Source organism: Protopterus annectens, chromosome 2.part1, assembly GCF_019279795.1.
Source record: "Protopterus annectens isolate FY-2018-M chromosome 2.part1, PAN1.0, whole genome shotgun sequence".
In the NCBI taxonomy this organism is placed as follows: Eukaryota; Metazoa; Chordata; order Ceratodontiformes; family Protopteridae; genus Protopterus; species Protopterus annectens.
Window position 1 is genome coordinate 1168407357 of NC_056729.1, and position 72089 is coordinate 1168479445.

Sequence of the window (72089 nt, forward strand, 5' to 3'; positions counted from 1 at the left end):
TGGGGACCTATAGCAGGCTACAACCTGAATCGCTGTCTTACCCAATGTTAGCTGCACCTGAAATATATCAGATGTGTTATGTTGGGCTACCAGTCTGGATGTGTGTGCATCCTTTATGAATATGGAAACACCATCGCCTTTGGAGCTTCAGTCCAAGTTCTGGGGCCGAAAGGTGTGGAATGAGTTATAGCCTGGTAGTGCAGGGCTGCATTCTCCTGCCTTGAATCAGGTCTCTGTTACAGCACAAATGTCGATGTTCTCCATTTTAAGGAGTGCTTTGAGCGAGTACATTTTGAGATTTAGACTTCTAGGGTTTAGCAGCATGACCCTCAGATTGCATTTGTTTGTAGCTGTTACGGTGATAATTTGGTCTTTGGAACACTGCCTAAAAAAGGCACTATAGGGGTGGCAAGAGCCTTGGCCAGTATCCGGAAGCCCAGGGGTGACAGATGTAGGCCATCTCTGGCAAAGCATTGAGGTCTGTCAGTCATGTCATCCCAGGCAGACAGATACTGGATCCCCTTAGAATTACACTAGAAACTTAGCCAATTGTTGAAATCAATCATTTTCTGCTTGTATTGTATTACCATTCTGGATGATGTTAGGATGTTACTCAGGGCTAGGGTCATACCCGCCTGGGCTACATAATCTGAGACCTCCTCCATGTCTCTTTTCATGTAGTCCAGGAAGGTACGTCTCAGGTCATGAAGATGACTCTGAATTGATTTTTCTTCTTTCCATAGACTTCCCTTTCTGTTTCTCTCTATGCTTTCCTCAATCCTTATCCTTGTTCCTATCTTTGTGTCTTGTCTTCCCTGATGAATTGTGAGATACAAGAGTATTAGACAATGGGAAAGCAGTTTTCTCCACAGAGGCTGGTAGAAGTCTTTGAAGGATTAACTTATTTTTCCTGTCAGGTCTATATTGGATTGTTGAAATGGCATTACAGCGAATGCCATTAAACAATGAAATACCAAAACAACAAAATCCCAGTTCACCGATTTTTTTCCTAGGGAAAACATCGGTAGACCAACAAAACAAAACACACCAGTAAAAATATTTCAAAGTTGGGGGCTTTGTCCACCACACCCACCAATGTGGGGAGCACAACTCCCCACACCCCCCCTAACTAAATATATCAACTCCGAGATTGCACTACAGTGAGGTAAAGGGCAATGTCACGGCTCAGGCCAAGTGATTCTTTTCCCTAGGTAAAAAATTGCTTACCAGAGCTTTCGTTGTTTTGGCACTTTGCTCTTTATGTGTAGTTGAAATGGCATTCACTGTAATGCCATTTTGACAAACTAATATAGACCCTTTCCTGTCTGCTATGGCTTTAATACCAAAGCCCATGAATATCACATTCAATGTCAAGATAAGCCGACTCAAGACAGAATACACATTGTGAGTGTGGATCCCCTGAGGGAATCTTGTGCCAGCATTTTGTACACTTCTTGAAACATGAACCTGCAGTCTTGCCTATGATGAGGAAGGATTTTACGGCAAAGAAAAAAACACCCTGCATGCTTACTTCCAGATTTTCTATCCTTTTAAATCTTTCCCCATCCCCTATTAAGCATCCACACTCCCCATCAAAGTTAACTGACATAATAATACTGCTTACAACATAAATTGTAGCATTGAGCAGCAACTTCCTCAGGCTACAGACATACAAATTTACTTTGTTCTAAGTAGTGTTTTTGTAAGCAGTCTATTTTATATTTTTTAATTACATTTTAAAGGCCTAAGAAATACATTTGCTGAACTACATGCCTGAATTACCCAACATAAGCCTGATATTCTCGCTTAACTGAAACTTGGTTTAAACCCAGCATAAATTACTCTGAAATTACACCTCCCCATGGGCGCCGGAACCATATAGTGAGGGGGGAGGGGCACCCCCCACTTTTGCAGCAGATCCAGCAACTTGTTTTAATTTCAACTTACATGTAAAGAGGAGGAGGACTCGAAGTCCCACACCCATAGCACTTTGCACAAGAACACCATCCACATCTTCAAACAAACAGACAAAATTAAAAAGGTAAAACTGAGCCAGCAAAGAAAACACCTGCGTCCACAGTGGTATATGACTGATATATTACTAACTAACGGATTAAATAGGTTCATAGGTTCATAGGTTCATACTAGGCTATCTGCCCTGGGGCAATTATAAGCCTAGCCCGATTCTGTATGGCTTACGCCACCCCTTGATTTGAGTATACTGTGCCCTTTTTAAGGTTTAGTTTACTGTGCCTCTGTCTAATAGTGACACGGGAGTAATCCCTGGGATAAACCTATGATCCCCCATCCACCTATCAAGATTCTTCTTGAAGAGATTCAGTGAGGTGCTCTGCCTCACATGAACTGGAATTCTATTCCAGAGCGAAGGGAGCCTCTGGGTTATGAACCTGTCCCTCCAGCAACTTCTATTTATTTCTGTGCTGAGGTTCAAGTCCCTTGAGAGTGTGGCTCTAAGGGATTTAGATTTACTGAGGTGGAGCATGTCCATTAATTCTGGATTTGACATAGCTTTGTATGTCAGGCATAGATCGCCTCGAAGTAGGCGGTATGCAACTGAGTAGAGCTGGAGTTTTTTTAACCGAGCAGCATATGGCATCTGTTTGAGACCCTTGATCCTCTTGGTGAGATACTTTTGGGGTCTTTCTAATTGCTGCAGGTGTCGGGTAAGGTACATCCTGAAAGGGGCATTGTATTCTATGATGGGCCTGATGAGGGATGAATAAAGGGGCACGATTACCTCTCTTGATCTAGATGTGAAACCCTTCGTGATGAGGTGGGCTATGTAGAAGGTCTTTCTAACCACTTTGGCAATGTGGTTTTCAAAGGAGAGATTGCTATCAACTTGGGTCCCCAGGTCCCTAATAACTTTCTCTGTACTTAATGGGTTACCGCCTATGTGGTAATTTGTGGGCACATTGTTTTTGCCAAAGGGTATGACTATACATTTTTTGGCATTTAGCTTTAAACCATGGCGCTGGCACCAGTTATCTGTCTCTGTGAGACCTTTTTGAAGGATGTTTGTGTCAGCTGGAGAGTTGATTATGGCACCAGTTTGCAGTCGTCTGCAAACTTGGTGAGCCATAGTCCTCCCACGTTTGCCTGTATCTCGGAAAAGTATATACCGAACAAGAGTGGTCCCAGGACAGAACCCTGTGGGACACCACTTGTGACCGGTTTCGAGTCTGACATGGCTCCAGCAACTCTCACTCTGTGGGTTCTGTCTTTGAGCCAGTTTGTGACCCATCTTGTGACATAGGGGTTTATATTTAAGCTGGATAGCTTATCTATGATGCCCGAGTGGGGTATTGTGTCAAATGCCTTTGCAAGGTCCAGATAGGCTGTGTGGACTACCTTCCCTTCATCTATGGCTTTGGTGACTGTTTCGAAGAAGTCAACCAGGTTCAAAAGGCAGGATCTGCCCTTGACAAAGCTGAACTGGGTAGTATCTAGTGTCTGTAGGTCCCCAATGTCTTTGTTTATGAGCTCCATGATGATCCTTTCCATAGCCTTGCAGACTAAGCTAGTCAGGCTTATGGGGCAATAGTTTCCAGGGTCCGTAGAGGCTCCACCTTTGTGGAGTGGGACCACTGTTGCTGTACGACATTCTGTGGGCACATATCCTGTAGTGAGGCTGAGATTGTATAGCTGTTTTATTTGAGGGATTAGTTCCTCTTGGAGTTCATGTAGGATGCAACCTGGGACGCCATCTGGTCCCATGGAAGCAGTGTTTTTTACTTTGGAGAGGGCAGCCTTCACCTGAGCATCAGAGATGTTTGGGAGGCAGCCCTCTGCCGGGATAGATACTTGCTCTTTTGGGGGTAGAAGTTTTCACCGAACCTGACTGGCAGGATATTGGTGATGTCTGTGGGTTCAGTGTATTTTTGTCATTTAGAATCAACTCAGAACAAGTCTGGGAGTTGCATCCCAGGTTTCTAACATAACTGAAAAAGCCTTATGATTGTCTTTGGTGTCCTGTGCAATTTTTCTCTCAAAGCTGGCCTTGGAGGATTTTATGAGGGATCGTAATTTTTGCTAGTACTGATCAGAGATGCCTTCCCTATTAGAGATTTTGCTCTATCATGTAGTAGCTTCCTCCTTCTGTTGTATAGTTTATTTATGGCAGGGTCCACCAGACTGGATGCCTGCCTTTGGATGATTGGGTCTTGGTTTTGTTTGGGATAGCATGATCCATGCATTCCTGGAGATGTCCGTAGAATGCGTTTATATAGGATTCTGCAGTTTGGGCCATAGTTTCCACTGGCCCTGGGGCCTTGAAGGATTCCACTTCAGTTTTGAGAAGTGAGAAGTTCGCTTTTGAGAAGTTTTTCACTGTGGTTTTCTGGGCTGGGGGTGGGGTCGGGATGTGGACATCCAGTGAAATTAATTTATGGTCTGATCTTACCAATGAGGGATATACTTCTGGTGTGGAGCATAGAGTCCCCATGTTGGTAATGATCAGGTCTAGTATATTGTCCCCTCTTGTGGGAGTGGTGACTAGTTGTTCCATAGCATTTGAGTTTATAATTTCCAGGAACCTTTGGGCTAAGGTGCTGGGGCTTGAGTAGTGCTCCCAGTGAATGTTTGGGTAGTTGAAGTCGCCCAATATAAAGGTGTTCGGAGAGATCTTCATGTTCTCCAATGTTTTCAGGAAAGCTGAGTGGGATTCCTGACTTTGAGAGGGTGGTCTGTAGGATGCTATAAACTGAAAAGCAGTCTTGCCCACTGTTAGTTGCACATGGATGGTCTCCGATACTTCGTGCAATGCCACTAACCTGGAGGTGTGGATATCCTTGATAAATATGGAAACTCCCCCTTCTTTTGTGGTTCGGTCCGGGTTTTGGGGCCGAAAAGCATGATATGAGGTATAGCCTGGTAGTGCTGGGGTGCTCTCTGGAGCCTTGAACCAGGTTTCTGTCACTGCACAGATATCGATGTTCTCCATACTGAGGAGAGCTTCGAGTGTGTGCATCTTGAGGTTAAGACTTCTGGTGTTTAGCAGCATTACCCTTAGTTTCTTGTTCCTTGTGCTGTCTATGGGGGTGGGTTTGACTTTTGAGCCTTGCCTAAAAAAGGCACTATGGGGGTGGCAAGTGCCTTTGCCAATATCCGAAAGCCCAGTGGTGACAGGTGCAAGCCGTCCCTAGCAAAGCAATGTGGCTTGTCGAGCAATTCATCCCAGGCTGACAGACACTGGATCCCCTTTGAATGACACCAAAATTTTAGCCAATTCTTAAAATCGATCATTTTGTCTTTGTACTGTGGCATCATTCTAGGTGAGGGTAAGATGCTGCTCAAGGTCAGGGTCATACCAGCCTGGGCTACATGATCAGAGAGCTCCTCTATGTCTCTTTTCATGTAGTCCAGGGAGGTACGTCTCAGGTCATTCACACCAGCATGTACAATGACTGAATCATATTTGTATTTGCTTTGGAGTGACCTGAGTGCTTGCGTTATGTGGTGGATCTTAGCACCCGACAGGCAGCTCACCGTGACCTTCTCTTTATTCAGCCTGGTGAGCGGGACATCAGTGTGTCTGACAATAGAGTCACCTATTACAAGAGTATCAGGTGTGTTATTCAGCATTAAGGGCTGAGGCTGCTTGGCACACTGACTTTGTGGGTTATGTGTTGTGTGTGTTTTGTTTTGAGGTAGCGTTTGCTTGGGTGTCTGCTTTGGAGGTCTCTGTTGCATAGGTAGATTTTTATTTAGAGCCTTCGAGTATGTTTTTGTGTATTTATGTGTTTGGTTCACTGATGTGCTGGGACTATGTGATACTGGAACTGTGTTGTGTGAGGTTACCTTCTCCTCCTGACTGGTTACACCAGTTTTGAGATGAGAGAGCTCAGCCTCCAGTTTGGCTAAATAGTTGCATCTCTCACATATATTTGAACCTGTTTGGAGGAGGAGAGGGTTGTCCGTGTACATGAGACAGTTGTAACATTGTCTCAAAATTCCCAGATTCACCAGCTGGACTGGAGAGGAAACCATTGACTGACCTTTGGACATGCTAGAGTAATATAGGGAAACTGAATTTAAGACGGACCAATAGAGGACAGGGTAATCGTAGAGAGTATAAGAGTAAGTAGTGCTTATGGTTTAATAGTGCTAACTTGTAGGATTACTTAATTGGACCAGTGAAGGGCCTTAGAATGAGAATATGGTGTTTAAATTGAGAGATAGAGCAGTTCTAAGGGAAAAAGTGAAGAGCAGACTTTGTGGAGCCAGGAATAGTTTAAACCCAATTAGGCGGCGCTGCCCGCTGTTGCGCTATGCACAAAAACGCGCAAAACCGCACGAAAGAGGGTTTTAAGAGAGGAAGATGAAGGAGTTTTGGAATTGACCCAAAATGGCCAATAAAACTACAGTTTCAAGTCAGTAACCACTCCCACAGGGGCAGGCAGGCTGCTCAATGTTTTTCACTGCCACTGATCAACAGAGAGACTTCCCTTTAGCCCAAGCAAAAAATGGCCTCACAGAAACTTACAACAGTTCAAGGACAGCAAGCCTGTAACTGAACGTTTTTAAATCTCAGAAAAGTGGGAAAAAAGCAAGATTTTTTTTTGTTTTTTTGTTTTTTCAGAGATAGCAGAGGTTCACAAGTATAAACAAGTTATAACAGTGCAGTAAATGACCCCACACAAGAGTGCTAGGCCAAAGACAGATAAAATGCAAGTTTTGAGAAAAAAACGATTTTAAAAATAAGTGCAAACAGGAAATTCAGTAAACAGCTCTAGGTTGTGCTCTAAATACAGTTACTAATGCAGAAATCAAGTTTAACAAGCCAGAAAATTCTCAAAATAGGTGACTATGCAGAAATACTTAGCAAATAAACAGAGGAAGGCATCTAAACTATTAATTTTAATATTTCTGGTGCGCGTCTTTAATCTTGTGTTTAGGACATGTACCATGAAAAGGAAAGGAGACCACACCACAGCAAGAAATGACACTTGGTGTGAGGTAACAGTGACTTGTGTCTGTTTAATCGAGTGACTAAATAGTTCGCTCCTTTAACAACATTATTGTTTGTCTTGAATAGTGTATACTGATTCTACCTCTTAATAATAAAGTTTAGTGCCCTGCACAGTTAACGACCACACATTTCTGCTGGTAAATATTTATAATTTAACCCTTGAACATGCACACAGCCAGCCCATATTTTTGAGTCTCCCATGTATGTATAATAGGCAGTTTATGTGCAGAGACACAAGATTCGGTTGAAGTTTAAAGAAGTATCACAACTTATGTCATCTGTACCCAGTTTTATACCTATAAGTATAAAAAGCCTGCATTCCGATTCCACATAGAACAAATGGCATACCTGCTAACTTCTTACCACAAGGAGTCTGGACAAAGCCTAAAAGAGTGGGGGTGGGGGTGGGGGGAAATTCCCCTAAATAGGTACAGATTTTAAATACTCTTCTTAAAAAACTTAGAAAGTTGTTAGATTAGCAGGATTTGCGTTTGCATGCAAGGGCACCAGAACCATTGAGCGAGGGGGAGGGAGCCTTCCCCCACTTTTACAAGACCATTTTGTTTTGTCCTTGTGGCAGTAAAGAAAAGAAACAGAAACAGATGACTCATTTCCAAGCCAAACACATGCATGCGTTGTTACCCCAAACACAGGCGCAAAATTTTAAATTTCTGTTACCTGCTCTTGCGGAAAGTGTGTATAGGTCTTGCTGTTAAGGAGACTGTGTTTCGGCCTGCCTACCTGTTGCCCGTACAGCTCTTGCTCTTAAGGAATTCATGCACAGGTAAGGTTGTCTATATAAATAAAATTTAAGAATGGATGAATGCTGTATTTAATCGGGTTGCGTCTGGGTGATGCTAAAGATGTTACTGTTAAAGGGCTTGAAGTGATTAGGAAGTGCAGTCGAGTTTATTTGGAGGTATATACCTCAATTCTCACTGTGGGAAAAGAATCTCTGGCATGCTAATGGGTGAGTTGTGTGTATGGTACTGTAATTTTGTGTGCACCCAATTAAATGGCTCTTGCATCAAGCTGAATATTTACTTTAGAGACTGCAGTGTGTTTTAGAACAACCTTCACATTACTCAAAGTCCATCTTGAAGGAGTTTTGGAATTGACCCAAAATGGCCAATAAAACTACAGTTTCAAGTCAGTAACCACTCCCACAGGGGCAATCTGAAATTATAAACCCCTATGTATTTGTAGTTACTGCAACACTAAGGTTACATTCCAGGCTGTCTGCTTAGAGGAAGCAGTCCTGAAATTGTTGTCAAAGACAAAGTGCTAAGAGATTTGAAAAATGAGGTATATTGTGGATACTGCCCCACGAACTCTGTTATCCTGTCTTGAAAATGCACGGGAGTAAGACATGTTATTTTGAACTCACAGCTTCATGTTGTTATCCCTTATCCTGCTTTGCATTTCAAAGTGTACACATTTCTGCAGGTGTTGACCTCTCCCATAACTGCATATTTTCAGCTGTTGTCCTCCACAACAATAACAGAGGCTGTTTTCAGAGAAGTATTCATATCTCTATTCAAGTTATGTAGACCTGCATGGCACTGTTTACTTTGGACAGTTGTAAAAATATTGTGGCCTCAGTTACAATGTTTCTGAGAGATATTCAGAAAAAAAGCAGTTGAGTATAAATCTTATGCTGGCTATGTTCATGCATAACGTTAGCCAGCCTGAAAATGTGTTTGCAGTCCTGAAAGTAGCTTACTGCATTGCAGAGCTAAACAAGTGACTTACCGATTTCCTTTTACAACCTGTTGTTATTGCTATAATTACTCTTGAAAAACAATAATTTTTTTTAATACGTATCAGCACACCATGGTAGAAGTATTACTGCTCATTAGAGTAGATTTTCAAAAGCATTTTTGTTTACCAGAAAACTCTTTGTACTCTGGTGAAAGGGGCTCCTACCTTGTAAAACAGGGACACGTTTAAAGTATGTGTATTATTCATTTAAAAAGTTGTTAGAATTTATATTAATGTTTATTTTTTCTGATCAGTAAGAATAAAAAAAGAGTAACTGGAGGGTCTGCCTTAATTTTGAAACAGAAATTCTCACTAGTTTGCTGCAAAATTAAACGTTTTACAAGGGGCAATCATTTTTCCATTGGTTCACCCGTTCGTGGTCCCTCCTTCCACTCAAGATGGCTGACGCCCCTTATGATCATCAGATGTGCCTTTTGAGCATCCATTTACCACCTTACTATATTCAAGAAGGGCTAACCATCCTTGTGGTCAGGTCCACACTGCTCGTGTCATTGTGCTGGCTGCCAGCTAATGGACTTCATTGGGTTCTGCACTAGTGACCAGCATAAGCTACTAGGGTCTTGGCTGTGCACCAGAGACCTATGATTCTTATCCTAGATACGTGAGAATAGGCCACTAGCTGCTACTACTTTTCTTTCACCTCCATACTGGCTGTAATCAGGGACATTTCTGTGACTCAGCAATATTTGAGTGGTATGAATAGAAGTGTTTTAAGTTAATTCGTTTTCATTCTAGTATTTTCTGACCTCACGTCATTGCTTGTTTTATATTGTCTAAATACTGGGGACAGGGATATTCCTGTTTAATTATTTGTGGCTAATTGTACATTTTCTGCTTTACAATGTATGGTGCAAAAGGAAAGTCTGTGATTAACTTGCTCTCATTTCTTTGTTAATTAATTATAACCTTTTATTTTAAATCATAAATGATTCAGAATAACCCAGCCACTGGGGATGCACAAGCCAGTGCATTTCTTTGTGCCGGTCCCAAGCCCGGATAAATGGGGAGGGTTGCGTCAGGAAGGGCATCGGGTGTAAAATTTTGCCACATCATATATGCAGAAAACTGTACAGAAATTCATATTGGATCGGTCGAGGCCCGGGTTAACAACGACCGCCACCAGTACTGTTGGCCAACAGGGTGCTGGCGGAAATTGGGCTACTGTTGGCCAAAGGTGGAGAAGAGGCAGAAAGCATGCCCGAAGGCAGGTAAAGGCTAGGACTGTGATAGTGAGGGTCGGAACTTTGAATGTTGGCAGTATGACTGGTATAGGGAGGGAGCTAGCTGATATGATGAACCGAAGGACGGTTGGAATATTGTGTGTGCAAGAGACCAGATGGAAGGGGAGCAAGGCTAGGTCTATCGGAGGTGGTTTCAAATTGTTTTATCATGGTGTGGATGGGAGGAGAAATGGCGTAGGCATTATCCTGAAGGAACAGTATGCTAAGAGTGTTTTGGAGGTGAAAAGAGTGTCGGATAGAGTGATGTTTATGAAGCTGGAAATTGATGGTGTAATGATGAATGTTGTTAGTGCATATGCTCCACAAGTTGGGTGTGTGATGGATGAGAAAGAAACATTTTGGAGTGAGTTGGATGAAGTGGTGATGACTGTACCCAAGGGTGAGAGACTGGTGATTGGAGCAGATTTCAATGGGCATGTTGGTGAAGGGAACAGAGGGGATGAGGAAGTGATGGGTAGGTATGGTGTTAAGCAAAGGAAAGCAGAAGGTCAGATGGTAGTGGATTTTGCAAAAAGGATGGACATGGCTGTGACGAATATGTATTTTAACAAGAGGGAGGAGCATAGGGTGACATACAAGAGTGGAGGAAGATGCACACAGGTGGATTATATCTTATGTAGAAGGGCCAGTCTGAAGGAGATTGGAAACTGTAAAGTAGTGTCAGGGGAAAGTGTAGTTAGGCAGCATAGGATGGTGGTTTGTAGGATGACATTGGTGATCAAGAAGAGGAGGATGAGTGTGAGGGCAGCACCAAGGATCAAATGTTGGAAACTGAAAAAGGGTAATTGTGAGATGATGTTCAGGGAAGAGTTAAGACAGGCACTGGGTGGCAGTGAAGAGTTACCGAATAGCTGGATAACTACAGCAGAGCTAGTAAGAGAGATGGCTAGAAGGGTGCTTGGTGTGACATCTGGAAAGAGGAAGGAGGACAAGGAGACCTGGTGGTGGAATGAAGAAGTACAGGAGAGTATACAGAGAAAGAGGTTGGCGAAGAAGAAGTGGGATTGTCAAAGAGATGAAGAAAGTAGACAAGAGTATAAGGAGATGAGGTGCATGGCAAAGAGAGAGGTGGTGAAGGCTAAGGATAAGGCATATGAAGAGTTGTATAAAAGGTTGGACACTAAGGAGGGAGAAAATGACCTGTACCTATTGGCTAGACAGAGGGACCGAGCTAGTAAAGATGTGCAGCAGGTAAGGGTGAGAACGGATAATGAGGGAAACATACTCACAAGCGAGGAGAGTGTGTTGAGCAGATGCAAAGAGTACTTTGAGGGGTTGATGAATGAAGAGAATGAGAGGGAGAGAAGGTTGGATGATGTAGGGATAGTGAATCATGAAGTGCAGTGGATTAGCAAGGAGGAAGTAAGGATAGCTATGAAGAGGATGAAGATTGGAAAGGCTGTTGGTCCAGATGACATACCTGTGGAAGCATGAAGGTTTTTAGGTGAAATGGCAGTGGAGTTTTTAACTAGATTGTTTAATGAAATCTTGGAAAGTGAGAGGATGCCTGAGGAATGGAGAAAAAGTGTTTTGGTACCAATTTTTAAGAATAAGGGTGATGTGCAGAGCTGTAGTAACTACAGAGGGATTAAACTGATCAGTCACAGCATGAAGTTATGGGAAAGAAGTGGAAGCTAGGTTAAGAAGGGAGGTGATGATTAGTGATCAGCAGTATGGTTTCATGCCAGGGAAGAGCACTACAAATGCGATGTTTGCTCTGAGAGTGTTGATGGAGAAGTACAGAGAAGGTCAGAAGGAGTTGCATTGTGTCTTTGTGGATTTAGAGAAAGCATATGACAGGGTGCCTAGAGAGGAGTTGTGGTATTGTATGAGGAAGTCGGGAGTGTCAGAGAAGTATGTAAGAGTGATGCAGGATATGTACGAGGGTAGTGTGACAGCGGTGAGGTCTACGGTGGGAGTGACGGATGCGTTTAAGGTGGAGGTGGGATTACATCAAGGATAATCTCTGAGCCCTTTCTTATTTGCAATGGTGATGGACAGGTTGACAGATGAGATCAGACAGGAGTCCCCGTGGACTACGATGTTTGTAGATGACATTGTGATCTGTAGTGAGAGTAGGGAACAGGTGGAGGAGACCCTGGAGAGGTGGAGATATGCTCTAGAGAGAAGAGGAATGAAGGTCAGCAGGACTAAGACAGAATATATGTGTGTGAATGAGAGGGAGGACAGAGGAATGGTGAGGATGCAGGGAGTAGAGGTGGCAAAGGTGAATGAGTTTAAGTACTTGGGATGAACAGTTCAGAGTAATTATGAGTGTGGAAGAGAGGTGAAGAAGAGAGTACAGGCAGGATGGAGTGGGTGGAGAAGAGTGTCAGGAGTGATTTGTGACAGACGAGTACCAGTACGAGTGAAAGGGAAGGTCTACAAGTGGGTAGTGAGACCAGCTATGTTATACGGGTTGGAGACAGTGGCATTGACAAAAAGGCAGGAGTCAGAGCTTGATGTGGCAGAGTTGAAGATGTTAAGATTTGCACTGGGTGTGATGAGGATGGACAGGATTAGGAATAAGTATATTAGAGGGTCAGCCCAGGTTGGAAGGTTTGGAGACAAAGCCAGAGAGGCAAGATTATGTTGGTTTGGACATGTGCTGAGGAGGGATGCAGAGTATATTGGGAAAAAGATGCTAAGGATGACGCTGCCAGGTTACAGAAAAAGACGAAGGCCTAAGATAAGGTTTATGGATGTGGTGAGAGAGGACATGCAGGCGGTTGGTGTGACAGAGCAAGATGCAGAGGACAGGAATAAATGGAAACAGTTGATCTGCTGTGGCGACCCCTAACGGGAGCAGCCAAAAGAAGAAGAAGAAGATAAATGATTCAGAATAAATCACGTGCCCATCTTCAGTCCCTTCAATTGAAAGCAGTCTATTTATTTTAGCCTAAAAGAGTTTTGCTGTACTTATCAAAACTGATTTCTTCCTAAAAAGGCCACTGCACCCTACCAGGCAGTAATTTTCAGTTGCCACCAGCTGTATTTCTCCTCCTATGATTCTAGTTCTTTCTACCCATATGTTTCATCTTTCAATTTCCCAGTCAAGCAAGGTTGCTCAGAAATGTAGAATAAAATTAATAAATATGCACATTTGTGTATGTTCTAGTATATTTGATCAGACTTCATTTTTTAATGTAACATAGGCAATTTATTCTTCAAGGGCAACAGGTACTTTATTTGTAGATGAAACAATGAAATATAAAGTTGTTTGCTAGCAGCAACCTCTTCATTAATTATTGAGCTCTTTAATGTGGAATTATTTAGATGACTTTACTTCTGCAGAGATTTTGCATATTTACTGATACTGGTGGATTGTAATGACAGAAGTTTGAGTGGCCTTTTATGGTTTAAATTTTCCAAAATTGGTAGTTTTGTCATTATTGGTTCATACATTTTGTTTCATTGCTTACTAGAAGACTGTTCAAAACTACAAATTTAAAGCACATTCTAACAAGTGGTGCTGTATTATACAAGGAATTTATTATAAACACAATCAGGAAAGTGAATCAAAAAACACATACATGTATGCAAGGCCCTAAAAATGTGTAAGGAGCCTATGGTTTGAAAACAATCCAGAGGTAAGCTTAGTCCTCCACTGGCCAGATGCAAAATGAATGTGAGTTTTCATGCCGTTTCAATGAATGTGAGTTTCAAGGGCAGAGAAGTTTACTGCTCATGCTGAGCCTGTTTTCATTGCGAGACTGTATTGTTTGTTGAGCAAATGGCTCAGTGTTTGTGCTATTTTATTTCAATTTCTGTAATCATTGTAGATGTAAATAAGAAAACAGTATGCACACTGACAGGTTTGAACAGTGTTTATGGTAAGTGAGGAGAAACAACCAAGTAATGGAACACTGGAGTGGCTGGGGAGGGGGCTGCTGCTGGAGCGGTAGGGGGTTGCAGACTATCCATTCAAGTACAACAAAGCTTATCCAAAAGGGAAACTGGCTAAGCTTAAAATGTCCTCTTAAGTGAACCTATGTTGTGGTAGTAAATACTTTTTTAAAAAATTTCTCTTTTTAAATCACTAAGTGCCCCTCTCACCCCCCCCCCCCAAGTCTTCAACAGCTTCTGGTGCCTATGCACCTCCCAGCTATAACATCATCTGTAATGTCCATAGAAAGATGAAAGGTGGTGGTATTTCTTTAGTATTTTCCAACTACTACCACATTTCCCTTTAAAAAAAGCACTACTAAAATTCAATTCAGCAAAGCTTCTTATTACTTTCCTGAAATTAAACATTTATAAACAAATATGTATTACTGTCCTTTACATACCTCCTGGAGGCAATAAAGTTATACTGGAAGATATCCTACACTGGATATCCATAACAATTCCACAAGAAAAATAAATACTGCTAGGTGATATGAATGTCAATTGTTGGACAAAAACTCTAACTACCCTATATATATCAATTTGGGTCTACTTCAGATTGCCGACGTTTCAAAATGCCGACATCCATATGGCCAACACCATACGGCCGACAGTTTGAAATGCCAACAACCTGAAATAGTAGTGTAAACTACTACAAACAGTGTTGGTCAGGGGGGAAAGCCCCCCTGCGCCCCCCACACCCCCCGCTACTTAAATATTCCCACTCCAAGATCGCACTACAGTGGAGGAAAGGGGAATCTCCCAGTTCCACACTGTAGCAGGATCTCCGCTATTATTTGTCAGCCTTTCAAATGTTCGGTCTTATGGTGTCAGCCATATGGGTGTCGAACATTTGAAATTTCGATCAAATGAAGGGCTCCCATCAATTTACATGGTTTCACACAACTAATTAATAGCCAATACCCTCAAATCATTGATTCAGCTTCTTAAGTAAAAAAGATAAGTCAGGAGATTAGGAACTAAATATGTGCCCCTATTAGAACAAGGTTTAAATAATTCAACATTGAAAAGTAATCAATGACTTGAGGGATAGTAACACAACATTCAGAGGAAAGAAATAAATTTGAAAGAGCCCTCATTATTCCAAACAGTATGGGTATGGATATGATTAAGAATTTAATTACAAAAACATTAGACAATTTTTAGTGAAAACAAATCTCTTTATAAGCTATTGGGCGATTCACCAAACTGTATGTACAACACAACAGCTAATTTTAAGAAAACTTTGGAGAGACAAGGAAGGTATGGTTACTTCCCAACAACAAGGAGGGAAAAAAGAGGGGTACCAAAAGATGTGGTATGTGCAGGCAGTGTGATTACATACTGACAGATGATGGGATTTTGTTGGGAAACATAGATAAACAAAGAGTAACACTTCCATATGGGAAGTGCAATAGTAGTGGTTTGATTTATATAGACAGATGTGCAACCTGCCCCGCATTTTACAAAGGGAAAAACGAAAGGCCTCCTAAAAAGAGAATAAATGAGCACTGCTATGACATAAAAAAGGATATTTAAATTGTGCGTTAAACAAACATTCTATTAAATGTAATGTTTTTAAAAAGTTCCTATTTGGAATATTAGAAGTTATCCCACTTGACCCTAGAGGTGGTGCCTGGAAAACAAGAACTGAATACAGAGAACTATATTGTCAATTTAAATTGAATGCTACAATTTTCCCAGAGAGCAATGATACAATACAAGTAGTCCCTGTTTTAAAGTGAAGGGCAGCTAAATTATTAAATGAATAAATTACAAAGAATTTAACACATGCTCAATATTTTTATACATTTTAATTTATTGGGTATAATATTATATTTTTATTATTCTTTTTATATGGAAAGAATATTGGAGCAAAAAGGGCCTGCAAAGTGTTGCCACAATTGCTTTTATAGCTGGTTATATATTTGTTCTGATTTTTTTATATTTAGTTTATTACAATAATTTATGCAGCATATTTATTATAATAACTGCAATTATTTTTAACCTAACTATTATAAATGTTGATCTTTCTCGTTGTTTTATGTGTATTATGTGTTACTTTTATTTTACATTTAACACTTTACATTTTATAAAAACTGAAAAGGTGGCAGAGCACACAACCAAAACACTCAGAACTAGAATCAGTGTGCACATAGCATGTCACATCCAGGAGAGGAAGGCCAGTCTGAAAAAAATATAAAGCCCAGCCAAAGATGGGCAAACAAGGCAAACTTTATTAAAACCAAACAAGGAAACACTCCACAATAGCAAGATAATGATGAAAACTGGTTTAGCACGTTTTTAGGCACTTTCGTCACGTCATAGTCTTCATCAGAAACAATAAAGAAACCTAATCCGATTTAAATAGCAAATTGACTTAGGTCACATGATTAAATACAATCAGTTATATTATTTAACAAGTAAATAACCTGTTGAACCTAAAAATCCTATATAAATCAAATAAAAAGCCTTACATTGTAAAATAGTTAAAAATGCTTTAAAAAACATATATTTTAATGAAATTGTATAAAAATCAATTAATACATTTAGCATAATGCAAAGTTCAATCATAAAAAGTTTTGCTAAAAGCATTATTTAGCTGAACGCAACTTTAAAACAGCGGCAATACTTACATTATCATTCAACTGTGGATGTCTAATGGCATTAAGTTTAACTTGCCAAACAAGTTTTCGATATGCAAGAGTAGATTCCCAAGCACTACTCGACAGGTTAAAAAGGGACCTTCTCCAAGATACCAAACTCAAACTTCTTAAAATTAGGGAAAACACAAGAATGCCTATAGAGGGCATTTTTACAGTTGCCCTTCTTTATGTTATAATAGTGTTCATAACTTCTTGTTTTCAAGGACCTTTTGGTCTTGCCCACATAAAAAAACAGGACATTGGTTAAATATAGAGATGTATACCGACCCCTGAGTAGTACAATTACCTGCTTGTAAATTATGTTTGGTATTAAATATGCTCTCTGATGTCATATTTCTACCCATATAATTGTAGGTGCACCACATTTAGTGATCCCAACGGCTAGTCATTTAACATCATCTTTTTTGCCTGTTCAAAAATCTTTTTCATGTTATGTGGAACTTTAAACACAAAACAGGGGTACTTGCCTACTAGTTGATGTAGTTGCTCATTACCCTTAAATACTAACCAGTATTTTCTAATGAAAACCTTCACCTGGCTGGAGCAGTCACTGTACTGAAAGACCAAAGCTCTACAAAAATTACTATCAAGGTCATCAGCAGCTTTTAGTAACAGGTCATGCATGTGGTCCAAACTCTAGCCCAACAAAGGTTTGTACTTAATGCCCCAATTGTCACAAACCTCCTGACAAATTTGTTGAAAATGTTTCATGTTGCCCATTTACATTCTTCCTGAAGAAATGGGTTTGGATCTGACCTTCAGATCTGACTCAGCCGTTGCTATATCTCATGGCAACCAAAAAGCTCCCGAGCTCCTGCCTTATCCATAATGCACCAACTCCTAACATACCACAGATCTTCTTTGCTAGATTAGAATAAGTAAGAAACATTATTATAAATTTCTTGTTATAGAAAACCATTATCTGGAGCTCAATGGAAGGAACAGAGATGTCCTTATAAACTCTTTTCTTCCAGAAATCATTTGTTAAATGGTTGGGGGTTGGTGGGAGGGGAGATGAGGAAAAATGAAAATGGACAACACAGACTGAACATTATGGTGACTACATAACTTCTTTATGTGATGTTGTCAATTTTCATTCATTCCTCGACAGTTGGGACAGAGTCCCCAGCTACCTAAAATCCTGGGTGGACTCTAAGGAAGGATATTCCTAAGCACGGCTGAGCCAAAGGCTGCTCTTTTCCTCAAGACCCGATCTAGTTTGTAATGAATAATAAAGGTATGAGGATTAGCCCAATTTAGAGCTGCACATATGTCATCCATGGAATGCCTAGATAAAAACACTGATGAAGTTTCCATGGATCTAGTTGAATGGGCTTTTAAAGGTTTTGGTAATGAGACACCCAATTTGTTGTAGACAAAAGATATACAGTCAGTAAGCCATCTCACAAAAGTTACCTTTGTAAATGATTTACCTAATTTGGAGTCTGCAAATGACACAGTTGAACAGATTTTCTAACGTATTTTGTTCTATGTATGTAGAAACATAACTGTCTATGACCATCTAAGTGCAACATGTATTCTCTATTGTTTTTAAATTTTGGAAAGAAGACAGGCAGATTAATGGACTGATTGATGTTGGATTCTAACACCACCTTAGGAAGGAAAGAAAGGTTGGTTTGTAATGTTACTCTATCCCTATGAACTGTAAGAAAGGTTTAGAAGACAATGCTTGAAGTTCAGAAATTCTTCTAGCAGAAGTAGTGGCCACTAGAAAGATAACTTTCCAGGTCACAAATTTACGATCACATTTTGCTGCTGATTCAAAGGGGGGATGAATTAAGGCCTGCAGTACTAAATTCAAGTCCCATGGTGGAGTAGGGTCTTTATAAGGTGGTCTCAACAGAAGAGTGCCTCTCATGAAACCAGGGAAGAATTCTCAAATCCAATATGGAAGTTAGAGATTGCTGCCAAATTAACTCTAATGGTTGAGGAGTTAACTCCTTCATTGAAAATTGTTACCAAAAATTCAAGGACACTTTTTACAGAGGCTGGAAAAGGGACAATAAGTTTCTGATGCACCCAAAACACAAACCTCTTCCATTTGCTCCTGTAATGTTTCCTCGTAGAAGCTTTAGAGGAAGGTAAATCTATATAACACACAGGGGAAGACAGCATAGATTGTCAGGCTATTAATGGAAGTAGAGAAACCATACTGTCAGCTTTAGGTTTGAAACATATGGGTGAAACATGCCTGTTGGGTGAGACAGGAGGTCTGGAATCGGATCCAGAATCCAAGATGGGTAAATTAGATGAGGCCAAAGAAAGGGTAAACAAATCTGTCGAGGCCAGTAAGGTGCAATGAGAATGACATTGTTTTTCAACCTGGAAACTTTCTGCAGAATTTGGGGATCAAGGGAGTCGGGGATAAGCATAGAGGAGACCAGGGGGCCAATCATGGAGCAGAGCATCTCTTGGTGATTCCCCCAATCATCTCTTGGAGAATCAGGGCAAAGAAGCTGCTGCACTTATTGTTTAGGGGAGAAGCAAAAATATCACAGTAAGGCCAGCCCCACTGATGGAAAATAATTTCTGCCACTTTCTTGTTGAGGGACCACTTGTGAGGTAGTAGAATGGACCTGCTCAGCTTGTCTGCTATCAAGTTGGATTTCCCTGAATGTGTGCTGCTATTCGAAAGTGGTTGGAAGAGATTGCCCATTGCCATGCTTTGAGAGCTCCTCGGCACAAGGATTTTGACCTGGTTCCTCCTTGTTTGTTTATGTACCAGACTACCAACATATTGTCCATCTGAATCACAACTGTCTCTGAAGGGAGACAGTCTTGGAATGCCTGCAGTGCTAAGTGCACTGCTCTCATTTCTAGGAGGCTGATAAACATGTTAGCCTTTTCGGGAGACCAAGTGACTTGGACTGTTTTCCACATGTAATGCCCTCCCCCACCCAATCTGGTATGTGTTATTGGTCACTACGGCCTTGGACTGATGGAGAATGAAAGGACATTTTTGAAGAACTTGATGTGATCAAATCCACCACCAAAGATACCTTTTGCATGCTTGAGTGATTTTTGTTTAGACTGGCATGTGTTGATAAAGAATCAACCACTGTGTTGCTAGCATCCATTGAAGAATCCTCATGTGGAGTCTTGCTAGAGGAATTAAAATTATGGCCACTGACATTGATCCTAGGGTTTGTAAAATCAATTGTACTGAAATTGTTGTACTGTGTACTATCTTGTTGACATGGAATCTGTACTCTTACAATTGGAATATAAACTGTTACTGATATTGTGTTGAAAACTGTCCTATAAACTCCAGCATCGGAGAAGGTTCTAACTGGGATTTGCTGTAATTTATGGTAATTCCTAGAAGGGAGAAAGTTTGGAGTACCTGACCTCTCGATCTCTTATGAATAGATGCCTCTTTGGGGTGTTAATGAGCCAGTCATCTAGATATGGAAACATCCATAATCCCTACAATCTCAAGTGAGCTGCTACCACTGCCATGCATTTGGTGAACACCCTGGGGGCTATGGTCAGGCTCTGAACTGGTAATGACTGGCTCCTAGCCAGAAGCATAAGTATTTTCTGCACTGCCTGTTCATTTTTATGTGATAGTACACATTTTGAATGACTGTCAAGCACATCCAGTCATTCTTGCCCAAAAAGGGCAAAATGGACTGAACCGTGACCATCCAAAACTTTGTGTGTCAAACTGATTTGTTCAAGTTGCTGAGATCCAAAATTGGTCCAATCCCCTGTTTTCTTTGGCACTAAAAAGAATCTTGAATAAGTCCTGGATTCTATCTGGTCTGGTGGGACCTCTTGAATGACTCTTTTTTTCCTAGCAGCTTTTATATTTCTAGTGCTGTTGTATTCTTCTGATTAGGTGGAATGTTGGGAAACTTGCATGAGGGTGGAGATGGAAGGGAAAAGGGAATTATATAACCTTTGGAAATAATCTTCTGCACCCACAAATCTTTTGTGATGTCTAGCCAGGCGATCTGGTGCAGGGATAAACAACCCCCGATTGCCTCTAGAGGGGAACAATTGGGGCCTCCTTTCAGGAGCACTGATAGAGAAAGAATCTGTAGACCCTTGGTTATGCGGACCACCTCTGCCATACAGGTGGTATCTTCCATTTGAGTTCCCCCCTCTGCCTCTGGGGGAACTATCTCCACATGAATCTTAGAAAGGGCACTGGGATTATTTGAACCACATTTTTCATCCTCCTCATTGGTTCCTAGAGAAGATCCTTTGAATGGTCAAAAAACGTACTCCCACAGCAGAGAGAGTCTTTCCATCTTTTTCCCACCTGAAGAGTGTGTCCTTCACTTTGGGGTCGAATAAGGATGTTCCATTAAAGGGTGCATTGATGAAAGAGGACTCGAAGAGCTCTGCAAAGTCACACTTGGATGGTTTTGACATGCTTCGTTATGGTTTTTCGATCCTGTTGGGCGATTGCCTCCTTTCCCTGGTAACACTATCGGTAATGTGAGTATTTGTTCAAATGCAACTTCGGTGTTGTCGTCTCTGTTATTTAAATTCAGGTAAGTGTGATTTTGATTATATGAAGTAGACCCAAATATATATATATATATATATATATATATATATATATATATATATATGTGTGTATATATATATATATATAGATATATATATATATATAAATATACATATAGATATATATATATATATATATATATATATATATATATATGTGTGTGTGTGTGTGTGTATAATGTATATGTGTATGTATAATGTATATATATATATCTACCGAAAGACTGTTTCACCAAAAGTGAAATGGACTGTCACAGTTTCGTGAAAGCACTTTTCATCGAAAAAAGTGCTTTCACGAAACTTTCGTAAAAGTACAGGGAATCGGAGGGAAGTGGTAGTGGGCGAGATCGGACTATAGTGGGGATAAGGGAATATTTCTTTTTTCCCACTGTAGTGCGATCTCGGAGTGAGAATATAAAAGTAGGGGAGTGTGGGGGGTGCAGGGGGGCAAAGCCTTCCTGCGTAAACATGGTGTGTGTGGTTTTTTGTGTGTGTGTGTGTGTGTGTGTGTGTGTGTGTGTGTGTGTGTGTGTTTTACCTTCCATTTACCGAAACTGCTTTTTCGGTGAAAGCATTTTCGGTAAACGGTGTTCGGTAGGGTTGGATTCGGACAGTTGGTCTTTCGATCAACTGTCCTAGATCCATATATATATATATATATATATATATATATATATATTAATTCATTCATTCATTCCACTGAATGGACATAAAAGACCTGCTGCCCTTGAGGTACCCTCAGCTGCATAAGAGATAATCTCGCGGACGAGTTTGAAATCGCCTGTAGGGTCACCAACTTTGAGGCCACTGAAGCCTGTGGCTCAGCAGTAGTGGTTCCTGAAAGAGATTTTGACAGTTCCTTTATCAAATCTCTTTGTAATTTAGTGAAATGTGCCAGGTAGCTCAGTGACCTAAGAGCAAAGGTCGTAGAAGCTTAGACACACTTCCTAAACCTGTCCAAAGCCCTAGATTCCCTGTTAGGGGGATGGACAGTGGAAATCTATTCTGCAAGTTCCTTCTTAGTGGCCAACACCATGACCATAGCATCTACAGGTACTCCCTTACTCCAAAACTCCCTTCCTGCAGGTGGTGCCAGAGTCTGATCCGGTCTCTTGGGGATAAGTTCAACTGAGTCAGGCTCCTTTCACCCTCACTTAGAGATCAAGTTCATGAGCTCATCAGTGGGCATTGTTACTCAGAAGGTAGACGGGCCAGATCCAAACACCTCCAGGAATACTGATTCCTCCATTGAAGGATTGTCAAAGGACCAACCACCCCTTTGTTTAAGGATCTCTAGGATGTCTCCAAATGAGATGTCTTTGGGTGGTAATCTTTGGGATTCTTCCCCTTCATTGAAATTGGTATCTTCAGTGATAGATTCCTGTTGGGAATCCAAGTGCCTCCTTTTGCACTTTCTCTTCCAAAGTACTTCAGTGGGATGTTCCGGAGAAATATCAAAAGAGACGGTGATACCCTGCTGGGTAGCATGGAGAGCTTGGACTGGCTCTCACTGTCGAGTCAAATGCTGAAGCTCAAAGGTACAGACACACATGAGATCCTGTTTGGAGATCCAAGGTGGGGGGCATCCATCCTGCTGAAGCAGAGAAAACTTTCTCCACCACCTGAAAAGCAGAACATCTTGAGGAGAAGGAAACCAACGGATGCGAGAAGCCACGCTCCTGCCCCATCAGCTCCATCTGCCCCAAATGTATTCCACCTGAGGCAGTGGTCAGAGTTGAGCTGTCCAATGCTGAGACTCCAAGGGGCAGAAATGGCTAAGACAATTTTGGAGTCGACTCCAACACCTTGGATCTGGCAAGGATGCTATGACTCCTAGAGTCATCTATCTCTGAACTCATCGGAGCCAGAGTGCTCAGAGAAATCCTTGTAGTCAAGGATAAAAATATCCTCAGATCTGACCCAGATGATTTTGGCAAACTCGGATCCAGGGGCTCTGAAATGGACGGCTGGATCAGAGAATTGGAGGGGCAGAGAAAACCAAGGCTTCTTGACCCAATGCGGTAGAAGCTGGGAGAACACCCATCAGTATCTGTGTTGAGAGAAAGGTCTTCATCATCCTATCCACATCAGAAGAACAAGAGGAAGCTAAAGATGGAGATTGTGAATGTTGTCTTTCCATAAATGGGGATGGGACCCTGGATGGTATCAGGTCAATGCTCAGTTAATAATGAGTCCTTGGGGAGGCTTTGGATCCGACATACTCATATCCAAAGAAGTCTATAGTTGTTAAAATAAGATGTTCTCCGTACATTTCATCTTGAACCTTAGTGAGGTAGTCCAAAGAATCTCTTAAAATATGTCCTTCATCATGAAGTAAATTTTTTAGTTTTAAATCAATAAACTTTGCCAACCCATATGTTTTTTAATCCGTTTGCATCCACAATGGGGAGCAAAGGTGGGTCATGCACATGCTTATGAATTTTTGGTATTCCAAAAATTCCTGGGATACGGGGAAAATCAACTTTTAAGTATGAATATTCTGGCCAGTGATTTGTCCTTGCATTGATAAATCATACAAAATAATCCCCCAGATTCTGCATGCCTTGCATAGCGTGCAAGATCAGTGCAGGAGCCCCAGCAGGCAATATGTCTGCCATGTGATCCAGGAACAGCCTGCAGGGGCGTGCACGAGTGCTCCTGCACTAGTCCAGCACAGACTAAGACGCTGTATGCAAATCACCCCATTTGCAGGAGAAAGCCATACAAATGAGGTGAATTTGTGATCCAGGAAGCTTGCAACCGGCCGTGCAGGACTAGTGCAATCTGCAGAAATGTACTCGGTTAGTAATCGAGTACATTTCTGCAAAATCCAAAACGGAGCCATGACAGCTCCGAATAAAGGCTGCATATCACTCAGGAAGCATGCCAATGGCCAAGTATAAGGCCACTGGCATTGCAAACAACATAAAAAAATAAGAAAATCAACTTTTATTTTTTTTAGCCGATCTCGGCTGTTTAAGCATAGGGCAGCTGTGCGCAAATGGGATAGGGGGGAAAATAACAAAATAAACGTAAAATAAGAGTTCTAACTAAAATCACAATTCTGCCATGCAAGTCAATGGCAGGCAGAAGACAACGTGGCCTGTGAGTAGTGGTTGCTAAGGGGGAGGCTCAGTGTGAGACATGTAACTATGCATTAGCAGGCAATCCTATGCAAATGAGGGGAATGATAGTGAATCCCAGTTTTCCCCAGTATGCTAGTCAGGTCCCAACAGTGTAAAAGTAGGAATAGCTTGGTGCAAGCCTAGGACTTAGATGACATCATGGGTGTGTGTGTCAGGTATACTGTAAGCAGATTGGAGCCCTGTGGCTCAGGTTTGCTCCTAGCTAAACACAGCTAAGCAAGGGGGTGTGTTTGACTCTGCCTAGCACTCTGTACATTGCCTAAGTGGGTGTGCACAACACGAACCAGGTTTTAAAGGTTTTAACAAAAGTTAAACCAGGAAATACCAGCTCTGTGCACATTTGAGCCCACTGTTTGTGCGGCACGCCCCTGGACTTAAACAGGAAGGCAATGGGAAAGGAAAACAGCAGTAGGAAGGTAATCTAGGAGAACTAGCATAGCTGGCAGGTGAAATGTATCAGAATCAGCCAATTACACAGGCAGCAGACCAGCCCAGCCCAGAACACTACTATAAACTATGCAAACACCTTCCCCTCTGGTTTTTCCCACACTCTACACCAGCGGTGTAAACAAGCGAGGAGCTTTTAACACTCACAACAGCAAAATGATAGGGGTTGCAATAGCTATCATACAACAACTTGTGGAAGAGGCTGAGGGTGGTGAGGATGTGAATGCTGTCGACCAACCCACAGTGAGGAGATGGAGAAGAGTGTACAGACCCAGGGTAATCTACCAGGGGCTACATGAGCTGGAGATAGTGGAGCGCTATAGGGTGGACAGGGACTTCCTACAGCAAACTGGTGAGCTGTGCCGGCCATGCCTCACACACAGAACAAACAGAGGGAACCCATCCCTGTGGATACCAAGGTATGTGTAGGCCTAAGAATACTAGCCACAGGTACTTTCCAAAGGTCAACTGGGGATATGATGGGGATCTCACAGGCATCAGCATCCAGGGTACTCCACCAGTTCCCAGATGCCATGTCAGCACATGTCGGTGAGCACGTATATTTCCCCAACATCCATGAGGCATTGGCCAGCAATATGCAACTGTTCCACCAAATAGCAGAATACCCTGAGGGAGTGGGTGCTATAGATTGCACACACATATGAATTAAAGCACCACCCGATGAGCGGGGTAGCATCTACATCAACCACAAGGGCTTCCCCTCCATCAACTGCCAGGTTGTGTGTGATGCCCAGGGCATAATAATGAATGTGTGTGCTGGCTGCCCTGGAAGCTGTCACGATTCCCACATCTGGCATCTGATGTAGCTGTACCAGAGATTTGCCAATGGGGACATCCCTCACGGTCAACTAGTGGAGGATGCTGGATACACACTGGAGCCGTGGCTGATGACACCCATCAGAAATGCACACACTCCCGACAAGAACTCCATAAAGAGGCACATGCACAGACCAGAATTATAGTAGAGCATGTGTTTGGGATGCTCAAGTCATGGTTCTGGTGCCTGGACACATCCAGTGGAGCCTTGCAGTACTCACCAACTACATGTACCCAAATTGTCCTTGTATGTGCCATGCTACACAATATGATCCTGCAGGAACAGCTGCAGCAGGAAAGGCACTGGGCAGGGCCACACAGCCCCCCACCATTGCCAAGGCCTGCACAGGCACAGAGTGACTCAGAGGAAGAACAACCTGAGCCTGCCCCAGTAGACAGAAGGAGGCATGCCCAGTATGCCCTGGCCTTGGCAAAGAGGTGATGCATAGCATATACACTGACACAGGAGGGACCCAGGGAATAACACCTCTCTCTGACTCTCACATACAGTAAAAGGGATGCCAAACATGACACTACCTGTGCTCAACCATGTGTAGGGACTGTACTATGTTCATCTGACATAGGCAGCCCTGCAGCACCACCCGCAATACTGGGACACCCACAAGGTAAGTGACTCACACATGCCAGTCAGGGGGGTTAACATACCCAACAACAGTCACAGGTAGCAGGACAGGTGTAAACAAACACAAACAAAGACTGTGCTATGGCCTCTGAATGATGCCTATGAGTAACCCCCCCAGGCCTACACAGACAGACTACAGCAGGTCAGGCAGAGGGACGTTAGCTCCGAAGGGTAGGAAGTCAGAAACAAATATGTTGGTAAATCAAAGCTAATATCTGTAGTACACTGGTATGCCTCTAGTCAGCATGATAGGTAAGACTACAGAATGAAATGGAGTACCTGACATACGAGTACAGTCATAGCAAATGTGTACAAGTGTTAGGTGTGCCCCCCATCCTACGTAGTAATGTAATAACTGTCAGGTGTGCCCCCCCAATCCTGTGTAGAAATGTAGAAATAGTCAGGTGTGTCCCCCATCCTATGTAGAAATTTAGTAACAGTCAATGCCAAATGATCGACGGATACCCTGCAGAAACAGTATGCTACCTGTAGGTGTACAACAAGGTCAGCACTGCAGTTCAAACTACCTGGACTCGATCCACACATGCAATACAGATGGGCAATCTGGGCATGCTCACACACTTAAACACATGAAGGCCATGTCTGCAAACACCAGTGGACCAGACATATCTGGCAGTCGCAGATGTTAGTGCAGACACTCCTCAGTATGCACCACACATGCTTTGCACACACAGTGGATAGGAATACAGACATATATCTAAGGACAACACACTACAATAATCCAAAGGTAGATGTACATAGATGTGTGGAAGAGGGTGACTGTGACAAGGAGCCATCCAGGCCTGTCCCACCTAGCACACAGCCAAAGGGCCACAACCACATGAGGTTCAGATGTCACTCACTGTAGATACTAGCCACCAGTATCTGTCAGCATTACAGACTATGTGGTGCACGTGCTAGCTGTGAAACATGACTGTACAAGTAAGTAGTCATCTAGCAGCTGTATACATGTACCTGTGAAATATGACCATGTGTGTGCCCGCATGTGGTGTGTCAACCTCTAGATGAATGGGTTATGGCCCATGCACATACACTACCCTCCCCATAGCCCTTCTATGACAAGCCTGCTGAGGTCATCCACTGTGAAATACACCTTTGGGAGAGATGTAGCCCAGTAATCTACATGGCACATCCCATAATGGCATACTACTGTAGTGTGATAAACTAGTTAGGTAGGAGTTCCAATCCCCGACATGGCAACTGTGTGAGTGTGTGTTTGTGTGTGTCTGTCTGTCTGCCTGTGTAGAGAGCAATGCTGTTTAGGGTATTCACACTCCCTACAACTCAAATGCTCTACATTGGCAAGGCTGCTGATGTCATCTGCCTAGGAATACACCTCTGGGAAGGCTGTAGCCTAGTAATCTTCGTAGCATGTCCTATAAATGCGTACTGCTGTAGTGTGATAAATTAGTTAGGTAGGAGTTCTAATCCCAGAGTTGGCAAGTGTGTGTGTGTCTGTCTGTGTAGAGAGCAATGCTTTTTAGGGTAGTCACACTCCCTACAATTCAAATGCTCTACTTTGGCAAGGCTTCTGATATCATCCATCTAGAAATACACCTCTGGGAAGGTTGTAGCCCAGTAATCTCTGTAGCGTGTCCTATAACTGCGTACTGCTGTAGTGTGATAAATTAGGTAGGAGTTCTAATCCTAGACTTGGCAAGTGTGTGTGTTTGTGTCTGTCTCTGTCTGACTCTGTGTAGAGAGCAATGCTTTTTAGGGTAGTCACACTCCCTACAATTCAAATGCTCTTCTTTGGCAAGGCTGCCAATTTCATTCACCTAGAAATTCACCTCTGGGAAGGTTGTAGCCCAGTAATCTCTGTAGCACATCCTATAACTGCATACTACTGTGGTGTGATAGAATAGTTAGGTAGGAGTTCTACTCCCAGACTTGGCAATTGTGTGCATGTTTGTGTTTGTGTGTGTGTGTGTGTGTGTGTGTGTGTGTGTGTGTGTGTGTGTGTGTGTGTGTGTGTGTGTGTGTGTGTGTGTGTGTAGAGAGCAATGCATTTTAGGCTAGTCACATTCACTACAATTCAAATGGCCTACTTTGGTAATCCTGCTGATGTAATTCACTGTCAAATACACCTTTGGGGAAGGGGCACTCCAGTAATCTCCGTGGTTTGTCCTATAACAGTATCATGCTGTAGTGTGATGCAGACCTCTGGTAGGGGTTCTAGCCCCACACATGGCAGTTGTGGATGTTTTGTGTGTGGTTCTATGTTTGTGTTGGGAGCAATGCATTTTAGGCTAGTCACACTCACTACAATTCAGATGCCCTACTTTGGCAATATTGCTGATGTCATTCACTGTGAAATAAACCTTTGTGGAATGAGAACTCCAGTAACCTCTGTGGTGTGTCCTATAACAGCATCATGCTGTAGTGTAAAATAGACCACTGGTAGGGGTTCTATCCCCATACATGGTAGTTGTGGATGTGTTGTGCATGTTTCTATGCTTGTGTAGGGAGCAATGCATTTTAGGCTAGTCACACTCTCTACAATTCAAATATCCTACTTTGGCAATCCTGCTGATGTCATACTCTGTGAAATGCACCTTTGGGGAAGAAGAACTCCAGTAATCTCCATGGCGCGTCCTATAACAGCGTAGTGCTATAGTGTAATATATTAGTTAGGTAGGAGTTCTAATCCCAGACATGACAGATGTGTGTGTGTCTGTGTTTGTCATTCATATCCTGTGTGGCGGGGCTTATGACTGTGTAACACCTGGACTCAATGTGGAGTGGGTTTTGCAAACTTCTTATATGGTGGGCCAAGTATACACCACAATGTCCACCGTACAGGGATAACAGATGTGAAATAGCCAAGAGGCTGGGGTGCAAATTCATACCCCTAAATGTGACATCAATGCCAGCTGAACAACATTAGCAACCCTTGTATTACCCAGGGTACACTCTCAACCCATGTCTCATACAGGTCTAGGACTACTCACTGAAAGCACATTTCACTGAAACACATTTGACTGTGCACAAATCACTGAAACACATTTCACTGAAAGTTATATATGGCCTTTTCGTCACTGTAGTGTGACCCTGGAGTTAGAATATATAGTAAGGAAGAGCACCCCCCACAATGGAGTGAGGGGGGGCATAGGCCCCCATCTATTTTAAATATTTTGAACTATACACATGAATACTTGCAATTTCAGTAAATTACTCTTTTCTAAACTTAATATATATCCAAACTATGTGAGGGGCTACACCCCCCACACCCCTCTTACTATATATACTAACTCCAGGGTCACACTACAGTGGGGAAAAGGCCATATATAACTTTCAGTGAAATGTGTTTCAGTGAATTGTATTTTCAATTAACTGTGCTTTCAGTGATTTATGCACAGTCATTTGACTTTCAGTGAATACACATACACACTTGCCTAGGCAACAGCCGAACAGCCGCTATGTTGGTAGTACCCTGCATATTGCCCACTGATAGTAACCATGGTGTGATTGCAGTGGGCTACAGAGGGCATGGAAGCCTGTCCATCAGTCCAATAGGCATGTACATGCCGACACTGTACCTCCCCCATGTTCCCCACTGGACACCTGCAACAACTGTGGTGCCATCAAATGTGACCCACAAGGGACATAACATGCCTGACACACAAGCCCTGTATGGACAGATGCCACTGACACCAGGGAATACCAGTATTATGCTATCAATGTAGGTGCAAGGCCAACCTGCTGTCCATGAACAGTTCCCACCACATGAGGCCAGGACTGGCACATTATTTTATAATGATTTGTGTACACAACATGGGCCAGACACCCCAGGCATAATTCCACATGTCACTGTACATGCATGTGGGAGGTGTGCACATCCCAGACACTGTCCATAATATCATGGACGAAGGAACACATACATGGCAAGCAATTCACAGCGTTGACCACATGCAATAGTCACCCAGGTGACTGGATGCTGAATACAGTACACACCTGTGTGGGCAACTCCAGACACTACACCCCTGAATCACAATGCAGACCATTGTCATGTGGCCTGATACCAAGGTATACCCATCACCTAGCCTTGTATAGCTGTCTGGCACCATCAACCACAACACACCCATGAAGCACGGGTGAAGCAGTATTGACATGCATGTGTGCACTGCTTCACGGATGAAGCAATGAAGCAGTGCACACATGCATGTCAGTACTGGCACCCGTGTCTGTGTGTGTGGTGTTTGATGCGTATGACCACATTCACACTCACTACAATCCCCACTGTTATACTGAAGCATGCTCTCTGTCAGACATCTCCACATACCCTTTGCACATATAACCTCCATATGACCCCTGTAGTGCATGTGATACCTGCACAGTACTGTGTTGTGGCAATCCCACTAGTGATGAGTTGTATTCCTGGCCCTGCCAAGTGTGGCAATGTGTGTGCGTCCCTCTGAGAGTGTGGCTGTGTTGACGCTGACACCTGTTCATGTGGGCAGGCACGTGTACTACACCTACCACATAGCTACCATATCCCTGTTGCAGATGTCACTCACCATCACATAAACATTCTGAGAGCTCCCCAACATGTAACCTATGTGGTGCATCCAATAACTGCATGGACATGTGATTGCAATACATAGTCGTCGGGGGTTTGATATCCTGTACTGGCAGGTGTGTGACACAAACATGTGTAAGTTTTACTCTCCCACCCCTCCCTGGATTTTCTGTGCCTCTGTCTGCCTCTCTTACTCCCTCTCTGGTGGATGTGGAGACGTACAACTGCTTTGTTTAGGCAGCAGCATGTGTATTTTAAGTGATGCTCAGGATCAGCTGATGGTCTCTGCACGAATTGCAGCCCTCCTCTAGCTGATTGCATGTGGATCAGCTGTGGTAACATTCACATAGCCAGTTGCATGCAAACACACACCAATATCTAGGAACATCATGTTGATGTTGGGCCTTTCATTCACTGTGAGCAGGAACTCGATCTGTTATTTGGCAAACAGCATCTCAGATGGATTGGGGTTTACCTCTAACAACATACACTGGGGAAACAGGCCAACAGACAGGAGGGGGTGTGTCTGACCTGACTATAGACTGTAAGTGCTGCTATACTGCACTTGGAGTACTGTTGGTTTAATAGGATGTGTGTGGATATGGTTGTCCTACATGTTTACATACCTGCCATGTCAATGCTATGTTTATGAGGGAACACCCATCTGTAGGGACGTCTGACCAGTGTGTGTTGCCTTTTGTTTCAGGTGTTACCCACAGAGCACCTATCTATGAACTGCAGAAGGTAGTGTGAGGATTGCAGTCTGCAGATGGTGACAGCCGTGAGAGTTACTGACTTCATATCCCTCATAGGACATATGGTGCAACATACCCTGTTACAACCGTAAATGTTTGAGGTTATTACTGCAACATGTCAATATTGGCCCTGTTTATGTGCCTCCAGCCACAACCCTGACAACCTTTGTACACATGTCATGCAGTAAGGGGTGCATATGTACTGTACACCATAATTACTGACATTATATCTGATAACAGGCCAATGAGATATCAGACTGCTACACATTGAATAGTATTTAATTAAGAGGATGTGATGTCATTATAAGGTTTAGTATTTAAATCAGAACATTTTAATAAATGGTGTCTGAAGAAGTTTACATTTATCTAAACGAAAGCGCTAACCTTTTTTTACATGATTTTGTCTTTGGAATAAAGTTCCTGAATTTAAGAGTTGTGGCTCGTCTTTGTGGATTCAGCTTATCCGTTGCCTGTTTTTCATTTTTTTGCAGGCTTGTTTCAGTGAATTTGTGTTTTGTAACTAGTTTGTAATGGGGTGTGGCAACAGATTGACTGATCCCCATGAGAACAACTTAACCAAAGACCTACCTACAAGTGGAGGGACTGAAGGGTTTATAGGTCATTTGACAGCCCTAATCATGCAGTTAACACAACGCATAGACATTATTTATGACCGGATGGGTATGAGTGGAAGTATTGGTCACATCGGGTCGCAATCTGCTCATAAAATTCATAAATCTAGCAACATTAACTTAGATGCTACGTTTGATTTTACACCTCAATGCCTGAGACCACAGCCTAGCTTCCCTGGGTCTAGCGGTGTTAATATTAATGAGGAGATTCAAATGTCTGATGGCGCGAAACAGAGAAATGGAGCATGCACAATGGAGGATAACTGGCCCCAATCTAACAACTATGGTGTGTGGAGAGAGGTGGCGATACTAAATGACTGGCTAACATCAGCGTTCTCCTTTAAAGGAAATCAAGGAGAAGGGACAATAAATGGTAAGCTCTCCAATTTTGATAATAAACTTTTGCAGTGTAAAAAATTACAATTGGAGAACGCTTACCTAGCTGAATGTATGAGAGTAAAGGTCATTCCTAAAGGATTGCGTATGTGGCGCTTTCCTACGGGGCTGATAGAAAATTCTGCATTGCACATTGATTTGTTAAAGTTATTTGACAAATCTGGGTATGAACTGTTAGAATTGCTCGTAAAATATAACAAAAAAGAAACAGATGAACTGAGTAAAGAGGTGGCAATTTGTGAATGTGTTGTAGTGTATAATGAAAATGAAGATTTTAAAGTGTATAACTTTTCTAATGTGAATGTTGATAGTGGATTAGTGGAACTACTTGCTAAAGGAATGACATTTGTTCCTGCAGTACAAAGTAGTTTCACGAACACTCTTAGATTTAAAGCTTTATTTAAGGAAAATGAATTTGAAGTTGCTGTATCAAAGTAGAATATTGAGACATAGTAGCAAGTATAGTATTAGTAGTACATATAATCCACCCCTCCACCCCCGTTTGTCTATTTATGAAAAGATATGTGAAATAGACCTCAAGAATTTACATAAGTATAAATATGGTAAGAAAAATGTGGATAATTTAAGTGAAAAAGAAAAATCCACATTATTATGCTTACAAAAAGAAAAGATACGAATAATGAAACCGGATAAGGAGGGGGAGCAGTTATTATGGATTTATATGACTATTAAAATAGAATGCAAGTTCTCTTGGAGACTGATACGTATCAAAAAGTTACCTTAAATGAATTAAATGGAGCATATAAAAAAGTTTATATGCAACTGAATGATATGTTTATAGATAGAAGGATAGATATAGATTTATATAACTATTTAAATGTTTCTCCTCCTAGAGTCCCGGTTTTCTTTGGAACACCAAAAATACATAAATCTATCAATAACCCACCAATGCGACCCCTAGTTGATGGAAGAGATTCCATCACATCGGCTTGGGCGAAATATATTGATTTTGAACTAAAGCACATCTTGAGTAATGAGGAGCAAATGTGCAAGGACTCATGGTCCTTTTCACAACAAATGAATAACATAGAGTATAACAAAGATGACATATTGGTCACTACTGATTATGTGACTTATATACAGTCATCCCGCAAAACATAGGAGTTGAATGGACCAATGAGATGCTACATATTTATAATATACCTCAGGAAAAAACTAATTTGTTGGCAGAGATATTAGAATTAGTTTTGAATAACAATTATGTTGTATTTAATGGCAATTACTACTTGTAAAATAGAGGCATTGTGATGGGGTCACCATGTGGGGGAGCATATGCAAACATCATCATGGCATATTGGGAAAGGAAGTATGTATTTAATTCTGAATTCCATAAATATCTTAAAACTTATTTTAGGTGATATAAGTATAATTTGGAAAGAACCTGAGAATATCTTGGAAGAATTTTTCAACTACATTAATGGAACAACAACCTTTTTAAAGTTTACCTGGAAAGTTAGTCTTGAGTTTATGGAATATCTTGACATTAAACTTATTAAAGATAATAGAGAGGAAAGATATATAGCTCAGATTCATAGGAAGGAAACGTATTTGAATAGTTTATTACACTACAGCAGTTCACATCCAGTACACCAAAAAAGATCCGCCATAAAAGGGCAAGTGGTTAGGGCTGCCCGAATGATAACAAAAGATCAGGATTTTATTGAAGAATGTATTAATTTAAGGTCTATGTTTTGTGCTAGGGCATATCCTGGTGAATTAGTTGATGAAATTATAAATGAAGTTAGAATTAAAAGAGATAGAGGCTATTTTAAACCCATTTTATACAAGGAAACACATCAAAGGAAATGAGTATATATGAAATAGAGGAAGTTTGTTTGTGTCTTTCAGCTTTTCCTGGTTAGGGGTCACCACAGCGGAACTCTGGTCCGCTAATGATTGGCAGTAGATTTTTATGTGCCGAGTTGCCAGCCCTGACACACAACCTTCAATGAAGGTACGCCCATTCATGCATGTCTCCACACAGAAGACGCTCTAGCTGAGAATCGAACAGGACGTCTTACTATGAGGCGACAATGCTACCGCAGCACCACCACTGCAGTTTATAGAGGAAGTAACTATAGATATTCATGATTTACATGGAGCACAGGATTTAGTTGAAAGGAATAATCATAAGTTTTCAGAAGCATTGATTATTACATATAGCGGAGATTTTAGATTACTTAAATGGATTTTTGAAAAAACTGGGTTATATTAAATGAAGATGAAGAGCTTAGAAATATATTAGGAGTTAAGCCATGTATAGTGAATAGGAGAGGAAGAAATTTAAAAGAACTCCTGCAATATAAAGAGAATCATAGTGAAAGTACTGTGAAAGGTATGAAAAGGTGTGGAGCATGCAAATGGTGCCACAAGATAGAAGTAAATAATGAATTTAATATAAGAGGTAAAAAATATATGATAAAAGGAAAATTTAATTGTGAGTCTAAGGCAGTAGTGTATTTAAGCATATGTAAATCATGTTCAGCTTTTTATGTAGGAAAAATGGAGAGAAAATTCTCTCTATGTATATATGAACATGAATATGCTATTAGAAAAATTAATCTTTCTAATGCCTTAGCCAAGCACATAAAAGAGCATCCTAAGCACCAATTCATGTACACCATTATTGATAATGTATCAATAGATGATAAAAAAGCATGGAGTCTGTTATTAGAATTAAGGGAGCTTGAATGGCAAGTAAGGCTACAAGCAGATAGTTGGCCAGGAATTAATGAGTGGAGCTCTATAACCCGGATTTTGAAGCTTAAAGCCTTAAAAAGAAGTAAGATAAAATAAGTGTATTATCTTAAAAGGCAAGGTGGATATTATGTAGTATGAGTTAGGGTTTATTTAATGTTTTTATGTATGGATAGGGCAGTATTGGTTTTTGAAACAGAATATATGTACATAATTTTTAAAAAAATAAGTATCACTTTAAACTGAATAGTATTTAATTAAGAGGATGTAATGTCATTATAAGGTTTAGTATTTAAATCAGAACATTTTAAGAAATGGTGTCTGAAGAAGTTTACATTTATGTAAATGAAAGCGCTAACCTTTTTTACATGATTTTGTCTTTGGAATAAAGTTCATGATTTTAAGAGTTGTGGCTCGTCTTTGTGGATTCAGCTTATCCATTGCCTGTTTTTCGTTTTTTGCACACATGTAATATATACTAGGGGTTATATTTGATGACATAATCTGGACATTCTGTGGTTGTGTGTACAGTACTGAGGTCTGTGTAGTTATGGTGATTGTCGTCAGTGTGTGTGTATTGTTAATATGTACCTTGGCCTGTGTACAGACTGTAGTAGATGTCATTGTTCTTGGTCCTGTTCTATCTGATGTTAAATGCTGCTCCACTGTATGTTACCCTATCGGCTTACATGTTTGAAGGGCCTTACACGCACATGTCCCATACCACAGACAGGCAGTGGACCGCACTGTGTAGCGGCCCAGTATATGTAGGGTGAGTGTGTGTGTGGCACATATGAGGTTGGTGTTGAACAGATAGTCCATATACTGTAATAATACACTAGCATGTCATATGTAGCTGTGGCTGTGTTCTCATTGGTTGTGGTGATGCACTTGCAGACAGGTGTATGTTACTCTGTGCTTTGGCATGCCTGTAGAGCCTGCTATCTATGTGCAGGTACATGTGCGTTCCCCCATAGGAAATGTAGGCCAGTGTTGAGGCGGTCTGCCTGTAGCCTGCACAATGCTTTGTTACATGCCTAGCAGCTTAGTGGACTTACCCAGTGAGATGTAATGTCCAGTTACTTGCCAGATGTACTCCTGTCGGGCCACCATAACAGTCATATTTGTCAGACAGAGCAGTGGGATGCTGTACAGATGTATGCCAATATCTAGTTGGTGGTATGTAGCCACGGCACCCCCTTACCAGCAGTTATTATGTGGCAGGACAGACAGGGATATGTGAATGCATAACCTATGGGGGCAAATGTATACCAGTAGTTACACGTTATACCCATCTACATGGCTGTTAACATACACATTGTCAGGACTGGTCCACATGTCTTGCACTAAGGGGTTATGTGTATACCTCTGGACTGTCCAGAGTGTGTCAGATTGTCCACATATATTGGTCATTATCTCTGCTGTAGTCCACAGGAGTATTACGTGCTAGCAGTGGTACTGTACTATGACATCCTTAGGATGTCTGTCAGTAGCCAGTGGCGTACATGTTAAAAGCAGATGTGACCTCCCACACACACACCATGTCTGGGAAGACTATCCCTATTACAGTAGCAATACTCTACAAGTATACCTGCTATACATACCTGACATCCCCTTGCATTATGAAGTTGGGTCTACAGGAGCTGAGGTAGGGCTACACTCCATGTTCAGGACATATGGTGATGATATATGGACACATACTGATCCAGATATCTATATAGACATACAGATATACATATCGACATACATAGATGGATATGTATATGTACATCGATATACAAATAAACACCTAGATATATACATATACAGAGCAATATATGTCTACACATATACAGATAGAGATACATATGCACATATACGTATGGATATCTACATATATTTTGACAGTAGTAGGTATATCAGAATACATATGTATGCACATATAGTTATTGATATCCACATATATACCAACATAACTAGGCATATCTGTACACACAGGATATGCATACATATATAGCTATATATACATATATCTATATATACATATATGTATATCTATGTATACATATATCTATATATACACATATGTATATGGGAGCACTACAGAATCCTGAAAGCCCAAAGTCCTGAAGACCATCAGGGTTGAGCTGCCTTAAGGTATATGGATGTACATTACCATACAATCCACTTTGGTTAAATGCAGGCCTTCTACCACCTGCCATATAGACTGTTCTGTTTGTCAGTGTGCTTGTGATGGTGTCAGTTGTGCCTTGTTATGTAACAGTTACCTCCCATTACGTCAGTTGAGGTCTTTACCCCCTAGGGACTTAACGTTAATTGTTTTGTATCCTGTGGGCCAGTCTGTCTTTACTATTATACTACTTGATGGCCTTAGCCTGAACAGCAACATTTGTTAACTTTTCCAGACTACTGTATTAGTATAACTGTTTCACAGTTGCATTACTCAATTTATATGGATGGCCGTGTCTAAACAGCTATATGACATGGCATATACAACTGTAAAAGTACACAAATAAGGCTTTCCCATTTATGCACACCTGTGTGTGGTGTTATATCGGGGGTATATGTTGCAGGCAATGAATGTCATTTCTATGAGTGGCTCATACAGTCTCCAGTTGGTAAGGTGGTAACTGTAGGAATAGTGGCTGTTCCATATCGTGTGCACGTACTACATATGTAACTTACTGTACATATCTCTCCGTGTGTATGTGTAGTTACACACACACACATATATATATATATATATATATATATATATATACATATATATGTATGTATATATATAATATACATATATATATATATATATATATATATATGTGTGTGTGTGTGTGTGTGTGTGTGTCTGTGTATATCTGTATCTGCATATATGTGTCTGTGTATATGTATCCTAAGGTCGCCCATGTCATGTCAGGTCCTCGTTATGGGATCTGCAACACTTGATAGTGTATTGCAGGGCGGACGTGTTTGGCTGTGGGGGGTATACCTATTCGTACAAGACATATATTGTTTGAGGCTTCTCAACCCCATTAACGGTGCATGTGGACATATATGTTTTAGTAATTTTCCTATTGTTATCTACAGATGTATGTCCATATATATATATATATATATATATATATATATATATATATATATATATATATATATATATATATATATATCTGCTTACTTATATATATATAACGATGTCCGTATATACCTACATAGATATATAGCTACTTACATATATGTAACTTGCTGTGTATATTGAGACATATAGATGTAGACATATATATCTATAGATGTAGGCATTTGCATTATTATATGTTCATATATATTTCTAGATATGTATATATATATATATATATATATATATATATATATATATATATATATATATGTTGTATCTGTTTAGATATTAATATATTTACACACACATACATCTAAATGTTGGAATACATTCTCTGTACTGTTTAATGATTGAACTGGATGATATGTTTTTGAAAACATTAGGGCTATCTATATCTGACATTGCTTAGTGGTAAATCACTTTGGCTATGGAGTGCAGGGTCCTGGGTTCAAGACTTGCAGAGGCTGTTTATTTTGTTGCTGGGCAGAACATGGGCCATTGGATACAGAGTGATTAAGGCACTTTAAAGCAGTTGTAAGCGGGTTTGCGTGGGTTTGCGCGAAGGTAAGCACTGCTAACTTCTGATTACAGTTTGTTATACTCAGTTAGCTTCTAAATTGCTTAACCTGTGTAGGCAGAGCTTACCCCCGCACAAACAGGCTTAAACCTGCTTAGTGCTGCTTAAATGTGCTTACTCCTGCTTACCCCAAGCTAATTTGTTTAAAAGAAAAGAAAAAGGGGTTGATACAAAAGTGGTGAAAAGAGGGGCACAAAGAGGGAAAGACAGTAGGGAAAAAAGCTATGGATGTGCAGGAAGGGTGTAGGGAAGGTCCATAGCTGCCCATTTCTTCTACAGCAACAGCTGTGCATATACACTGAATTTGGAGATAGATTTGGAGACTCAAACCCTTGGGAGGGGGTGAGAACAACAAAAATAAGTTGTGAAGCCAATTAGACCGGATTACATGTGTCCAGTGGACATGTGTGCAAAATGGACAGCTATGTATGGGGTGAGATTTTTTTGTGGGAACAGATTGCCCTCTTTTTTTTTTAGGTGAGAGTGGGATAGTGGGGAGGGGTAGTAGGTATATTTGGGGAGGTAGGTTAACAGTCAAGAAAAACAAGATGCATACAGGGGTGGTATATGACACATGTGGGGGGTAAACACCTTGATGAGGAGGGGGTGTTGGGAAATCGGAAGCCCACAAACCCCCTAGTGGAAACAATGGGACTGAGGTCCCCACCCATGGGCAGTCACCACTGCACCTTCACAGCCCCAATGTTGGCTGTGCTGGGGGCTGAGTCGCAGAGCCAGACTGACTCTCTAATTGTGACAAATGGCCCTCGAGCTAGAGTAGAAGATCACCAAACTGCTGGTTGATCTCTCTATGCACCACGACCCCGACCTGGTGACGGGTGACAGGTGCCTGTCTGCGCCCACTCCTGGGGGGGTGAGCCCCATCCCCTGAGGCGGTTCCACCCAAAGGTGGTGCAGGACCAAGGGACAGGGAGGTGCCCGGTGCCACGGCCAGCTGAGGTGGGACAGGTGTGTCTGCTGGGACCGGCCTTCCCAAGTGTGCTATAGTGTTTAGATTTCATCATCATATGTGGGTCAGCAATAGTCAACACATTCCAGGGTTAGGTATAACGCCATGCATAGATATTCCCATTAACCCAAACACCAGATACAGAACAGTTGCATAGCAAACAGAACACATGCATATATGGGACCACAGTGGTAATAAGAACGGCATGCAGGTACATTGATGGCACCATGCCACCAATGTTGGTATAATTCAATATAGCACATGCATGGGAACCATTAAAATATTTATCAAACAATTCAACATTATCAGAACATAGGTGTCATTACATACCAGTTGGGGTGAGTATGTTAATTATTGTTGGACATATGGTGGGGGGGATGTCAATTAACAACTAGTATATTCCTGTAGTCCACATTACTTTCCTAGTCAGTGCTGTCATCTGTACCTTACAAGTCTTACTACACTACCCTATAGCCTTAGTTTGGACAGTGAGATGGCTGTCATCATCGTTACATATGAACCGATTTTACCTGCACTATGCACCTCTTACCTGGTATACCTGTGGAGGGAAAGTTTGTTAACACTAACTAACTGTTTCTACACATTCTCCCAGATTACGAGTTGATGTTGTGCACATAGCTATCCAACTCTTTCTGCACAGACTCTGGCTATCTGATGACCACATGCTGGTGTGCTGGGACATATCTAGAATATTGCCCTCTTCCACCTTTAGTGACCTGACACACACATATACATGCTTTCCTACACAGTTATATTATGCAGCACAGTGTGGGTAACAGTGACCTATGATACTTTATTATTTAGAGAAACTGCAACACTCACAATTCCCTATAATACCAGAGTGAACAGTGTCAGTACAGGGTATAATGGTCTGTATTACTCAGCACAGTGTTCATATCTGATGTACCTGTGGGAGCAATGTTTGTTAGCACTACCTGACTGTTGCCACATAAAGTTCTGGATTACACATCAGTATTATGCACATACATCTCACTCTGTTACTGTACACACTCTGGTCACAGCTTGTCAACATGGGAGCGTAGATAGGACATACTTGTAATATTACTCTCCTAACAGTTTTGGGGGTTGCTACAGTGACAGATGTGTTCTCATCGATGTTTGAAAATCACTTGTATACCCTGTTTGCTGGCTAAACATCTGGGATCATCCCACAGACTTACCAGGGGGACAGGGAGACAGGCAGCAGATATGAGCCCATATACTGGACATTCTGGCCTCATCTGTGCAGTTGTGGGGTATGATTCGGTATGCAGCCTAATTCCACTCCCAGGATTCAGACCATGGCTGTGTCTGCTACAACTTAAACACTGTCCATCACAGTAGTGTCTGCTATATAGATATTGCTGTATATCTCCTATCTGCGTTCTGTCTTATTAATCCCCTGTGCTTTTGCATTCTGACTTTGCATTACAACACTCTTATACAGATTTCCTAGACAGCTATATGTTGTAGGACAGTATGGGCGACAGCGATGTGTAATACCTCATTATTCAGAGCAACTGCATCAGTCACAATGCCATACAATACCACTGTGAACAGTCCCAGTACTGGATATCATTCTTGTATTTCTGGGCACAGTGTTGGTATCTGACAGACCTGTGGGAGGAATGTTTATTAGCACTATCTGAATGTTCCCACACACAGTACCAGATTCCACATTACTATTATGCACATATATCTCACTCTGTTACTGTAAACACTCTGTCCACAGTTTGACAAGTTGGGGTGTAAATGGGACATACGTGGCTTCTTAGTCACATAAGGTATTGGGGAGTTGCAAGTGTGCCAGCTTTGTTCTCATAGATGTGTGTCAATCAGTTGCATTTCCTGTTTGCTGCCTATACATCTGGGGCCATCCCATTGATTTCCCAGGGGGACAGGTTGATAGGCAACAGATATGGGCCACTTTACTGGACATTCTGAACATATCTGTATATTTGTGGGGTATGATTCTGTATGCAGACTACTATCACTGGCATGAATCGAATGGTGGATGTATGTGCTAAAAAAACAACAGTTCACATTTCAGTTGTATGTGCTATTCGGTTTTTGTTGTCTGCATATTCCCTGTTTACTGTCTATGTGTCTCTCAGTTGCACTAAATGGCCTCTGAGGATTACACCTGTCATATACAGGCATTCCTACACATTCAATTTATGGTGCAAGGTGTGGGTAACAGTGCTTAATACAATAGTACTGTTACATGAATGTAAATCTACATTACCATATGATACCAGAATATACACATACAGTCCAGCAGTTAGACCTGTTTTGTCAGGCTATTACACTTTTATTGACATACAAACAATATGAGACTCTCCTGCCATATTCTCTAGTGTATGCAGTACTTGCCTTGAACAATACAGGTTTTATACAGGCAATTAATTTACTACTACTTCTTTTAGTTTTATTTCCTGTGACAGTAAATGCATGAGTATTACTGACCTCTCTCACATCGCAACCTTGACAGGTAACGGATGTGGGCCTCCTGGTTCACAGCCTGCTCCACTGCAGCTGTGGGGGACATAAGAGGAATATTTAGCCATACCTATGCATGATACACCTGAGATGGCAATTATTACACACATACTGGGGTGATACTTACACATGACTGGTACATCCCCTGCCACTCTAGCCTCTTGGAGCCACTCCTTCAAGAGGTCCCCCTTATGCCACTTCAGGTCGGCATAGTGGTACCTGACCTGCTCACCAGTTCGAGGTATGCCAACTGGCACTGGTGAGGTCATGGGCGAGATGGCTCCAGGCCTCTGCCTTATATTGAGAGCCCTAGTACTGGCCCTGCAGCAGTCTCTGATCATGGTCTTTGACAAGGAGCCCTGCCATGAACTTGGACTCCTGGATGCACCAGCGCTGCATTCAAAAGCACATACCTTCTCCCTTTACTGCCATAGTGCCTGCAAGGGGAAGCTACAACCAGTTATGAGATGTATTCCTGCCTCTTGGGTTTAAGTAGGGCCAGTTTCCCGCACTTTTCCCTGATTGGCCAGTTTTGAGAAGGCTAAGCTATGGGCAAACCTGCTTACCTAAGGTTGGCATTGTTTAAAGGGGTATACCACTGGGCACAATGAGTTAGCTGGCCTACACATTGCTTACACCTCCTAAGCTGGCCTGTGCAATGCTTAGTGTTGCTTACATTAGACTTTGCATTAGAATTCTTTTTTGGCATTGAGTTATTATTCATTACACCTTATATGTATGCCTGGTACCCATGATTAATGTGCACGTACACTCTATGGGGTCCTTGTATTTTACTGGGTACTTCAACACTCTATTGTAATTACACCTCACTTCTGGGCTTACTGCTGCACTTCAGTTCACATATTTATGTTATGTGATGGGTTATGGAACATATGACTGTATACGGATTCATTTCACAGGTTCAGTTTTGCATTACTATGGTGAGGACTTGTTTGCTGATACCTCATTCTTTTGTACTTCTATGATGGCTTGGTGGTTAACTACTGTGACTATGGTGTATAGGGTCCTGGGGTCGAGACCTGCATGGCTCTTTATTTTGTTGACGGGCAGAACAAGGGCCGTTGGATACAGAGTGATTAAGGCACTTTTGAGCATTTGTAAGCGGGTTTGCATGGGTTTGCACGATGGTAAGCACTGCTAACCTGCCGTTACATCTGCTTACAGAGAATTAGCTTCTGTATTGCTTTACCAGTGTAGGCATTGCTTACCGCCACGCAAATGGGGTTAAACTCGCTTAAATATGCTTACTCCTGCTTATTGGTGCTTAAACCTGCTTACTAGTGCTTTATTCATTCTGAAACTGACACCTCACATGTGCATTTACTGCAGTACTCCAGTTCATACAAATATGTTATTTAGTGGGTTTTGCAACATAAATATTGATCATAACGTGCTTTGCCATGGAAAATGGAATGTGCTGCAGGTGGGACTCGAACCGGGAATGACTGCTCGTAAGTCGAATGCTCTGCTAACTACACTATTGCTATGCTGCTTCATTTGCATATATCTTCCTTGTTATCCTCTTCAGCTATTTAAGCTGTATTAACTGTAGCTAAGCGATGGGCACACCCGTGCACCTACGGTTAGCTTTAATGGGATTTCAAAAAAAAAAAATAAAGCGTTTGTTCATTTTATTTATGTATATTGTTGCTGTTGTACACAAGGGGGACTGTTGGTGGGTATATGCAGACACCTATGAGTGGTCTCACTCATTTCTTACCCCTTTCTGCTGTTCTTCATTGCTGGGGCATGTATATTCTGAGAGCTCTGTTCTCAGACATGCCCCCTGCACTCTTACACACTCCGTGTAAGACTAGGAGCTCAGGCAGTGCGCCTCATTACTATGCATGGCACGCTGCCGCCCTGCTCCTAAATGGCCGCCTCCGTGCATGACTAAGCTAGCCCTGCACGGAGGGATAGTAAATCCGTGGGAATGTCTATTTTTGAGTATGCTACATTCAACTCATTTATGGAAATCTTGTATTTCTCTGTAAATAACAGACTTTCCATCCTATAGTTTTAGTCTATGGTATCCATGACTACCAACCCTCCCTTTTTAAAAGGTTTCATTAGTCTTAACTCTTTGTTTCCGCTTAAATCCTTTAATAACCCCATTTCCTCTTCATTCATGCTGTTATTAATGTTGTGATTAATGATCTTTGAATTTTTTAGTCTCTTCCTAATATCACTTTCACTCATCTTTTCAAATAGGGTAATAATAGGATGTAGAAGAGGGCTGTACAGTCTTGGCTTTTTAAATAAGTCAACTGACTGAAACATACTACTGGTTTCCCATAGTAAAACAACCAACATCCAAATTCATTTTTTTAGTAAAAGGTTTCTAATCACTTAAGGTCTTTACTACCCCCTTGGGGGTACAAAGGTAAGCCCCTTTTCAAAAACAGAAGCACATTTTCCACTTAAAATGACTGAACTATAATTATAAATCTTGAAATCACCCTTTTTATTAGTTATTATTGTCAGCAGATCCTTTTATTGTATAGATTCATAGATTCATAGATTACTACTAGGCTAACTACCCTTGTGGGCCATTTAAAGCCCTCTCTTTTTCTTACGTTGAGAAAAAAGAAGGGGAAAAAGGAGGTGCTAACTCTTGCCCTAGGGGGTCATTACTTCCTCGATCCTGTCTCCTAAAATCACCCCAATGGGTATTTGTCTCTACCCCTTGGGAGGGGTTTTCTTAGAGAACTCTCCTGTCCCCTATTGTCATTATTCGAACCCCTTTCAATGTTATGATCTTTCACATACATACTCTCCCTCCCACTGTTAGGGGGATTTAGGGGATACTTTCTGACTTCTGTAATCACTCTTATCTCGAATGACACAGTTATAACAATGATGTACCCCACAGTAATGTGACTGCATTCTATTACAGCCATTATACTTGTAATATATTTCACTACAGTGCATTGAGCATCCATCCATCCATCCACAACCCTTTTTTTCCCCATTTCTGCACATGTGGTCAGTGTGTCATATCATCAGTGACAATCATCTAGATTCTAGAACCAATGCTCACATTGCTGAGTGGCTAGACCTGTTGCAGTTATTACACACACGCAAAACACACCTGCAGTTTTTACACACACACATGCGCGCGCGTGCACACACACACACACACATATGCGCATGCACACACACACACACACACACACACACACACACACACACACACACACACACACACACGACCAATTTAATTTCTACAGTCCAACTACTGCATGTCTCTGGAATGTGTGAGGAAACTGGTGCACTCAGAAAGAACCAACATGAACACAGGGAGGATGAGTAGGCTCCATATAAATGGCATGAAAGCCAAGAATTGAACCAGAGAACCTCTTGCTGTGAATGAACAACACTACCTACTGTGCCACTGTGCCAACCTTGACAATGCAGAAATCATTGACCCATGCATGTAGATACACTAAGAAAAATCTGAACCTCACTTCTAGCTATACATTAAATAGCACACATAAACTTATTTATTTGTAAATATAAGTAGCTCTAATAAGAACAACATACCTTATCGATCGAGGTGGTATTATGTAGCAACAGTTACTTACAGCAGGACACAATTGTATTCCAACAAAGGCTTTTCTTTTGTAGCACGATGGTGAGCTGTGGTAACAGTCATGCCTTTATTGTGTAGATACTTTATTTATTAATTTATTGACCTTTGTTGACCGGGAAAGTCCACTGGGTCAGAAACTCATTTTCAGTGGAGGCCCGGGTAGAAAAGCTCTAGTTACAGATACAAAATACAAAAATATTAATGCAGAAATAATACTCAAATAGTATAGACAAAGTTCAGAGGTTTAGTACAAACTACATTAGGAATTAAATAAATAACATGCAATATATTGACACAAAAAAAATCATTCAGATAGTAGATTACTTCAAGGTAGACATTTATTTAAACAAAATTGGGCGGTTCTAGAGCTAGAACTAAGAGTAGTTAATGAGATGAAGTAAAATTAGAGATTGTAAACTGTTAAAGAGGGAGTTCTTAAAAGTTTTGTGAGGAGTTAGTAAGATTTAACTTGAAGAAAGGAAGGAAAAAGTGGATGATCAACTTTGTTTATGGTGGCTTAGATGTGATCACAGGAACAGATATGATTATTGAGGTTATTGCAGATTTAAAGGTTTTTATAGAGTCCAGTTGAGTGATAGAGGAAGGTAGAGCATTCCATAATTTGGCAATGGTATAGGAATAAAGGCTTTGTCCAGCTTCTTTGTTGAGTTTGGATATACTTAAGAGCTGTTTATTAGTAGAACAAAGATTCCAGGTTGGGGTGTATGTTTGTAGAATAGTCTGAAGTGAAGGGCAATCATCTGGGTTATAGATTAGTTTGTGGGCAAGAGTTAGTTGGGTGTAATTTAGGTAATGGGGGAATTCAAACCAGTTCAAGTTCATTAATGGACAGGCAGTGGAGTGTGCGATTTGGCATATTAGAGGCAAATTTAGCTATTTTATAGTAGCATGATTGTAGTTTATTCATAGGTTCATAGGTTAGTACTAGGCTAACTACCCTTGCGAGCCATTTTAAGCCTATCCAATTATTTCCTGTGTGATTCAAGCCCTGTACCTTGTGTTTGTAAGGCAAACACCTTAACTATTAGGCCACCCTCCCAACCCACGTGAGTGTTGTGTGAAGGCTAATGAAGATGGGGCTCCCACAGAGAAGGGAAGGGAGTAGCAGATTGTTTTTCAGTTGTATCTTGGTGGGCTTATCCAAATAAAGTTTATGTCTATAAAGTTTGCTGAGCTTAAAGTGATTTTTTTCTATTGTATTGCGAACATGATGCTTGAAGAAGAGTTTGTCATCAATCATAGTGTCTAGTAGTTTTGCTGCCTTCACTAATTCGATTTCAGTATTGGTTTATGAATATATCTTAAAGTTGTGAGTTGGTGCTTTTGTTGAGAATAGTAAGAGCTTAGACTTTTTGGGATTCAGTAGCAGTTGTGCGTCGTTTAGCCAAGCTTTGATGGATGTAAAGGCCTTTTGTGTTATCTTTAGGAGATCTGAGAAGTTGAGAAGTTGCTAGAAGAGGAGATGATAGTGGAATCATCAGCATATTGGCCGAGTGTACTTTGTTGGGCTTCTGTATGGAAATTATTAATGAAAATATTAAAAAGAAGAGGCCCTAGAATAGACCCTTGGGGGACTCCCGTATTATTACCAGATATTCGGATTGCTTATTTTGGCATCTGACAGATTGTTTTCTATTGTTTAGGTAGATGGAAAACCAAGTTAGGGAATGTAGGGAGCATTTTGGTATTTCAGGTTGTTGCAATAGTTTAGGGTGTGATACTGTTTCAAAAGCCTTGGATAGGTCTAATAATATCACCGTATTTGGTAGACCAGTATCAAGAGCTTTGTTCACAGCATTGGTAAAAGACAAGTAAGGCTGTAGTGGTGCTGTGAGCCAGGCAAAAGCCATGTTGGGTGGGTGCAAGGAGGTTATTGTCAGAGACATGCTTTAGCAATTGAGTGTGTATACATTTTTGTAGGATTTTTGATAGAAGTAAGAGTATAGAGATGGGCTGGTATTTAGAAATATCACTGGTGTTACCACCTTTTTGTAAAGGTGTTATCATGGATTTTTTCCAGAGTTGTGGGGGAATATGATTCTGAGATGGATTGGTTAATAAAAATGCTGACAGAATATGCTATAGCATCAGTTGCAAGTTTAGATATTAGGCTATCAGTGAAGGGGAAGCATGGTCTCAGTTCAGTTTGGAGTTTAAGCACTAGAGAGGTGGGTACTGGTTGTATAGTGAAAATTGGAGTTGATGGGACATTATTAGGGTTTTCATTGGTGGGGGAAGAATACAAGCATGGGTTATGTTGAGTGGCATTTGAGTTTGTGCCTAGACTATTTGTTTTTATTAGTTTTTGGAGAGGATTCTTTGACAAGTTTTTGAATGGTGTCAGTAAAGTGAGAGTTAAACATTTGGGCAATCTCTTGTGGGTCTTTGTCAGGAGATGGTGTAGGGTTATGCACAATTCTGGGATTAAGGAGTAAGGAAACAGATTTCCAGAACTTTATGGGGTTGTTTCTTTGGGTGTATAATTGTGTAGAGAAGTAGTTTTTTTTTGTCATTAATGACTAGGTTTTTGGCACTATTACAAAGTTGCTTGTAGTTAAGGTCATTTTGCGGGGTTCTGTTTTTTTGCCATTCTTTCCAGGCTCAGTCTCTGAAAAGAAGTGATTGTTTGGTATGTTTTGTTAGCCAAAGGGCATGGTTATGCTTTGTTCTTTTGGTGCGAATGGGGGCTAAACTATTGAGCGTATCAAGAAAGACATGGCTGAAATACAGTATCTTCCAGAGGTAGTGTTTTTACTAGGGTGCTATTGTGGGCTTTTAGAGTATTTATGAGCAAGTTTTAGCTGAAATGGGCAAGGTTTCCAGAGGTACTGTATGAATGTGTTTTGGGTATTTGAGTATGGGTTCTATGGGTGAAGGAAGGTAAGTCACTTAAGATACTTGAGATAGTTCAAATATTAGAATATTTCTGACAGTCAGAGAAATGAGGATCCAGTCTAAGGTTGACTTGGTTTGGTTGTTTAATGTATGTGTAGGGCCAGTGATGAGTTGTGTATACATGTCCAAATTTATATTATTTGCTGGAGAGTTGGAGATGAGATTTTGCCAATTTATATTAGTATCACCAGGATCGATAGTTTCATTGGATATGTTATGGTTTGTCCAGGATAGAAAGCCTTTCATAAAAAGGGATATTTTGGCCTGGGGGAATATATAGTTCAGCAATACATAATTGTTTACTGCTATTTATGTGTAGGCATGCCAATAATAGCTCTGTGTTACCAAAGGCTGGCACAGGTTTGGGAAAGAGTGTTATAGTTAAGGATTCGTGGTAGATTAATGCTACACCCTCGCCTTTTTTGTGCAGTCTGTCATTAACCCATCTGGTCACAGTAAGTCGTATTGCATAGCCAATATGCAGGTCTCTATTTGGAGGAACAGAGCCACTGTCGGTCAACACAGAAACATCACTGTGTTTGATAAGTCAGACAGCAGTTGCAGGTCTCAGCAGTCTGCCAGCATACTGCTGCAGGAGTTTATGAATTGTGGCATGCAGTATCAGTAACTGACTTAATTGGCTCTGAAGCTGAATGATGAAATCCAAGAAAGGTTCCAGTGCATATCTCAGAAACATAAAAATCATACACAATTTGTAACACTGTAAGTGGTCAGAAATTAAGCTAATTTTAGCAGACCGTGGCTCTGCAGGCAAAAATTATGAATATAGGGCTGGACACATGTTTAGGGTTCTGCTAATAACCTTCCCAAGACTCAGCCATCTAGTAGGTGCATACCTAATAATCCTGAGGGGGTCAATGTCTGTGAATAAAACAAAATATTGCAGTTTTTGAAGTCTTTATGCACTGGAAATGAAGTGACAGTACACATCTGATATGGCATCTTCAAGTGGTGAATGCAGTGCTTTTACACCAGCCTTACTACATAGACAGAGATAGAGAATCCATGGCCTCCAGCACCTGTCCTATATGGACAGGCTCAAATCACTATCGCTCTACTCGGTATCATACAGATTGCTCAGAGGTGATCTGTGTCTCTCCTACAAGGCAATCTCAGATGCTCCAGATCCATAAGTCTAACTCCTCTCACATTACCCACTCAAAATCCCTAAATCTATTATGCGACATCAACAAAACCTGCTGGAGAGACAGGTTTGTCTCCCAGAGGCTGCCCCATCTCTGGAATAGACTTCCCATACATGTCAAACTGAGTACCTCACTAACCCTCTTCAAGCGCAACCTTGATGAGTGGATGGGAAACCATAAATTTATCCCAGGGTTTCCACCTTTGTCCCTCATTGACAAGGGTGACAGGTGCTGACTGAAGTTTCTTTTTTGGGGATAAACTCTTGGGTAGGCTTGTAAGGGCCCCAGGGCCATTAGAATGGTAACTTCCTATAATCCTATCAGCTGCCAGGTGGTGCAGACATCCCATGTTAATAATGGTGGGCTTCACCTCCTTTAAATGGGAGGGTCTATATTAGAACACTGAACATTTGAAATGTCGGGTGTTCTAATATCGACCCGTTTTCAGAGAACGTTGAAAATATTGAAGTAACAGGAAACTAAATTCTTTCCTAAGGAAAGAATTTGATTGTCAGTTTCTGTTGCTTCGGTATTTTCAGCACTCTGGTGGAAAGTTACAGGTCGGGTTCAGGTAAGTGTACGATTGTGTGGATGTGTGGGTTAGGGCGGGTTAGGTGAGTTAGGGTTAGGGCACGGGTCAGGTAAGTGTGCGATTGTGTGGACGTATGGGTTAGGGCGGGTTAAGTGAGTTAAGGTTAGGCCGTGGGTGAGGTGACTGTGCGATATTGACGGACCTTAGGGTTAGGGTTTGGGTTAAGGTAAGTGGATAGTTAGTGGTGTTTGTATAGTTTAGTGTAGGGTTAGGTGTTAGAGTTAGGTGTATGTGTGTGGATTACTGTTTGTTTGGTGTGCTTGTGTTGTGTGTATGCGTTTTGGAACAGCGAATTTTTTCCCTAGGAATAAATTCGCTGTTCCGAATGTTCGATGTTTTTTTTTTATTGCTAGGGTTCGATATTAAAACACTCGACATTTTGAATGTTCGGTGTTCTACTATAGACCCAAATGGGATAGCACAGAATTGTGCCTTCAAATCACTGAGGCAGCACTGCCTAAAGAACAGCCCACGATGTTGGAAACTGGACATTAAAGCATCAAGCAATGCTTGCCCAGTTCCTGGCATATATTCTGGCATATGAAGGAACCATATTATATTTTTACCTGCCTTTTCATCTAGGTAACTGACAAGGATCACCAAAAGTTTGTCATCACTCATGTTTGTGCTTTGGTCCATACACAGAAAGTATGGTGATTTCTAACAATTGGCAGAAGTGTCATTCTGTTATTGAGGCCCCAGAATATCCAGTGCAATGCAGGCTGCCTTTGTTGCTCCATGTGCCATTTTTCTGACAGCATCTTGATCCTCTCCACATTTCTTCATAAATTTCAGGGTGTGTTCTCCTGCTGCAAATGATAAATTGTGTTTAGCAAGGAGTGACACAAACTCAACCTCTGCGTCAATAACCTTTGTACTTGTTAAACTCTGAGGTCCAAAGAAGTTTGCCATAGTTCTTCTTGCTACATGTTTGCAATTCTGTCTGTGTTTCTTACTGTTGCCATGTCACTGCAGATCATGTTGTCCACCATGATGAATTGTGAAATCTGTGCTGCAGGTCTTGCAGAAACCATATTTTACTCTACAGCTACTCACAGAATGCCAGTATAAGGCACTTGTCCAGCTTGGCTGAAACATTGTGTAGCTCCTCTTATTCTTTGGAATGTCTTTTATATTCATATCCTTGTCCTCACTGTGATCCAGGCAGACTGTATCAAGCAGGTTTGTAAAACAACGCTGTTAATTAAAGACAAAGAAATAATAGCTATACTTAAAAAAAAGGCAGAACTGTCTCCTCAAATCAGTGAAATGAGGCAATATGCCAACAACCTAACCACATCACTGGAAGTTTGATGCCTCTGCACCAACTCCTCCTGCTCCTCACTCTAAAGGCCTGCATGATCATATTAAGTTTAATTTAACTTGACATAGGGACACCATCAGGTCCCATGGATGCTGTGGGATCAGTAATCTTCACATCAGCTCTTAGTTTTTACTTATAGTGATCAAAGGTGTCTTACCTATATTTGGGTAATTGAAGTCACCTAGTATGATGGTGTTTGGGTGATACATTTATCCTCCTGTTTTTTTCAGGAGGGCCCATGGAGGTCCTGAGAGTGTGAGGTGGCCTGTAACACATGCTACCTCTCAACCATACCGAATTCCTCGGTATTTACCGGTTTTGAGGGCAAAATAATGGGGTGCCACAAATTCCCGAGTGGCCCCTTTAATTCCCTTTTATTTATTTATTTATTTATTTATTTATTTGTATTTACAACTTTAAATTGATGGCTGACGTCACCATGCATTACCAGCCTACAGGGGGTGGAAGTGAATGACACCAGCCTCATTGGACTGTTATTTTAAACTGTTTTGGAGGGAATATAGAACAATTTAGAAGTTTTACTATGTCCGCCCAGCACCCTACTACATGTCAGAATGAAAACCTCAGACTCCACGTAAGAAAAAAAAAAGAATTGTTTGCTATCTGATACACACTCTATGGGCCCAGCTTATAATAGAAGAACTGTGTGTTTTAGCAGACACTAATGGGTTCATCAGAACTGTGTATTCATTGCTTGTTACGGTTATTCAGTGCTAGGCTAGGGGAGCGAGTTTTACTCTAGTTATTGCTGCATGGAAATTTAAGAGCAGAGTGGTTCCCTCATTATTTATTCAGTACTCTAGTTATTGCTGCATGGTGATGTAAGGGCAGAGTGATTCCCTTGTTATTTATTCAGTGCTAGTTTGACTCTAGTTATTGCTGCTGCATGGCGATTTAAGAGCAGAGTGATTCATTATTTATTCAGTGCACTCATCCATTATAGAATGACAGTGCACACAGATGGAGCAAAATAGCTTTTTACCTCAAAAGAAAAAAAAAACTACACAACACTTCATTATTACTGTAGAGAAGGTGGTAAAACCAATAAACCAGTCTTAAATATAGAAGTGAATAGGTCAGATATATGTTGGACCTTCTGTGAGATGGACAGGTAGTGCTATAGTAGAATGAGGGGCGTGCTGTGGCAAAACAGCATTACAAAAAGCAAACTCTTGTAACTCTTAATGTAACGGGAATGGGGCTTTTGTTGTGACAACCTCTCTATATGTAACACAAACGTACACTTTCTCTTCATTTGTTTGTGTTATATGCACACACACGCCCACCAACTTCTAACATACTTAAAAAATAAAAATCTTCTGAAGACCACTATCCACAGGTGGTCACAGTAGATTAATTAACACCCCACCCTCACAGATGCTTCAATGAATGTCAGAAATTCTGGTAGTTGGATCGGTGGTGATTTGTTTTCTGCACTTTGGTTGGTTGGAAAGTGTTCTCGGATAAATGCATGTTCTTGTGAGATTAGGTTAACTTGACACTTTCATTGTTTTGTGCCTGAACATTTAAGCACAAACTTGATAATGCTACTTAACTCTTAACAAGGATTTGTGCTTTCTGAGACTGCAGCTGAAATAAATGTACGGCATGTATTCCAACTCTTGATACACATTGTTTCACTTTTGAGTTTCTTTGCTGCTAGACATTGATGGCAGCTCTAGATTTCAGTGCTTGACCCTAGTTTGCTTATGGCACCTAACACGTTTGTATGCAGCTATGCATATTATTGTATTTATGTTTAGGGAGAAGCAGCTCAGCCTGATAGTCGTTATACTATTTATGTTTAGGGAGAAGCAGCTCAGCCTGGCGTTTAGAAACTTGTGGTCCTGGCCAAAGCTATTTATCTGATAGATGTGTGTGTATACATTTAAAAAAACAGTCCCAGTTAAGTATAACTAGTGGTTAGTGTAACTCAGGCTCAAACCCTGTACCTTAGGTACAAGCAGCAAGAGCCTGAATTCCCTACCCATACCACTACTTGTGTGATTCAATGTTTGGAATGTTTGGCTAATAAAACATTTTGTCTGTTCCTCTTAAAATGTATGGTTTTCCAGCAAAATCAGTGAGAACTGAATTCACTAAATAATAATAGCTATTTAAGTTTCAGACTTCCTACCTTGTCTTCCTATCTTTCAGGAAAAACCTGATAACAGAAAACTGTTCTAGCAACTTTCCAAGATTATACAAGCAATGTTTAAAATGTGTCCCAGGTTTTGGGGCCTTTGTCCCCCCCAATACGTTTTGGCTTTTCCCAGATTTCTTGTGCTGCATAGTTCTTTAGTAGGAGAAAAGTTTAGTGCTGCTTATGCCAAGTCTGTTTGTGTTGTTAGTAGCACAACAGGTAGAATACTTGCATTTGATGCAAAAGGCTGTGGGTTCTACTCCCACAGTATGTAGATGGATTATTGATACTGTATTTTGTTGTATTTTTAAACAGGGTAGATGCTGCAGTCTTGAGAATGTCCTCTTTGGTGGAGATACCTAGTAACTAAGAATCTGTTATCAGTTTGCCATCCATTCCCTATTGCAATATTACTAGCTTATCATTTTTTAGTGTAACATAGGCAATTTATTCCTCAAGGGCAACAGGCACTTTATTTGTAGATGAAACAATGAAATATAAAGTTATTTGCTAGCAGCAATCTCTTCATTAGTTACATATCTCTTGAATAATGTGGAAATATTTAGATGACTTTTACTTCTGCAGAGACTGTGCATATTCACTGATACTGGTGGATTGTAGAAGTTTGAGTAGACTTTTATGATGGAAATGTTCTGAATTGGGAAGTTTTGTCATTATTGGTTCATGCATTTTGTTGCATTGCTTACTGGAAAAATGTTCAAAACAAATTTAAAACGTGTTTTAACAGGTGTACTGTATCACACAAGGAATATAATTTAATACAATCAGGAAGGTGTATCAAAAACACATGTATGTTTTGTGTGTAAAGGGCCTATCATTTGAAAACAGCCCAAAGGTAATCTTTATCCGCCACTGGCCAGATGCATTTTCTTTGAATGTGGGTTTCAATGCTGTTTCAATGAATGAGTTTCAAGGGCAGAGAAGTTTTAATGCTAAGTCTATTTTCATTGTGAGACTGTATTGCTTTGTTTAGCAGATGTCTATTCGTGTTTGTGCTATAAAATGTGAAATCTTCTTCTTCTTTCAGCTTTTCCTGGTTAGGGGTCGCCACAGTGGATCACCTGTCCACTCATGATTGGCAGTGGAGTTTTACAGTGTCGAGTTGCCAGCCCGGCACCCAACCTTCCACAGAAGACACACACACACACACACACACACACACAGTCACACCTATGGCCAATTTAGAGTGTCCAATCCACCTGCAGCATGTCTTCGGGATGTGGGAGGAAACTGGAGCACCCAGAGGAAATCCACATGACCACAGGGAGGACATGCAGACTCCGCACAGAAGGCACCCCAGCTGAGGATTGAACCGGAGAACCTCTTGCTGTGAGGCAACAATGCTAACCACTGCACCACCATGGCCGCCCCACCTATAAAATGTGAAATAAAAGTTTTAAATGAAATCCAAGTAATCATTGTAGAAGTAAAGCAGTATGCACATTACAGTGTTTATGGTAAATGGGGCAAAATAGCCAAGTAATGGGACACTGGAATGGCTACAGGGGGGAGGGCTGTGTATGAGGGGGGCTCTTTTGACCATGATTTTGTGAGGGGGAAGGGTGGCAAACTCAAAGACAGCCCTGGGTGGCACAAACTCTAGCTATGCCACTGATCAATAGGTAGTGGAGAATGACTTTTGGAGTTCCTAGCAAACTATAAAATTCTTTTGCTAAGATTAGAATATTGCCTACCAGTAAATGCCCTATTTTTACCACAAAACCCACATACTGCTAGTCATCAAAAACAAAATCCTGAGGTTTATCATCTTCTCCCTTCCCAGTGAACACCATTGCTACCCATTTCAAAAAAATGATTATCATTTACTACAGGGTCTGGGGTCATATTTTGGTTGTCCTTCAGTTTGCGTTTGAAAGTTGGTATCCCACAATTCCATTGGATTGGGTGGGGTTACATAACTATGCATGTAAATTTTGTGTTAATCAGCATACCAATTTGTACCTATTTTTTATGGGCCTTTGTCCAGATTTTTTTATGTTTCCAGGTTGAGAGGTATGCTTGCTGAAGGCTTGTCACTCACTTGCCTCCACAAAGACAATTAAAATCCTCTGATGCACACTTGTCCAACTAACCAGTGTTGCAGAAGAGAAGAGAATAATTTTCATTGCAGAGATGACATTTGCAGCATTCTCAAAACACTCGCGATTCTATTTTGAAATCCATGTTAAATATGAACAAACCCAGCTTAACAAATGTACTTTCAGAACATTTCTGCAAATGAAGTGTGAAATGTACCTGTAGGAGAGATTATGTACCTAAGCACTAGCAATGAATATATAAACTATATACACCATCATGCCAATACCATCTGCACTTTACTTCCCTGTCACCACTTCAGATGTGTTCTAGGCTTGCCCTACACACACAGGTCTGTATCTGGCAAAGGTGCCTAGTTTAGAGTCTAAAGGTTAATACAAATTATGGCCCACAGTAATTTGACAGAAAATGTCACACTGACAAAGGGCATAACGTGAGACAATCCGGACATAAACATGAACAAACATGAAACTTTTACCTGTCAGGTGTGATTTACAATGCTTATGACCAAAGACAAACAAAGCACAAAGGCAGACATACCATACCTCAACAAGGGCATTTGTGAAACAAGAAATCCTAATATCATATCTTAAAATCCAAGGGTGGCCACAGTGGTGCAATGGTTAGCATTGCAGCCTCACAGCAAGAGATTCTCCGGTTCGATCCTCAGCTGGGGTGCCTTCTGTGTGGAGTCTGCATGTCCTCCCTGTGGTCGTGTGGGTTTCCTCCGGGTGCTCCGGTTTCCTCCCACATCCCAAAGACATGCTGCAGGTGCATTGGACACTCTAAACTGGCCCTAGGTGTGAGTGTGTGCATGTGTGTGCCTTCTGTGGAAGGTTGGGCGCCGGGCTGGCAACTCGACACCGGAAAACTCCACTGCCAATCATGAGCAGACAAGGCAATCCGCTGTGGTGACCCCTAACCGGGAAAAGCCGAAAGAAGAAGAAAATATCTTAAAATCCAAATATCACAGAAAGATCAAGTTAAAGATATAAAGAAAATATATAGGTAGCTAGTATGGCTGCACTGATACACACGTGAATGTACTATCTCTGTTTGCCACAATGTAATAATAATTAATATAAAATATTGGAAGAGTCCATTGCAACTTCACAACTCAAATTCTTTGCTTAAGGAAAAAGTCAAAGTGCCAAAAGCAGGGACAAACTTTTACTTCCAATTCCATAAAAATTATAGAACATATTTTGCACCACCCTACATTTTCCCAATAATCAACACAAGTTGATGCATGCAGTAAACTACACTGTCAAAATCAGGGATGTTTGCCCCGAATGAAGCATTTTGCATTTGCCCACATTTTCCAAAAAAAAAAAAAAAAATAGCATGAACCCTTGCATGCATTACCCTACATTTTCTGGCCAACAAGTTTTTACATTCAAGAATAGCATTTAGTGAAAACAGAATTCATGTAAACAGTGAGTCCAACAGCTTGTATCAACCTACATTTTCTTTATGACAATATATGCAACTAGTGTAAATAGAACAGGTTTTGCATCAAAATACACTAGCTATGCAATACTCAGCACAAGGCATTACTAACTGTATTATAATTACTGATCACATCCTATAGCAACTTGCACTTTCTGATCATCAAAATACCATCTATGACAAGACTAACTAATTTAAAGTGACTAACAGGTTTGCTTCAACCTACATTTTCTTCAGAATACTGCATGGCACTGCTCTTATTTCGCTTTATTGAAATACCCATAATTCATGTGCAAAGTTAAGTGCAAACTACTCTACTTGGACTTGGCCAAAACTGAGACTGCAGTGCAATTATTAACTACACTGCACTTTCCTTGAAAACTTACTGGAACAGAAGTACAAATATCAACCTACATTTGCTAGGCAATAAGCAATCAGTATGTATCTTAAAAGAAACTGCATCTAACTCAAAAGTTAAAACCGCAGTCCAACATTTACTTAGGCAGACAATTTGTATTCAGTTGGACTACCCAGACAATCAAATGTCAAATGAAATAAAATCTGCAGAAACCATTGATAAACTGCAATATACTCACAGAAAATGGCTAAGTAACAGTATTCGACTACAGCTATTAATGGAAAATTCAGCCTTAGAACTAAAAAAAAAAATCTATTTTTTCACTGTATCTGTTTTCTGAGCTATTTTAACACCTCAGAATCACTCTGACTGCTTGCTATAGAATTTTAATGTTTTCTGCAAAATGGCTGCCAATGGGGCATGACATATCAACATGATCTTATCATTCTTTAAACCTTTCTCTTTCCCATAATCCATTTCAAGTCTGCTTTATATGAATCATGCTAGACAAAAGGAAGCCCTGGTGTATTCCCATAAGATCATAGGATCATAAGCTATTGGCCCTGATGCCCTTACAAGCCTAGCCAAGAATTTATCCTATTTTCCAACAAGTCAGAACCCAATGTCCCTGTCCAGCAGGGACACTAGTGGAATCCCAGGGGTGTATTTTCTGTTGCCCATTCAGTTATCCAGGTTGCGCTTAAAAAGGGTTAATGAGGTACTCTGCTTGATGTGGAGAGGGAGTGTATTCCACAGAAGGAGGAGTCTCTGAGACATAAATCTGTCCCGGCAACAAGTCCTATTGATGTCACAGACCAGGATGAGGTCGAGTGTGTGGGTTACTCTAGTGGAACTTGACTTGTGGATGTGCAGCAGTCCCATCAAAGCGGAGTCTGAGATTGCTTTATATGCCAGACATAGGTCACCTCTGAAGAGTCTATATGACACTGAGTAGAGTGACAGGGCTTTTAGCCTATTTGTGTGGGTTCTTATCATATGATTGAAGTCTTACAACTTCGAATCATCAAAGAATGAACTTTAATGATCGAAGTTGTAAAACCTCGAAGCATATAACGGAGATCGCCATAGAGTGCGGAAAGGGAAGATTTCCCTTTACTGCACTGTAGTGTGATCTCGGAGTTGGTATATTTAAGTAGTGGGGGGGTGTGGGGAGCATTTTTTTTTTTTTTACTGCTTTTACTTTTTTTTTTATGTGTGTTCGAAATTCCGAGACTTCAGTCATTAAAGTTCATCCTTTAATGATTCGAAGTTTTGGAACTTTGATCACATGATATAGACCCATTTGTCTAGGGTAGATGTTTCAGGCCCTGGATTCTCTGTGGTCTCTCCAGCTGCTGCATATGCTTTGTGAGGTACATGCCGAAAGTGGCGTTGTACTCAATAATGGGTCTTAGGGAAGAATACAGGGATGTTATGACCTCATTGTCCCTGGATGAGATACCCTTCCTAATGAGGTAGGCCATGCAAAAAGCTTTCCATACAATGGAGGCAATATGGTGGCCAAAAGTCAGTTTGCAATCAACCTGAGTGCCCAAGTCCCTCATGACTGATTGCGTGCTTAGGACCTTGTTATTAATATCATAATTTGTGGGCACGTCACTCTCCCCAAAGGGGATGATGATGATGCATTTTTTGGCATTCGGTTTGAGACCATGTTTCTGGTACTAGTCATTTGTTTGGGCAAGACCCTCTTGGTGGATGTCCACATCACTAAGGGAATTGATGACTGCACCCAGCTTGCTTTCATCTGCAAATGTGGTCAACCAGAGCCCACTGATTTTGGCCTGCACCTCAGAAAAGTACATCCCAAACAGCAGAGGCCCCAAGAGTGATCCCTGTGGTACACTGCTCATTACAGGTCCACTGTTTGAGGTGACTCCCCTATTTTGACTAGGTAGGTTCTGTCTGTGAACCACTTTGCTACCCATATGGTAACATACAGATTATGGCTAGTTGAGAGAGTTTATCTATTATACTTGAATGGGGAATAGTATCGAAGACTTTAGCCAGGTCAAGGTAGGCAGTGTGCACCGTCTTCCCCTCATTAATGGCTTTGGTGACTGTCTCAAAGAAGTCAGACAAATTTAACAGACATGACCTCCCCTTGATGAAACAAAACTGTGTGAGATTGAGGGTTTGGAAGTTGCCAGTGTCCTTGTTAATGAGGTCCATGATAATTTGTTCCATGGCCTTGCAGATCAGGCTAGTTAGGCTGATGAGTCTATAATTTCCTGGATCGGTGGATGCTCCACCTTTGCACAAAGGGATGACAGTGGCTGTCCTCCAATCGGCTGGGATGAAGCTGGTACTCAGGCTTTGGTTGAATAGGGTGCCTAATGGTGCTGTAAGTTCATGCCTGAGTTCATGTAGGATGCAGCCTGGTATGTTTTTGGGTCCCATGGATGCTGTATTTGTTGCCATGAGATGACAGTGATGACTTGCTCCCTAGAGATAAGGGGAGGGGGACAGGTGCTGAGCATGTCCTGATTTACTGATGGGGGACAGGGGGGTGATGTTTTTGCAGAACCTGTCTGCCAGCAGGTTGGCTATATATACAGCATTTGTGTACATGGTGTCCTTGACCAGATCTGAGTTCTTCCCTTGAAATTGTGGACATATGTGAAGAAAGCCTTATGATTGTCTTTAGTAGATGCGGCCAGTTTGGACTCGAAATTAGCTTTGGAGGATTTCACCAGTGCTCTTATTTGCTTGTTCAGGCTAATGAGTGATTGCATTCAATTAGGCACCTGCTCCTTCTTGGTCCTGGACAGCATTTTTTTCCTTTTATTAGTGAATTTATTTATTGCAGATGTCCACCAGACAGGTTTACTCTTTCTTGAGGAGGAGGATTTTGTCCTGTCGGGTATTCTTGATTCCATGCAGCTATATAAATGCTTGAATAATACTTTGGTGTAGTTTTGGACATTTGTGCCAGTTCCTATTGAGGGGTGAGGACTGTGAAGCTGTTTAGACCTTCCCTCAGGAGGTTGTAATCAGCTTTGGAGAAGATTTTATGTTTGAACCTAGCTGGGGGGGGGGGTGTCAAGGGAGATGGTAACTTCAAAAGTGACCACTTTGTGGTCGGATCTTCCCACGGAGGATGATATTGTAGGGATGCTGCAGTGGTTACTCATGTTGGTTAATACCAACTCAGAAATATTATCAACTCTTGCGGGGGTGTTGACCAGCTGGTCCAAGGCATTTGCACTGACGAAATCAAAGAATCTCTGGGCATTTGTGTTTTGGCATGAGTAGTTCTTCCAATCTATGATTGGATAGTTAAAGTCACCCAGGATCAGGATAAAGGGTTTAATATTGATAGTTTCGAAGTGGTCCAGATAGGTTTAGTGGGCATCTTGTCTTCTTGTATCAAAGTTGGGGGCCTGTAGCTGGCTATGATTTGCATAGGGGTTTTGTCAATGGTTAACTGCAACTGGAGTGTTTCCTGTGCATCATACTGTTTGTCCAGCCTAGTGGTATGTATGTCTTTAATATATATTGAAACTTCCCCTCCTTTTCTTTCCTTCCCCTGGTATGTGGTCTGAATGTATGATAGGATGAGTAACCTGGTATGGCTAGGGTGCTCTCCACAGCTTTGAACCAGGTTTCTGTGTTTGCACAAATTTCGGCATCTTCCAGGGTTAAGAATGCTTGCAGTGCATACAGTTTCATGTTTGGACTCCTAGCGTTTAGCAGCATGACCTTTAATTTGCGTTTTGGTGAAATTTTCATGTTCGTAGTTTTGACCTCATGGCATTGCCTAAAGAAGTTACTATGGGGGAGGCAAGAGCCTTTGCCAGAAGTCTGAAGCCCAAGGGAGACAGATATAGGCCAGCCATCTCTGGCAAATCATTCTGGTCTGGCGATCATGTATTCCCAGGCTGTCAGGTACTGGATCCCCTTGGAATGGCACCAGAAACTAATCCAATTGTTAAAGTCAACCATTTTCTGTTTGTATTGAGGCAACATTCTGGGTGATGGTAGAATGCTGCTTAAGGCTAGAGATATACCTGCCTGGGACACATATTCAGCGAGCTCGATCATGTCTCTTTTCATATAGTCCAAGGAGGACCATCTCAAGTCATTCACATCAACATGGACTATGACAGAGTAATAACAGTACCTGTTGTTGAGAGACTTGAGTGCATGTGTAATATAGTGGATTCTGGCACCTGACAAGCAACTAACTGTGAGTTTCTCTTTATCCAGCCTGGTGAGGGACACATCTGTGTGTCTCACTACGGAGTCTCCTATGACTAACATATTAGGTTTATAGTTAGGCCTCAGTGGCCATAAGACACAGGTGTGTGGACTACATGTGGTGTGTGGTGTGGTGTGGTGGGCTGTGGAGTTTGTGTGTGTTTTTGCTCTGAGGTCTCTTTAGTTTGGGTTTGTCTTTGTTGAGGACCTCCGCCCATGTGGGTGTGTGTTGTGTAGGTGTGGGTGGTGTTTGAGGTGTGGTGTTTGTATTGAGAATCTTTTCAGTGCCAGATATACTAGCTTGTGAGGGAGAGAGCATAGACTCTAGGTTCTTAATGCAATTGCATCTCTCACAAATTGTATTCCTAGGTGGTAGTAGTAGAGGGTTGTCTGTCTAAAGGAGGCAGTTGGTACACTGTATCAGGATGCCCATATCAACCAGACTGGCAGGAGAAACCACATGAAATTGTCCATCCATATTTGTCAGAATCTGAGAGTGAAAGAACAGAGAGGACTAAAGGGGTAAAGAGTAGAAGGTCAAGATGAGTATTGCTAGGTGATAACACAAGTGCTATTATGGAAATATTTGTAGCTGGAATGCCTCACAATGGGTTAAAAACAGTGCAGCTGTGGTGTGTGACCTGCAAACAAGCCCAAACCAACTCAAACGCTGGGTTTAAATATTGCAAAAAATCGAAGATACTAGTAACATAGAAATCTAGCCAATCGTGCTAGCTCCTGCTCTCTTTACCAATCAGCTTGTGCTAGACGAGATCCAGGCAGCCCTGTTAATCTCACTAGCAGAGAAGATAGGCCCCTAGCAACACAAGGTGACTGCCAGAAACACAGAAGGCAAAACAAGATGACTGCCAGAAACACAGAAGGCAAAAACAAACAGCTCCGGATGCAGCAAACCTGTATTCAGAATATGCTACTCATTTTAAGGGTCATCAACACAGCAAAACTCACAGAAAAGCACAGATTAACCACTTACAAACAAAAACAGAACTCACAGTATGAGAAAATACAATTAAACAGTAATGAAATGTAGTTAATCAGTAAATTGCTTTAAAACAGTACAAATGTGATAAATTAGCTATAAGGCACAGATAAAAAGAATAGGCAAGTGCAAATGCAATAAAATAAGTAAAAATAAATGAAAAAGCACTTAGACTGGTCTTGGAGCTTCAGGAATTTTGTAAAATGTCCCAGAGATGAAGCACCTCAGCAGAGGCTGGTTCAAACAAACCATGCCACTGATATATAATGGGATTAATGTCTGTTCATTGTCTTCTTATATACTGTCTGTAACAGGACTGCTTCTTTTATTTCTTGTGTCTCAGGGCTTGTTTTGCCGTATACTAAGGAATTATGCAGCGGCAGCCAAAACAGTACTTCAATTGTAGGCATTTGTTCAACATGTCTTTCTGTAATGCAAGATGAATTGACAGCCCCCCCCCCCCCACACACACACACACACATACAAACATACACATACACTTTGGTTAATGTGCTGATACTTTACAAGAATTACAAGAAAAATATTTTCTGACTTTTCTCTAAAAGTTACAGACATCTTTGATACTAGATCTTAAAATGTAAAATAGTATAAGCAACAAACATTTAAAGCTTAGCATTTCAATACTGTGATGCTGCTTATGTAAATTTGTCATAAGAGGTGACTATTGCTTTGAAACATTGACTAATCTAATTACTCTGTTTTGCTATGAAAGGCATGGCTACATTGGAAACAGCTGTGAATCAGTGTAAGTTCTCTTCCTCTCTGAAATAAAGACAATAAAAAACAGTTTCACACCTCTCTGTGTTGTTTACAGCAGCCTGAGCTCCTGACATCAGCAGGACTAATTACCCATATAAGATTGTCAGCAGTACCTAACTACACATGTCTCTGTGTCTATGGTATGCTATGCAGGTACAGATAAATTCCTCTGCAAATTATGTAAAAAGTTAAGCTTAAAAAAGTGGGTGGATTTCCCTTCCTTAAATTCCAAGGCAAGGAAATGAAAGTTTAATAAAGTACAAGTATGTTTCACGTACCTACACAATACTGGAATCATACTGTAGGGAGAAAAGCAACCTAAGAGAAGGTGGAGCTTTCTTTTAAAATAAAAAAAACAACTATGCTCTTTTAGCACCAGTTTTTTCAACCTCTCCACATGTTCTCCCAGCTAAATCTGTTAACGGAACCAATCAGGGACAAACCAGAGGAGAATCATGGAGAAATCTAGAATTAGTCACAGGGACACTTACTATTAAATTCAGACATTGACAGAATAAGAGAATGTAAATTAATTAACATTTTCCGAAGTAAAAGAAGACTATAACTTGTCACTATTAATGACATACACTTCCTTTTCTCCAAAAGGCACTACACATGTCTCTCAACAAATCAGGGAGAAATCCAGAAAAAAAAAGACAATGAGAGACTCTTAAAATATTGCTATTAACTTGAGGCATTGACAAAATAAGACAATGCGAATTATTATAATTTCCTGAAGTAAAAGTCTATAACTTGTCATTATAAAATGGCATGTACCTCCTTTTCTCTAAAAGACACCACACATACCCCCAGATTTACTAACCTGCCATGCAGGCTAAACTAGTCCTGCACGTAAGCGGCAGTTTAATAGGAGGTCGGCAGCGTGCCATGCATATTAATGAAGGCGCACTGCCTGAGCTCCAAATCCTACACTGAGGGTGGATGAGTGCAGGGGGCGCTCTCAGAATAAACACGCCCCTGCAAAGTAGAACAGAAGAAAGTGTAAATAAATGAGAGAAACCGCTCATAAGTGTCCTCATATCTCCACCAACAGTCCCCATGTGTTCAACAGCAACAGTACATTTAAATAAAATGAAGAAACCCTTGTATTTATTTTTTTTAAACCCCAAGTACAGCTAACCGTAGGTGCGCGGGTTTGCCCATCGCTTAGCTATGGTTAAAGCAGCTGAAAAGGCTGAAGAGGATAACAAGGAATAGATATGCAAATGAAGCAGCACAGCAATAGTGTAGTGTTAGAGCATCCGCCTAATGAACAGGCATTCCTGGTTCGAGTCCCACTGCAGCACATATCATTTTCCATGTAAAAACTGTATATGAACATATATTTACATCTTTTTGCCATATAACCTACATAATAACATTTAAATGTGAACTGGAGTACTGCATGAATTGCACATGTGAAGTGTCTGTGTCATAATGAATAAGGCACTAGTAAGCAGGTTTAAGCATAAATAAGCAGTAGTAAGCGTGTCAAAGTGCGTTTGCGAGGGGGTAAGCATTGTCTACACAGATTAAGCAAAGTAGAAGCTAAATGAGTGTAAGAAACTGGAACCGGAGGTTAGCAGTGGTTACTGTTGCTTAAACCCGCACATACCCACTTACAACTGCTTTAAAGTGCTTTAATCATTCTGGATCCAATGGCCCATGTTCTGCCTAGCAACAAAATAAACAGCCTCTGCAAGGCTCAAAGTCAGGACCCTGTACACTATAGTCAACCGCTAAGCCATCATAGCAATAGATATGCATGAGGTATCAGCAAACTAATTCTCACCACAGGAAAAGCAAACCAAACATGTGAACTGAATCTATGTACAGTGTGACGTGGTATAACCTGCTACATAACATAAATATGTGAACTGGAGTACTGCAGTAAGGCCAGATGTGAGGTGTTATTGCAATAAAGTGTTGAAGTTCCCAGGACCCAGTACAGCGTACGTTCACATGAATCAAGGACACAAGACACATATATAACATGTAATGAAGAAGACATCAATGCCAAAAGGCAAATATCATGCAAATCGAATATTAAGCACCGCTAAGCATTGCACAGCACTGCTACCCAGACTACTGGCAGGATACTACCAGTGGGAGAAACAGTGTCAACCTGCAAAGTCTAATCTTAAACAAATGCATGTTCGTCGCTAGCGGGACAACTTCAAATATTCTGCTAAAAAGAGTTCTCGGGGTAACATACCATGCCTTACAGGTAAGCAAAGAAGGATATGTATGTCACAGACTGAATGTGTGGGAACCCTGAAGATCCATGGAGTGAGACAACTTACATGATCGGTCCCAAGAAGTGGAGACTGGGCAATGCGTAGTGGTGTGGTGAGATCTGGATGGAACCTGTAGGAAGGATGATTGATGTGGACGAGGGAAGGGGTGGAGGGAATGATGGGTAAGACATTATGGGCCGAGGCATGCTGGGGTTGGACGGACCCGTTCTAATGGGACCACCCCATGGATGTAAGCGAGAAAGTAGGGGGGGACAGGAAGGTAACTGAGACATACCATTTCCCATGGCAAAGCATGTTATGAGTAATATGTATGATGGAATAACATAGATATATATATATATGAACTGGAGTACTGCTGCCATGAAAGAACATATATATATATATATATATATATATATATATATATATATATATATATATATATATATATATATATATATATATATATATATATATATATATATAACCTAGAGTACTGCAGGAAATGCACATGTGAGGTGTCAGTATCATTATGCATAAAGCAGTAGTCAGGTTAAGCAGCAAGAAGCGGTAGTAAGCATATGTCAGCACTAGTAAGCCAGTTTAAGGCCATGTGCTCGGGTTTGCGTGAAGGTAAGCACTGCTAATTTCCGGTTACAGTGTCCTACACCCAGTAAGCCTCTAAATTGCTTAACCTGTGTTGGCAGTGCTTACCCCCATGCAAACCCGCTTACATCTGCTCAAAAGTACCTTAATCGCACTGTATCCAATGGCCCTTGTTCTGCCTAGCAAAAAAATAAACTGCCTCTGCAAGGCTCAAACTCAGGATCCTGCACATTATAGTCACAGTAGTTAACCACTAAGCCATCATCGCAATAGATATGAATAAGGTATCAGCAAACTAATCCTCACCACAGGAAAATCAAACCAAACATGTGAACTGAATCTATGTACAGTGTGATGTTGGATAACCTGCCACAGGACATAAATATGTGAACTGGAGTACTGCAGTAAGCATAGATTAGAGGTGTTATTGTAATAAAGTGTAGAAGCCCCCAGGTCCCCATACAGTGTATGTATACATGAATCACAGATACCAGACACATATATAACTTGTAATAAAAAATAAATCATTGCCAAATGGCAAATATATTGCTAATTAACTATTAAGCAATGCTAACCGCAGCATAGCTCAAGTTAGTAAGTGTAAGCAATGTGTAGGGGAGCCAATTCAATCTGCCTAGCTGTATACCTCTTTAAGCAGTGCCAACCTCATGTAAGCAGGTCTGCCCATAACTTAGCCTTTTCAAAACTGGCCAATCATGGGGAAGTGCAGGAAAATGGCCGTATTTAAACCCCACAGGCGGGAATACTACCCATAACTAGTTGCAGCTTCCTACTGTAGGCAGAATGGCTGGTGTGAGTGAGGGCACTTGATTTAGAGTGCAGTGCTGGGGCATCCAGGAGTCAAAAATCATGGTATGGCTCCTGGTAAAATACCATGATCAGAGACTACTGCAGGCCCAGTACCAGGGCTCACACTATAAAATGGAGGCCTGCGACAGTCTCGCCCGTGACTTCACCAGTGCCACAGGTATCCCTCAGACTGGTAAGCAAGTCAGGCACCACCATGCTGACCTGAAGCGATGGAGTGGGATGTACTGGAACAGTTATCCAGGAGTCTCGGCAGATGCCCAATGCCCCAGGACTGAGTAAGTACTCATTACACTAGGTAGTAAATAATTGCCTAGCTTGTGTATACTATGGATAGGTATGGCTAAATATCACTGCATTTCTCTGACAGCTGCTGATGAGCGGGCTGCGAACCGGCAAGCCCATGATGCTAGGCTGCAAAGGCTGCATCGCAAGGCAGGTTAGTAATCAGTCTGCATGTACTGTCATAATAAATAAATATAAGCCTTAGAAAGTGTTGTACCAGTAGAAATAAATGTGCAATAGTCTGTGAATAAAGGTATAACCCCTGGAGTGCTTCTGTTTACTCTTCTCTCATATGTTGGCAATCTGTTCCATACTATAAATAGTAATGTTGTATCTTAAGCAGTGTCACCCACACCGTAGTATGCAGATAAAATGGGCATGAAGTCCTGCATAACAATGTTGGAAGTGCCAAGAGGTCAGTTTTATTGTAAAAGTTAGGGAGACTTAGATAGAAAACAGTCGAGAGCTTTAAATCAATTCCATGATAGCACAGTGTACTGTGATGTTGGCTATAATATTTTGTCACACACAGCAGGGGTTTGAATCCTGGGAGTGCTACTAAGTTGTATGCATAATCATACCCCACAACTGTACAGATTTTGATACAATGTTCACATAGAAAGCTGTATGCATACTTACACCCAACAACAGTACAGAATTTGCTAGAATGTTCAAACTGTAAGTTGTATGCATATTCATACCCCACAACTGTTCCAATCTGTCCAGCATGTCCAGATAAATGGCCCATATCACCAGCTTGGTAACCTGTTCCCCTGAAAATCCAGTGTAATGTTCCAAGAACTGTAGGCAGCTGTCAATGACATATAAATGATATTCAAACATGTACATAGTCAGAGAATGTATATGGAAACAAATCTGTCATTCTAGCACCTCACCCAAAGTGTATGACAGCAATTCTCAACATATGTTGCATTAACACCTGCAGCCTGTCACACCTGTATGTAAGACACAGGTCATGTATATAGTAATTTATAAACATACCAGTGTACAATATAAGGCCATTGTGTAGTGTAATAATACATGTAAGGGAAACACCACTGCAGTGACTAAGAATGTTGTGAAAACTAAAAGGATATATTAGTTGTTAACTGAACTCTCTCTCTCACCCCTACCATATGTGCATAATAACCCAATGGCACTCCTCAACTGGTATGTGTATACTCCAAACTTTTGTTGGGACATATGTCCTAATGGTTTATAAATATTCACATTTGTTTCTATGCATGTGCCATGTTAAAATACACCTATATTGGTGGCCTGTTGCCATCAATGAAACCTGCATGCTCCTGTAATGGCCACTGTTGTTCCATATATGCATGTGTTCTGCTTGCTCTGCAACTGTGTTAAATCTGGTGTGTTGGGTTAATGGGAATATGTATGCATGCTGTTATAACTAATCCTGAATGCTTAAAACAAAGTCAATAGAGCAAGTGACTAAGGAGTAAGTGCTCCAATGCTGAAAAACAAAGATAAACCCAAACATAAAGCTCAGAGACACTCCAAGGCTGTGGATGTAAATAAAGTTCTCAGATGAAAACAATTCCAAGTAGTAGTAAACTCCAATAAATCCAATGGACGAAGTTTGAAATGAAGAAAGATTTATTGTGCAGAGTTAGGTTAGCGCTTTCACCCTGTTGGGCTTCCTCAGACCTTTAATACATACAAAAAAAGGGGACACAAAGAATATATATACACCTAAATATGACATCACTTCCTACAATTAATCTATTTAAAAACTAAACAGAAAAAAGCCATCTCATAAACATGCCTTAAAATGGAAATAAAAACATACATAAATGCATTCCTAAATATAAAATGTAAACATAAGTAAGAATACATACTTGAATTCGACTTACAAAAAATAGCCCAACAGCTACACCAACCTGGTCATGGCAGATTGGGAGAAAGAAAAGTTATTTGCCTTGGATAGTTTCACTGAGCATGTGGTCTTTTATAGACGTTTTGTGGATGGCCTGTTTCTTTTGTGGACAGGTTTGGACATTCAATTGCAAGGTTTCTATGATGAAATTAACCCACTGACACATTATTTGAATTTTACGATGGAGAAATCTGACCAGTGGATATCCTTTTTAGATGTATATATAGAGAAGTTACAGAACGGGCTATTCAACACTGAAGCTTATTGGAAGCCTTGCTATAAGAACTCCTTTCTTCATAGGAGGAGTATGCATCCTAGTTATGTTTTTAATAACATAGTGAAGGGGCAGGCCATACGTGCATCATGTTTGAACCCAACACAGATAGGGTTTGAGAGGGAACTATCCCCATCTATGTGAAAGGTTAGCAGACAGGTCTTATAGTCTGATAGAGATTAATGCAGGTATTGAGAGGGCCCAGTTGTTGAGAGACAATGTTGCACGACCTTATTTTTCAGACAGGAGTGATTCCACCTGTCTTGGTACAACAGAGCATCCAACCACTTGGAAATCTACAGTCAGAGTATCCCTTAACTACACACAGGACATTGGACCAGTTAAAAATGTCTTTCATAGTCACTGGGGAGTCTTAATGGCAGATCCTGAGTTAAAGGGACTAGTAGGTACCGAACCTAATTTTGTCTATAGGAATAAGATGAATTTACAGAGACTATTATGCTATCCTAGAGGTTTCAGTGGTCTGAATGAGCTTTACTCATCTATAGGTACGCAACCATGTAAAAAATGTAATTTTTGTGAATTTGTTTGTGTAGAATCTCATTTCACACATCCCATCACCCTACAACGGTTTGATTTTAGAGTAACTGCTACTTCTAATACACAACATGTTGTTTATCTGGCTAAGTGCATAGCCTGCACTGCGTTTTATGTAGGAAAAACTGATAGACGCCTAAGGGACAGGATTAGGGAACACCTGTACAATATACGTATACAATCTCCTAACAATGCACTCTTGAAGCATATCACACACACTAATGACCAGCACAGTTTCAAATTCCAGGTCCTACAAGTGAACATACCCAGTACCAGAGGTGGAGACATTAGAAATTACACAGAAAGAATAGAAGTTGACTGGATCATCAGGCTAAGGGTAGACCAGAACCCAGGTCTTAATGATAACGTCTCCATTAAGCCAGCTTTGAAAAATAGGAGATTGACTGTCAGATGACACAATTTATATAGTTATAACTAATGTTCCTTTCTGAAGAGATTTTATGCTGAACTTAGATATGTTCTTTTATACATTTTAAATTACATAAAACTTGAACATATTTAAATATATTTTTTATAAATTTAAATATTTTTCAAAAACTGCATTATTTTTTTTAAGTCGAATTCAAGTATGTATTCTTACTTATGTTTGCATTTTATATTTAGGAATGCATTTATGTATGTTTTTATTTCCATTTTAAGGCATGTTTATGAGTTGACTTTTTTTTCAGTTTAGTTTTTAAATAGATTAATTGTAGGAAGTGATGTCATATTTAGGTGGCTATATATTCTTTGTGTCCCCTTTTTCATATGTATTAAAGGTCTGAGGAAGCCCAACAGGGGGAAAGTGCTAACCTAACTCTGCACAATAAATCTTTCTTCATTTCAAACTTTGTCCATTGGATTTATTGGAGTTTATGACTTGGAATTATTTTCATCTGAGAACTTTATTTACATCCACAGCCTTGAAGTGCCTCTGAGCTTTCTGTTTGGGTTAATCCTGAATGCTTTTGACTGTTACTAACCCATATCTGTCATAAACCTGTGACAACATAGCTCATATGGGAAGGCCGATCCCAGCGGACACACCTGTCCCACCTCAGCTGGCAATGGCACCGGGCACCAGCACATCTGGGGTCCAGCCTGGGACCTCCTCCAACGTGGGCCCTGTGCCACCTTCAGGTGGAACCGCTGCAGGGGATGGAGCTCACCCCCCCCTCAGAGCTGGTGCAGAGTGGAACCTGTCACCCATCAACAGGTCTGGGCCGTGGTGCATAAGGAGCTTGATCTGGAGTATCGAGAGTGGCTACGCCAGCTTGAGGGCCGAGTAGTGATATTAGAGGGTGAGCCTGCCCCTCCTACACAGCCCCCAGCACAGCCGCCT